At 43.3% G+C, this 72,089-nt stretch overlaps 4 pseudogenes; 1 reads left to right on the forward strand and 3 right to left on the reverse strand.

Annotated features, from left to right (window-relative positions):
- Window positions 1-35,383: 35,383 nt before the first annotated feature.
- LOC148010272 (uncharacterized) lies at window positions 35,384-49,834 on the forward strand (annotated as a pseudogene).
- A 7,720-nt stretch (window positions 49,835-57,554) lies between these two features.
- Window positions 57,555-58,517, reverse strand: LOC148010273 (uncharacterized; annotated as a pseudogene).
- Window positions 58,518-58,603: 86 nt separating this feature from the next.
- LOC148010274 (flagellar radial spoke protein 2-like) lies at window positions 58,604-62,231 on the reverse strand (annotated as a pseudogene).
- Window positions 62,232-62,331: 100 nt separating this feature from the next.
- LOC148010275 (uncharacterized) overlaps window positions 62,332-72,089 on the reverse strand; it is a 14,694-nt pseudogene continuing 4,936 nt past the window's right edge.

Raw genomic sequence — 72,089 nt, forward strand, 5'->3', positions numbered from 1 at the left:
CCTCCATACCTTGTGGCGTCTGGCCCAGTATCTGCTGACTCCCTACTGATCCCCAACTCCTCAAGGTCTAATGCTCTCATGATCTCTGGCTACTCCATATCAAAACTCTCACACTGTCATCTCTGTGTGTGCTCGTTGAAGTCCCCCATAAGAAAGACCTCACCCAAACTAGAATACATAATAATGTCCTCTGAGAGCTGTGAATAAGGGGAGGGGGAATCTCTGGCCTGAATATCACCCTGCGTAGTAGCATATCTGGACCCTCGTGGTGAAAAGTAGCATACTGCCATATAGATCCATCTCTCATCTGATATCTGCACTCTGATCCATATGTAACTGGCCTCCTCATCTCGTCTCACTAACTGGATATGTCTCTGTATCCCTTGACAGAATAGAACTACCACCCCTCCTGAGCCCCTAGATGTGCTTTGCCTAGTAGTAGCCCGGTATGCAGATACCCACTCAAATCCTGTAATGCGTGGAAGACCTCTCTCTGGGTTCTCATGTGTCTCTGTGAGGCATATAACATCATGGTCGGGTAAAATCTCCTCAAGTCTGTCCGGTCGTGACCATAGGGAGCCGTTGCAGTTCCAAACTGCCACACGTATTGGGGTCAGAGAGAGAGAGAGAGAGAGAGAGAGAGAGAGAGAGAGAGAGAGAGAGAGAGAGAGAGAGAGAGAGAGAGAGAGAGAGAGAGATAACGAGAGGAGAGATAGAGAGGAAGAGAAATAAAGAGGGAGGGGGAGGGAAAAGAGAGTGAGAGAGAGAAAAGAGAGAGGGGGAGAGAGAAATAGAGATATAGAGGATGGAGAGAGAAATAAAAATGAATAGTGAGAGAAAATGAGAAATAGAGAGAGAGGGAGATAATCAAATTGTAAAGGAGAGAGAGAAAAAAATAGGGAGAAAAAAAAGAGACATAAAAACAAAGAAAAAAAAGAAAAATAAAGAGAGGGAGGGATAATAAAAAAATGGAGAATAGAGAGAGGGAGGGAGAGAGAGAAACATGTGTGTGTGTGTAAAGAGATGAAGGAAGAAAAAAAAATATTATATATATATATATATATGTATATGTATATGTATATGTATGTATATATATAAGAGAGAGAAAGGAGAGAGAGAAATATATACATGTAGGGAGGGAGTGAAGGAGAGAGAAAGAAAGGGAGGGGCACTCAAAGAAATTGATAAAGAGGCATAAAGATAGATGAGAGAGAGAGAGAGGGAGAAAGAAAGTGAGAAAGGGATATGTGTAGATAGACAGTGTAACGTGTCCGCTTGTCCACTTGTGGGACACGTCTTAGCAGCCCATCGGGAAGAGAGTCTAGAAAGCGCCACCTCCCACTCGCAAGGAATGTCACAGGGTTTGCGATCTAGGTCTTCTCGAGTCTGCCCCGAAGCGGAAGTATCCGACCGTTCCCACTTAGGACCGACTTGAAGTCATGGTTTTTTTTTCCTATCAGCCAAGTCTTTAGGAAGTAGCTAGCGTCGAGCTCCAGATGAACCACTTTGTGTAGGAACAACAAAGTCAAAGTGGATTTATGCTGCACTTGGTTCATGGAGAATGGAAAATGAGAGGGATGCAAAGCTCAACCTTTCTACCCATAAGGCATAGTCCCATTCCACTCCCCCTAAAACAATATAAATTGGGATTCTAACTCTACTGACTCTAGGTCTTCACAGTTTCACTATCACATCTTTTGAGAAAAATTCCCAGCTAACCGGGACCACCCTTCCATAGGACGGACCCAAGTCACGTCCACCGCACTTTCCTCGGGTTGCTTAGTTATCTCTAATTACCTACCACATTATGTTTGACATGCAAAATCAATTTTCTTAATTAACCAATTTAAACATCGGTTCCTTCATATAATTTAGGCATTCACATAAAAAACAATGTCAAGCAAGTTCCTTTTTCAAATATTTGATCTTTATTTATCATAGTCTTGGAATACATCAAGTATCTTGCCCGAAGGCTATCCTAGCAATCATCAGGATTGCTGCTCTAAGTTTCGCCCGTAGACTAGTACACGGGCCTCGTGATCCCATCTCGAGTCACATCGACGTCTTGTGCGGGATCCGAAGGCAAGGAATTTATAGCCAGAGCCTTCCCTGGCACCCAAGCGTCCTCTCGCTCCAAGCAGCACCCACGGAGAGACCTCTCGCGGCGGCGGGTTCGGTCCATGTACTGGGCATGACTAACAACACCATTGGAAAGGGACAGGCAGACAGTCGGAGGTAACTAAACCTACCTCTCCCTCCAGGATATTAACCTAAAGCATTAAGTGTTTGGCCTTGAATTAGTTCCTTGAGCAAAGAAGTTCAAACAATGTACCTAAGTATACAATCACGATCTTTTCTGTGGTTGTTCATACGACCAACAGCTAAGGTGTGATTCTTTCTTCCTGAATACTCCCAGCATTCGATCCTGGATTGTTCGCAACTTGGTGAGATTCCAAGGGCTTGGCAAGCTAGGTTGCTTGTTTCCTATTTTTCCTTGGGTTAGGGTTTATACCCTGCTGACCCCAATTATCATTACCTTAGGTCTCCTTGTACTATAGTCAAATAGATCTTGGACAACCTCGCCTTCCTTGGCCTAAGATGTAGTAGTAGCATCTCATGATTTAGTTGCAACAGCATATGACCTTACAGACTTGTTGCACGAGATAGGTAGCATTACTTATCTTGAGGAATTACATCTCCCGTCATATGGCATTCTTTGATTAAGAATACCTTTGATCAAGGTATAGGATTTGGGAGTTCCATTGACCCCAATCCAAAACCTTAGTCCCACTAGGCTGAAGATTGATTTGGCTCTAGGATTTCTTGTGAGATCTTAACGTTTGGTCCTTCGATCTTTAAGATGAGAACCCTAAGATCACGTCCTTTTCCCTTATGGACCACTTGTCCCTAGTAAGATTGTCTAATTAGACAATCCAATGATTGTCTGAAATTATTCTCTCCAAATATCCAAGGCGTAGGCCTTGATCAATAATCCAACTTAGAGTTTAACCTATTGATTTATCTTGGACTAGGGAAATGTCCTTGTTTCGTAGTCTAAGGTCGTAACAACAGTTTACAAGCAACTTGCTTGGTCGCTTAACATCCTTTGTTTGTTGATATTACTAGTATTCGTGTCCTAAGGCCTAGTACCCTCTCTTACTCGCAACATAGAACGATCTAAGTACGAGAACACTGCTGTGGGAGCTTTCGCTCAACCGCCAAGACCCACGGACCGCTTATTGTTTCAAGTGTTCCAAGCTAAGCACTAATGGCTACCTCTCACATAGTCGACGCGCCATCCATATCTATGTGTGTAGTGAGCTTACCTCCATGCCGTTCGAGCTACCTCCTCTCCCGCACACTCTGATAGCTCCACGATTCAAGTGCAAGCTTCAAGCAAGCTCCATCCTCAAGCTCCACGCTCCAAGCTCCATCACCACGAGCAAGAGAAGAGAAGAAGAGAGGAGAAGATGGAGAGCTTCTCCACCCCACTGTCCCTCACCCTCACACACTCACTCCCTCACACTCTCACGCTCCCTCTCTCAAGCACAAGCTCAAGCAAGCAAGAAGAAGAAGAAGAAGAAGAAGAAGAAGAGGAGGAGAGCTACTTTTTTCCACACACAAGAATGAGCTTCTCATTCACTTTCTAACTTTATATACAAAACCCTAAATCCCTTTTGGACGGTCATTCCCTTTTCCCTTTTCTTACATGGCTGGGCCGTAGCCTAGGCCCTTTTTCCCATTGTCCTTCTATCTTCCTAGCTTTCTTTACACCGCCCATCTACATTTACAATTTGCACGGGTGAGAGCCCGACGCTCCTTGAATTAAACCATGATGCGCTTGCACTCTTTTACAAAAGTTTTGACTTGCGCTTTTCCTTGTGCGCCTTTGTCTTCCGTTTCTTGTTGCCTTGGCCTTTGTCTTTGTCTTTTGTTTTAGCTTTCTGGATTTTCTACCGCCTGGCACTCTTTTACAAGATTTCAGGGTGCACCTTTGTATTTTAAAATGCACCTTTTCCCTTTTACAGTTTCCTTGGACTTTTTAAGGTTGCCCTTGCGCTTTTGGCCTTTTCCCCTCTTCTTTCTTCAGTCGAGCTACCTTTTTTCCACCTTTGCCCTGCGTCTTTTTTATTTCCCTTTGTTTTCTTCATGTTGGGGTTAACATTACCCCCCTCCTAGACGAGTGCCAGTCCCATGGCACTCACCGTCGTAGGTAGCAGGCATTAGCATGCACCGAAGACGTGGGTGGCAAGGACGGAGGTGGTTTGCCTTGGGGGAGTTCTGATGTTGGTGCGGATGAAGGTCGGTGGGGGTACTGGCTTTTCCGATTGTCTGGTGATATGATTATTGTAGGTGGCGATAGGGTGATGCTTGGTTGGAAATGGCCACGCATAGCTAGCATGGGGGTTGGCGTTCGTGGGGTGCTCCTAGTGGAGTTTGCGCGTGATGATTCTTTGGTGATTGGCATGATGGAGTGAAAGACAAGAGTTTAGAGTTGAGCATGGATGTCAAGATGATGGTGCTTTCATTGGAGTCTTTAATAGCTGCAATTAGAAAAACTCTCAGGTGGTCTCTCCCTAAGGGGTAGTGCTAGTTGTCTTAGTGTGCACAAGTCATATTTTGATGAGTTTGGGAGACAGGTCGAACTCTAAGCAAGCTTGGAGTATTGTCCTACACTTGAGGACCCAAACTGACTTTCGTGTAGATATTATGTGAGTGCTCGTGCATACTTAGATATTATGTAGGTAGAAGACCGCGGCCTGGTGGCTCATATCATCGTGTGGATGAAGCAGAGTGGTCCATGGTGGAAAGTACATGTGAAGGTGGGTGCGACATCCTATGCATTGTGATTGTAGACGTTGCAGGGTAGGGCCCAGGGATAGTGTATGAGCTGTAGGTGGGAGACATTGGGCCTGCAGATGGGGATGGTGTACTGTTCATGGCCGTTTGTGCAGGGCGTGCCCCAAGTGATTGCCATGGGTTTAAGGCAGAGTGGAAGCGAGAATTGTGTGAATGGTTCAGGGTAACAGGTCTAACCACAGGAGAGATAAGCTCCCTAGGGCTATTTTGCCCTTGATGTGCCCTGAACTATTGTGGGTGATGCTAGGGGGCTAGGGGACTAGGGACGGAGCCAGCGGACCAAGGTCACTGGACACACCTAATTTGAGGACCCCTAGGTGCGGTGCGGTGCTGTGTTTTGTTTTGTTTTTTTTTTTCCCCGTACAACCATTGCAATATGCGGAGGCTATGAGCTTTTCAATGGGTTGGAGCATGTCAAGGCTTGGAGGCTCAGGAAAAGGATATGACCGTGGTGCTTGGCCCTAGCCTCGTTTTTAGGGAAGCCATTGTTGCGATATCGGTATGATTGCAGCGTCACCCGTCGTGAGTGTAGTACTTGGCCCAAGAAGAGAGTGTATCCCATGACTATGCGTTGGTTCGTGCGATGTGGGCACTTGCAAGGGTGATTGTTCGCGTTCAGTAGCATGACTTGTTGCGGTTAGTGCATGGTCATGGTTTTGCGGTGACCGAGGCGTTGAACACGTTTGCATGAAGACCTGTGTTATCCAGCATCCACTTGTCACATCATGAGAGCACATGCTTGATTTCATTAAGTAATTCAACAGATGTAGTTATGTTAAAACACGACGTTTTGAAATGCATATGATGTTAATTGCAATGCCCATGTGATTGCTTATCAAAGATGCGGTATACATTAGCGATAGGTAGAAGAAGTTGTACAAGCGGGAGTTGCCCTTTTACCCATCAAAAGACAAAAAGTTAGGTCCTGATAACTTGTCAAGCTGCTTGTACATCATAGGGGCTTAGTCGATTTCTACTAGGCGGGGCGAGTCCGATTGGTTAGGCGACTAGGTTGATGCTGGTGCGGGACTCTCATGAGGTTGGGCAGGGCACATGTCCACCGGGACATGGATGGTATAGTCCCGGGTTGCCACCATTTCCAAAATGCCTTTAAATAATTCGTTGAACTCTTCCCTGTCCTTGGCCACCTTTCTTGCCCTTGGGCATCTGGTGCTTGAGCGCTCGTGGGGTATTTGTGCTTTTGGTGTTGCCACGGCTTGCACTCTTCGCCGAGCTTCGACTTTCCTGGTCTGAGGATTTTTAGGCCTTCGTCCGGGGCAGTGCCGTTTAGGTCCGCGTTTCTTTGCATATATCTTGAGAGTGGGCACATAGCGCACTGGCAAAGGGGCGCGTGCTGCATGTTCCTGTCATCCGTGAAGAGCGTCTCTGCACGTCAACTGCCCGTGGTTCTCCATGTTTTCCTTGTGGGGGACCTGCAAGATGCAACCCAAGGGTTAGGCCTTGATACGGAATAAGATTGTTTGCATAGGAGGGATTTCAGTGTGGGTTATCAAACGCATATGACTAGAAGAGAAGGTGTGGAACATGTTGTACTCACTGTCGAGGGGTGGCCCCCGTAATGGTGCCCATTTAGCCTCTAGCTACTAGCCGACCTTGACTCACGCCGAGTTACATTGGTTGGTGGTCCTGCAGTTGGACGGGGCTCATCCTTGGAAGGGTAGGCTGGAAAGGGAAAAGTGCATAGAGAGGGACTGCGCCCTGCTTACATTACCCGAGATGTTGGTCAGGGCTTTCCATGGTGGCAATGCAGGGTGCATGCCCCTTGCCTGGAGGCAGACATGATCATGTGAAAGGGGTACCGGACTAGCCTAGCCTGTTGGCCCCGCTTCTTTTGTCTGGGCTTGACTTTTTATGGCTTGTGTGTGTTGACAGTGTCTATATAGGGTGACACAAAAATCATTGTTTATATATATACATTTTTACGAATCCCTGTCACTTCACGATGATAGAAACCAATTGTAGAACTCGAGATTGTACTGAAGCATGGCACATGCATCTAGTACACGTGGCAACCTACTCAATACTGATAAATATTTTGCCACATTGAGTAGCATGGAACCTTGTCCGAGTCTACTGGTGACATGTAACTCCTCAGTGAGAACCTTATCCAGCAGAGGGTTTTCTTGGCTTGGTTCAGCCAAGTCTGTGCCCCGAATGGCAGTCAGCATCGAAGGGAAGTTGGTGCCACATAGGTCGGGTCTTGTTGGGATTGCCATTTGGCCAATCGCTCCTCAAAGACTGTCATGATCTGAGCTCCTAGTTCGACCATTGCAATGTGGTTTTCACATCAACGCTGTTCAAATCGACTTCGGCCTTCTGACAGTCACTTTAGTTGCTCTATCTCTAAGAGATTTGGTTGATAGAATGCCTCATTGAATGTGACAGTTAAGCGCAGTTCGTCGGCTTCTTCGCCTGAGCTGAGTAGCAAGTGTTCGTGCACGAGCCTGCTATAGTGCTCGTCAAGATGTTCTTGCTCTTCCCAAGATAAAGGAAATGCAAGTATTCTCCAAGCTGCTCTTTAGGAAATGCACGCATGTCTGCCAGGACATAGACACGTGCGAACACCTTGAGCTTGGCATCCAACTCAGCTAGGCATTCTGCGACACTTCTATGTTCAACGAGGGCTTGCTTGGTTTCCATCTCACGCAAGGTTCTAGGAGTTTGCCTGGGCTTTAGCATAGCTGGGGGCTCAGGCCTAGATGAGTAAGATTGGTCAACGCTAGGAGTGCTCATGTGCTTGGGGTTTCCATGTTTCTCTTGAGGCTTCATTATTGCATCATGGTTCTCCTTGGACGTGATTGGCATGAATTTGTCGTGCTGTTGTGACAGCGTTATCTCCACTCTTGATTGGTCGATGAGAGTTCTATTGTCGGTGGATTGAGTGTTGAAAGCAACTATTGATGGCAACGGCTGCTTTAATTTTTTAGAGCACATGGATGTGTCTGAGGTTTCACTGCTATTAGGAGAGACATCAATGGGTTCATTGGTGGATGGACTTGATGCTTTATTCCCCAGCTCTCCAGCGCTCTTGGTCTCAATGCTCTTGGGGTTCACAACCACCTATAGCTACTGTTGTTTGAGCTGTTTTCTCCTCTTCCTCTTGGTCAGTGAAGGCATATCTCTCAATGGTTCAGGACCTTAGACTAGGTCAACTATTGTTGTGCCTGGTTGGGCCTTAGCATTTCCTTTCTCTAGTGTGTCCTCATGGAACATAGTCGCGGCCTGCTGAATAGCCTTGCTAGGTTGAGTAGTTTGATGTGTCATCTCCTTGGCCACATCTTTGAGGGGTCTCTCCTTGAGCCTAGGCTTTAGGTGCTTGGGACAGATTGGAGTTATCAAGGATACTGGTTGCGACACCTCCTTGCAGCAGATGAATTGTTAGGGACACGTTCTGCAAAGGGGTGTGGTCATGGCCGAGGGCTATGACTGCTGCGATCCCTGATTGGGAGCAGTGGCGTTTAGTCCAGTGGGCTGGTTACACTTGGTGGATCGCAGTGTGGAGTCCCTGGGGGGATCGGACGTTGTCCTATCTTTTGTTGTCCTTTGAGCACTCACCTGTGTAGATCGATCCTGAGTTGATCCAGTCACATTGGGTTGCACGGGCATATCCTTGGGCCGAGAGCTACGCTAGTGCCATGTTTCCTCTCTTGGGTGTTTGGAAGCTCTGATGGAGACAGAGATTGGGAGTGAGCCCCTGCCATTGACGACTATCGTTGTGCTTCCTGGGTCCGTTTGGGAAGAGAGGACGTAGGAGACCTAGGACTCTTAGGCGGACCTGGCACCGGTTGAATGATTTGCTCGTGATTGTTGGAGGATTCCGTCATTAGCTTTGCTGGGCAATCAGCCTTATCATGAGTGATGTTGTGCCTGTGGTGCTCATTATCCTCTTGGGAAATCGGAGGCTCCCTTTGCACTAGTGGACCTTGTGCACACTCGACAGATCCCTCTAATATCTGCTTACTAAGCATGCTAGGCTGAGGATCTAGTTTTTGATGGGTCATGTTCGGTTTCTTGATTTCAATCGTGAGGGGCGCAATCACTCCAATATTTTTGGTTTGAGACTCGGATTTCCGTTTAGGGTTCCTCCCATGCCTCATTTCTTTTGACCTAATTTGGGCTCCTGACCGAGGTGGTTTAGCAAGGGGTTTCGGTACCCAAATCCATCGGTTGCCTGCATAATACCCTTGAGCATGAAGCAACGCCTTGGATATCCATCGTGGCGTTGTGCTAGCTCTCCAATGATGTCTTCGTCTATAAGGCTTGGGCTTCTTTCGTGATCTGCTACGATATTTGTAAGTCCAAACCCTATCCTTGGGCTTGTCTCCTAACCTCATTGTTTCAATTATGGCCTCACTCACTGGTTCTCTCCGTTCAACCTGCGCTTGTATCAACTCTTTCAACAACTCCTTGCTCTCATTACTAGGCTTGCTTGGTATGTCAGAATGCTCCTTGCCCTTCCCTCGAGGTTTGGTGAGGTCACCCTTGCTAAAAGTCGTGATTATCTTCACACTTAGTAGTGCTAGATGTATCCTCTGTGCTATGTAGTCAGCTTCACACTTTGTTGCCTTTTTGAAGGGCCTTCTTAGGAGGATTTCCTTTCCATAATTTTCGCTATTTGGAGAAACATAGAACAGGACTGGCAAGCTTTCTGTTTCAATAGTTACAAGGATTCTGCACTTCCCTAGAAGCGCTTGTGGGTGTTCCCCATAAGGATTAAGAGTTACATCAGTCGGTTTGAGCTCTGGTTGACCTAGTAGAGTCCATGCTTCATAAGTCAAGATATTGAAATCTTATCCTTCATCAATGAGAGCATCAACACTATGCTCTCATTTTGCGGTGAGTTTGACCCTAAGATAAGCAGGCGGCACTATGTCTTCATCATCCAGGTCTTGGTTTACAGCTTCAAGCCTTCTGATACATGCCTTTGAGTCCCTAGCTGCACAGTCAGACGTGGATTGTCTATGGAGATCTTGGGTTGTCTGTGCAGCGCTGCTCAGGATATATCTATCGTCAGGACTGCCATGTCTAGTCATCCCTGCATTGGTAGCTTGATGATGTTGCATTCTGCTTTGACTAGACGCAGTTTGAACACAATGTACATGTGTCCTTGTAGTGTGGCCTTTTTGCCCTTATAGCTAGATTGGCCAGTTGAAGTTCTAGGGTCTCTGTTTGCCTCTATTCGGGTGCGGGCTTTTGGTTGCTCCTTTTCAAGTGAGAATCCATGCTCATGTAGAGCCATTACTACCCGAGGGTCTGAGTTGGAGGGCCTGTCACGGTGCGCGTTTTCTCTCCAACCTACTTGGGGGAGATGCAGAGGGGGCAGAGGGGGCAGAGCCCCCTCTGCGGGGGTCCGGGGGACGGACCCGCAGGGCTGTTACGGTAAACACCATGCGCAGTTTGGAGGATTGTTCAACCAAATCTTGAACCACTTGCTCGAAGTTTCGGCCCAATGGTGGATCTGTGATGCGCCTTTTGCTCTATGTAGCCTGTGGGGTCAATTTCGGGGTTCAGAGTTTTTCTAATTCATTGCCTCGTTCGTTTTTGGGTCCAATCAGTCTTTTCCACTCAGCGGTTTGCGTTTAAGTCCCTGGTCTTGCAACTGTCTACTTCTAGCTGCTAAGCAGCTACGCCTACGATTTTGCCTATTCCGTGTGCCAGAATCAAGTTCTGAGTGTCCTAAGGGCTTCCGATAGTTTGCGCTACTGGGAGTTGGCCGGGTCAGGTAAAGTTTTCTGAAAATTTGGTGAAACTGCACACTCAGCCCAACTGGTTCGAATTGCAGGGTCCAAGTGCCCGATTCTGCACGTCCGAGGGCCGAGTGGGAAGGGTCGTATGTAATTGTCTGAATGCCAAATTCGGCTGGGTGTCCGAGGGACGAGTAGGCCGAGGCTGGGTCAGAGGCGGGCCGAATGGGCCGAGGCCGAGTTTCGAAGTAGTCCGAGTGCTCGATTCGGATGGGCTGAGTGTGGGCGTCCGAGTGATAGTGGCCGAGTGGGTCGAGTCGAGCGGTTCGAGGGCCGATTCTGGGCCTCGGACCAAAGTAGCCGTCACTCGAACACGCCGGGCGCCGCACATTTTTTCGCCAAACCTCACGAAACTCGCCGTGCCGGGTGTGCTAGAGGCCTTTCCCCTAGTCAAGCAGCTCCAGATCCATCCTACTCATGTAGGGAAAGGTGTAGAATTACCTGGGCTGGCAAAATATCTCTCTGATGCTAAGATTGAAGCGGATCCCCTCACCAAGCTTTCCTCTTCTCTCCTGCTCTCCTGAAACCTTGCAGTGCACACAGTGGCCTTTCTTGCCAATTTTGGCCCTTATACCCCTTTCTGGGTATGGTATTGACGCCCCCAATAACTCACTTGCCGATCTTAGGCATCATAAGTGAGTTTTTTTACCACTTTTGCACGATTCTTGCCCCATTTTGCAACAGTAAACCCTAATGCTTATTTTCTTTGTTTTTCTTTGTTTTCTCCTACTCTAATGTATCCAAATCACAAAGTAAACACCTACACTACTCCATCTCACAGCATAAATCTCAAAAAGCAAAAAACCTACTTCCCAAGGAGATCGAATACCATCTTCAACCCCCTCACTTCCTACCTATCTCAAGCACCGGTTCGGGGGAAAACCCTTACTTCGATGCTCGATTCAAAGTGCGCAAGTGCTCAAGGCTTGAATCCGTTGGTCCCGGCAATGGAATCAAAATGTGGGAGCTTTCGCTCAACCGCCAAGACCCAGAAACCGCTTATTATTTCAAGCGCCTCCATGCCGTTCGAATTACCTCCTCTCCCGCACACTCCGATAGCTCCACGATCCAAGTGCAAGCTTCAAGCAAGCTCCATCCTCAAGCTCCACGCTCCAAGCTCCATCATTGCGAGCAAGAGAAGAGAAGAGAAGAGAAGAGAAGAGAAGAGAAGAGAAGAGAAGAGAAGAGAAGACGAGAGGAGAAGATGGAGAGCTTCTCTACCCCACGGTCCCTCACCCTCACCCTCACACACTCACTTCCTCACACTCTCATACTCCCTCTCTCAAGTACAAGCTCAAGCAAGCAAGAAGAAGAAGAAGAAGAAGAGGAGGAGAGCTACTTTTTTCCACGCACAAGAATGAGCTTCTCATTCACTTTCCAATTTTATATACAAAACCCTAAATCCCTTTTGGGCGATCATCCCCTTTTCCCTTTTTTTTACATGGCGGGCCGTAGCCTAGGCTCTTTTTCCCATTGTCCTTCTATCTTCCTGTTAGAAATCAAGCTCACCGTCATTGTGTCTTCATCTATGACCGACATCTATGACAACTAGTGTGTACAGCTGTCTACATGTGACTACATTAAATAAGTCGGGTTAGTAGTCAGTCAGTGACCTGACTAGAGTTAGTCAGTCTAGTCTACGTTTACACTAGGCCACTTTATCTTGTAGTGTGTGTGCTTTTTAGTTGAGTGTGTGGAAATGAAGGAATGAGCTTGAGAGCCTGAAGGCTCATGGATATGGAGTCTTTCCCTTTCTCTCTCTCTACTCTTTAAACATGGTATCAGAGCTTCATCCATGAGGCTGTGGGAGAATGGGCATGACAACCTGCAGTGCAAAGGAGATGGAAGTAAGGAATGAGGAAGAAGCTGGACACTTGCAAATGAAGCCATAGTCAAAGGAAGGAATCAGCGTGGACTGCCTCCTGAAAATCAGCATGGACTGCCTCCTGAAAATCAGCGTGGACTGCTGATCTGAATGGACAACAACCTGTATCTGAAAATCTGCGCCTACTGATCTGAATGGACATCAACCTGTATCTGAAAATCTGCGCCTGCTGATCTGAGTGGACAGCAACCTGTGCCTGAAAATCTGCGCCCCCTGGTCTGAAAATCTGCGCCTGCTGATCTGAGTGGACAGCAACCTGTCAATCTTCAGTGGGGCACCTGGACAAGGTTCATAGAGCATGTATGCTCACTATTGAAGGTATTTGAAGTGTGCAAGGAGTAAATGCTTGTGTGGGAGCTCTGTTATGAGCTAGACTGATAGACACAGACCTATAATCATTTCTTAACTGCTGTAAACATGAATGGACAGCATGCATTCAGTCATTACTGATACACAAGAGCCTTGTACTACACTCAGAAGGCATCTTTGAAGCACAAGAATGTGTCAAAGCATGTATACATTGGATCAAATGTCTTGGAGCTGAGATATCTTGCTCAGAATACTCAGATCTAAAAATCAATGATAGGCTGAAAACTGTCATACACAGTCTGTTGAGATGACAAGCTCAACACATGTGGACATTGATGATGGACCGCCTGGTTAGATGGGTCCACACGTCTACACTTGGCACGTCGGTGGTCATTATGACTCTCACATGGCCACTGACTCATTACTTATTATATTCAGGTTGTTACACCTATTTACAGCTGGCATAGTTATAGCGCCAGTCGACTAGTGTAGTCGGTTATGCATTGTTTGACTTAGTAGGCCACTTTCCTTTTATCTTGTATCTTATCTATACTTTGTGTACATTGTGAAGAGGGTGAAGAAGAAGAAGAAATCAGCAAGAAAACTTTTTGGCCTCCATCTCTCTTTTTGTCTCTTGAGTGAGCTTCTCCTTGTGCATTCTGTGTGTGTTCGGCGCAGCATCTTGAGCAACCCCCTCCACCACGCGATTCTTGACATGGTATCAGAGCCGCACCACTGAGAGAGGCTGATTTCGAAGGTTGAAGCAAAGGGGAAGAAGCAAGGTTTGAGCAAGCAAGCCACGGGTAAGAAGCTCCCCCATCCTTCCACTCTTTCTCTTGGATAGTGCCTGTGGAGGCACCAGAAGCAGGGCAGAGCAAAAATTTAGATTGCAGTGAGATTTGGTGTGTGCGAAGAGCACTGTACATTCTGCAGATAAGCCATTAAGGGCTTTCCCGCAGTTTTTTTGGGCATTTGAGGCCGTTTCAGGGCCCGTTTTAGAGCCGCAAGTTGCGGACAACAGTTTCAGGGTACGCTGTGACTTCAGCTGTATCGACTGACATTGGGTGCGCAGGTTACAGATTTCAGATCTGTAAGATTAAAGGTGTCTACCAGTGAGTAAACACGAGGTTTATTTGCAAACAGGTTGCAGATTGCATGTATTGTTGAGCAGACAGTGAAAAAGGCTGTCTAGTGTATTGTTGTGCACTACAGGTCGAGGATTGTAGAAGATTTGCTTGTTCTTTGGTATTATTCTTGTGATAATGGCAGAGAACAGTGGAAGCCCCATCATTGAGAAGCTCGACAAGAACAACTACCCTTCATGGAAGTTCCGTGTCACGAACTTTCTTATTGGAAAAGGCCTCTACGAGTTCGTTTCAGGTGAAGAATTCAAAGGCACGGAAGATTCAACTCAAGCAAGAGTTGAATACATTAAAGAAAGGGAAGATGTCTATCAATGAGTATGCATTGAAGGTAAGGAGCATTGCAGATGCATTGGCAGCGATTGATGCAATGCCCGATGATGATGATTTGCTGTCGTCTACCTTGGGTGGACTTAACAATGAAAAGGCTTGGAAGTCTTTTGTAACTTCCGTATATGTCAGAAAGCCATTTCCAGATTTCGATGAGTTGGTCTCCCTTATGATCACTGAAGAGATCAACATGCAGAGTGAGACATCTGAAAGAAGTGGTGAACAGGTCCAAGCTTTCTACTCCAGTTCAGGAAGGGGACGTGGTAGGTTCTCTTCAAGAGGCCGTGGTACAGGACGTGGTAGTGACAACCAACAAAACAGACTGAATCAGCAATTTGGCGATATGCAGGTTTCAGGAGGTCGTGGTAACTTTAGAGGCAGGGGGAGCTTTAGAGGAAGAGGTGGATGGCAGAACAGAGGTTCTAACAACTCTGGTATTGTGTGCCACTACTGTGGCAAAATAGGTCATATTGCAGCCCAATGTTATGCCAAGAAAGATGATATTCGAAGTGGTAAGTTGCAGCAAGGAAACTATGCATCGTCTTCACGACAGAATGAAGACAAAAATGAACGTCTGTTTGTTATGCAGCATATGCTGAATGCTGTTACAGGAAAGGGAACACATGAAGATGTTTGGTATGTCGATTCAGGTGCATCCAATCATATGACCAGCCATGCAGAATGGTTTGGAGAGATGCAAGATTTGCAGAATGCAGGTTATGTGCAGACGGGTGATGACTCATGCCACCCAATTTCACACATTGGAAAAGTTCCCTTGTCCTTGCATGATGGTAAGACAAAGAGTCTTTCAGATGTATTACATGTGCCATCTATTACAAAGAATTTGGTGTCAGTCGGTCAAATGGTAGAGCAAGGGCTGCAAGTCAGATTTAATGCAAAGGGCTGCTTTGTAGAAGACTTCAATGACAAGTGCAGGTTGGTAGCAAAGGGAAGTAGAGTTGGACGTATGTTCACTCTAGATGCTGGAATTCCTACTATGAATGCTGCTATGTATGCCAAAGGAAAAGGTGTTGTTGCAGACATTGAAATTTGGCACAAACGCATTGGACATGCAAATGTACAAAGGCTGAAACTAATGCAGTCCAAAGGGTTGGTTACAGGTTTGCCTACATTTAGAGTTGCAGAATTTCAGAAGGTATGTGAAGCATGTCAGTTTGGTAATCAGGCAAGGCAACCCTTTTCACATGATAGAGATGTAAGCAGAAATATTCTTGATGTTGTACATACAGACATTTGGGGGCCTACACAAAATGTATCTCTTGGAGGCAGTTCATACTTTGTCACATTCATTGATGATTGTTCTAGAAAGCTGTGGGTATATTTTATGAAGGAAAAGAGTGAAGCGTTTGAGCACTTTAGAACTTTCAAGGCTGCAGTTGAAAGAGAAACAGGCTTGAAAGTAAAGTGCCTGAGGTCAGATGGAGGGGGAGAGTACCTCTCAAATGAGTTCAGTGATTTTCTGAAATCTCATGGGATAAAGAGACAGTTCACATGCAGGTATACCCCATAGCAAAATGGGGTTGCAGAAAGGAAAAACATGCATATTGCAGAAGTTGCACGCGCCTTGATGGCTGAAAAGAATATGCCTAAGCATTTTTGGTCTGAGGCTGTTCATACTGCTGTTTATATTATGAACAGAACTCCCACAGCTGCAGTTCAAGGTATGACCCCCGAAGAATGTTTTACAGGTAAGAAACCTGATGTTTCACACTTGAAAGTATTTGGCTGCATTGCGTATGTTCATGTGCTAGATGAGTTGCGGAAGAAACTGGATCCAAAGGCTGAAAAGTGTGTCTTTATTGGATACTCTTTAGAGCAGAAAGGGTATTGCTGTTACAACACTGTCACATGTAAGTTCAGAGTGAGCAGGGATGTCATCTTTGATGAAATGAGCAGCTGGTATGCATCTAGTGGTGATGCATTGGATGTTGATGATGATCATGACACTCATGTGCAGGCTGAAAAGCAAGAATCACGGACTCTTAGTGGACCAGAGACATCATCTAGTAGTCCTTGGTCTGGGAGACTAAGGAGTACCTCTACATCTTCAGGTGCATCTAGTAGCACTACAGGTAAAGACAAAGGAAAGAATAAAGTGTCAGAAGGCATTGATGTAGTTCTTGATGCTGACTCCAGTGGCTCAGAGAGCTTAGATGATGAGCTTGGCATTCCTTCAGTGAGAACTCCAGGTGTGCAGAGAGCACGGGCTGATGCAAAGACTCCATTGAGTGATCTAGTGGTACGCAGGTCTAGCAGGGTGAGATACCCTGTTAAAAGATTTGGTTTTGAAGGTTATGCAGCTCACCATTATGCTTATATGGTGAAACTAGTTGAGGATGTTGAGCCTACATGTTTTGAGGAGGCTGTTGGCCATGCTCATTGGGATGCAGCAATGGATGAGGAGATGGCTGCATTAGAGGTTAATAAGACTTGGGATCTAGTATCATTGCCGAAGGGAAAGAAAGCTATTGGATGTAAGTGGGTTTATAAGATTAAGCACAATGCAGATGGTTCTATTAGCAGGTACAAAGCTAGGCTGGTTGCAAAAGGCTATGCCCAGACATATGGCATAGATTATGATGAAACCTTCAGTCCAGTTGCTAGGATGGCAACTGTCAGATGTGTGATTGCTTTGGCAGCAGCCAAAGGTTGGAGGTTGCAGCAAATGGATGTAAAGAATGCCTTCTTGCATGGTGATTTGCAGGAAGAAGTGTATATGGATCAGCCAGCAGGTTATGAAGATTTAGAGCATCCCACGTATGTGTGCAGATTGAATAAGGCACTCTATGGGCTCAAGCAAGCACCTAGAGCATGGTCTGACAAGATTAGAGAGTATCTTGTCAATATTGGTTTTTATGTTTCTGATGCTGATCACTCACTTTATGTGAGAAAAGGAGATGCAGGTTTGGTCATCATAGTCATCTATGTGGATGACTTGATTATTACAGGTGATAGTGATATTGGGATTGCTGAAGTCAAGGGCTGTTTGAAGATGAAGTTTGAGATGAAGGATCTAGGTGAGCTAAGGTACTTCCTTGGCATTGAGGTGATCAGATGTGATGATGGTATATGGCTGTCCCAAAGACAGTATGGCTTGGATATGTTGTCCAAGTATGGTATGACAGCATGCAAACCACTTTCAGTCCCATTGGAGCAGAATGTAAAGCTAAGTGCTGATGTTGGAGATGAGATACAAGATCCTACTATGTTCAGGAGAATAGTGGGGAGTTTGATCTACATGACCATTACAAGGCCAGACTTGAGCTACGCTGTTGGTCTTGTGAGTCAGTTTATGCAAGTACCTAGAAAGCCACACTTGGATGCAGTCAGACGCATATTGAGATATGTGAAGTCCACATTACATTATGGACTTTTCTATGAGGCACGTACAGATGTACAGGTGTTTGGATACACAGATGCAGATTGGGTTGGTAGTATGTCCGATAGAAGATCTACCAGTGGATACATGTTCTCTCTTGGTAGTGCAGCAGTTGCTTGGAGCAGCAAAAAGCAATCTACAGTTGCTTTGTCGAGTACAGAGGCTGAGTATAGAGGTGCTGCTGTTGCAGCATGTGAGGTAGTATGGCTGCAAAAGTTATTGGCTGATTTGGATGTGCAGATGGAAGGTCCAGTTGTCATTTATTGTGACAATATGAGCAGTATACAGTTGGCTAGGAACCCTGTGTTCCATGCCAGGACAAAACATATTGAGGTACACTACCACTTTGTGAGAGAGATGGTACTAGCAGGTGAGATTGACTTGGTGTATGTCAGCACACAGGATCAGATAGCTGACATCTTCACGAAGGCATTGGGTAAAGAGAAGCTTCAAAAGTTTCGAAGCTTACTTGGAGTTGCAGAGATGCAGTTGAGCTTGAGGGGGAGTGTTGAGATGACAAGCTCAACACATGTGGACATTGATGATGGACCGCCTGGTTAGATGGGTCCACACGTCTACACTTGGCACGTCGGTGGTCATTATGACTCTCACATGGCCACTGACTCATTACTTATTATATTCAGGTTGTTACACCTATTTACAGCTGGCATAGTTATAGCGCCAGTCGACTAGTGTAAACGGTTATGCATTGTTTGACTTAGTAGGCCACTTTCCTTTTATCTTGTATCTTATCTATACTTTGTGTACATTGTGAAGAGGGTGAAGAAGAAGAAGAAATCAGCAAGAAAACGTTTTGGCCTCCATCTCTCTTTTTGTCTCTTGAGTGAGCTTCTCCTTGTGCATTCTGTGTGTGTTCGGCGCAACATCTTGAGCAACCCCCTCCACCACGCGATTCTTGACACAGTCAATGACAGAATACTCAGATCTGAAAATCAATGACAGGCTGAAAACTGTCATACACAGTCAATGACAAGTATTGTGCATTACTAAAGCAATACAGGTCATCTTGGGGGTTCCATCATCTATGTGAATTGGCCTATACATGCTGAATGCATGGAGAATTGAAGCAAGCAATGAGCATAATTGAAAACTGAATTTTGAAGCTGAAATAAATATAGTTACATTGTCCTGGTTAATTACAAACAACTCATGAGGTTTATGCCAATTGGTCAATGAAGACAGGTTGTCTATGCCTACTCAGATGCTCATGTATTGAACTTGACACTACAAAGTAAATGTATGACATGGTCAAAAGACATTTTGGAGCTGCTTGGAGCTTGGTATGCTGAATTCTGGTTGACTGCAACCTGAAACTGAATTTGTTGACACTTGTATATGCTGGTTATGCACTGTTCTGTGCCCTTATGATCATGTCTTGACTGCCAAATGTACTAGCAGCTACCTGGGAGATTTTGGAACATGTATGACATGATTACCACTCAGTTTTAGACTTGAAATTGCTGCTGGTTACTCATAGTTTACAGTTTTCAGACTGCATGTATGCACCCTGGCAGTGAGGTTACATAAGCTTAAGCTGAAGCAAACACATAGCTTATGTATTGACAGTTATATCTACAGTTGAGACCACTTGTTTGAGGGTTGTTTTGGGGTGTCAGTGGGCTGAAATACCCTGTTTTTTTTCTGCAATTTAGTGCAAAAAACTGTCATAAACTGTTCGGACTGAACTTAGTCAGTCATACTTATTGGACTGCAGGGAGTCAGGCACTTGATAGACAGTCTATTGCATCATGGCTAATGCACATGGGACTGACAATATCACTCAGATAGTTGGAGAGAAGTTGGATAATAAGAACTTTACATTATGAAAATTCAGAATGAAAAACTTTCTGGTTGGCAGAGGTTATTGGGATTTATGTACAGGAGATGACGTTGCTCCTGAGTTGCCTGCACACAATCCAACAAATGAACAGAAAAGAGCCTACAGGCTATGGAATGAAAGAGCATGCAAGGTGCTGCATTGGTTTTCCTTATGTATATCTGATGCTATGGTAATTCAAATCACTGGATGTGAGACTTCGAAGGATGCTTGGGACATACTGATGAAAAATTATGGAACCATGACACATGCAAGAAAGATCCAATTGAAACAGTAGTTCAACAACATGTCTAGGAATGGCAAGAGCATCCAGACGTATACCACGGAGATTAAGACCATAGCTGATCAACTTGCAACTATTGGCTCAAGTGTATCAGAAGATGATATGATTGCTGTTGCTTTGAATGGCTTAGGCAAAGAGTACAAAGCTTTTGACACTTCCATTTTTGTCAGAGAAGAGCCCCCTAGCTGGGAAGAGCTAGTTGCTTTGTTGCTGCATGAGGAAGTCAAACTTGGTTTGAATATAGGTTCTAGTGCATCTCAGAGTAGAGACACTGTGTTGTACTCTAGCCAGCGTGGCAGAGGATCTAGAGGTCGTGGTTCATTTCGAGGTCGTGGTGACACTCGTAATACTTATGGACAGCAGCAGCAGTAGAGTAATTGGCATGGTGCAAATACACAAGGCCAGCGTGGATATGGTGGGTTTAGAGGCAGGGGGAGATCACCCCGAGGTAGAGGTGGTGGTTCTGGTTCATGGCAGTCGTCTGATCAGTCCAACAGGGACAAGGACTGCCATTATTGTGGCCGGTATGGGCATATTGCAAAGGATTGTTACAAGAAGCAAGGAGATATGAAGGCAAAGGGCAGACAGCATGGGCATTATGCATCTTCCAGTGGTGCTCATGATGAGTCAGTTGATAAACTCTTTGCCATGCAGCATGTGTCCAAGACTGCGTCAAGGCAGAACAGAGACGACAGGTGGTACATTGACTCTGGTGCGTCAAACCACATGACCCCGCATGGAGAGTGGTTTGATGAGATGGTTGTAGGTACACATGATCATGTATGTATTGGGGATGATACCCAACATGACATAAAGCATAAAGGGATTGTTCCATTGATGATGCCTGATGGCAAGAAGAAAGGCCTGCATGATGTCTTACATGTACCGACCATAACAAAGAATTTGTTGTCTGTGGGTCAAATGGCAGAACAGAATCTGCAAGTGAGGTTTAACAAGGATGGATGTTTCATTGAGGAGTATGGAAATCCTGCAAGCTAATTGCCAAGGGCAGAAGGGATGGCAGGATGTTTACTTTGGAAGCGACCATTCCTGAACTTAAAGCAGCTATGTTTGCTCATGATGAGAGTGCCATCAGAGATGTAGAGATCTGGCACAAGAGAATCGGACATGTCAATGTACAAAAGCTGAAATCTATGCAGCAGAAAGAAGTAGTACTTGGATTACCTAAATTCAAGTATAATGATTTTGGTCATGTATGCCCTGCATGTCAGTTTGGGAAGCAGGCACGGTTTCCTTTCATGAGACATGTAAAAAACAGCACTAGGCCTTTACAGTTGGTACATTCTGATGTCTGGGGTCCTTCACATAATGCTTCCTTTGGCGGTGCACGATATTATGTCTCATTTATTGATGATTTCAGCAGGTACACTTGGCTTTATATCTTGAAACATAAGGATGATGTGTTTGATGCATTCAAAGACTTCAAGAAACATGCTGAAAATGAATTGGGCTATTACATATCATGTTTGAGATCAGATGGAGGAGGTGAATATGTCTCAAACTACTTTGACAGGTATCTTGCTAAACATGGGATCAGAAGACAGCTCACATGCAGTTACACACCGCAGCAAAACGGTGTTGCAGAGAGAAAAAACAGGGTTTTGATGGAGTCAGCTAGAGCTATGCTGAATGAAAAATGTCTGCCAAATGGTTATTGGGCTGAAGCAGTGGTGACTGCTGTATATGTGATGAATCGAACCCCTACATCAGGGATTCATGATGTCACTCCATATGAACGGTTGTATGGTCATAAACCTGATATTTCACACTTGAAGGTATTTGACAGCATTGCATATGTGCATATACCAGATGAGAAGAGGAAGAAATTGGATCCTAAGGCAGTGAAAAGTGTGTTTATTGGATATGCACAGGAACGGAAAGCTTATAAGTGTTATGTACCTTCTATGCATGAGACACTCATAAGCAGAGATGTGGTATTTGATGAGTTAGCATCTTGGTATGGGAATCCTGTTGCAGTGCCTACTGATGGCTCACCCAGTATGAGTCATGCTGAAAATACTCCTGCAGAGAGTACTTCCATGACTGGTCAGACAGGTGATGTATCATCTACAGTGAGTCCTTGGACAGGACGATTACGGAGTCGCACTACTGCATCCACTGACACGGATATGTCAGTGAGGGGGAGAACAGATAAGGGAAAAGAAAAGGTTTTTGAAGATGTAACAGGTCCACTCACTGCAGGTTATGATTCATCTAGCAGTGACAGCTTAGATAGTGAATTGCGGATTCTGTTTGTTATGACGCTAGGTGCTAGACAGAGCCGTTATGTGCCGCCTCATGAGAGGCAAGCTCACAGTGAGCCACAGCTCAGGAGATCAGAGAGGGTTAGATGACCTGTTGACATGTATACTTACACTGGATATTCAGTCCGTCATTATGCTTATATGACGAAAGTAACATGTTTTAGAGAACCAAGTAAGTTTGATGAGGCAGTTTCAGATGAGAATTGGCGTGCTGCTATGGATGAGGAATATTCAGCTTTGGCTGAAAATTGTACATGGGATTTGGTACAGTTGCCTGAGGGCAAAACACCTATTGGATGCAAGTGGGTGTATAAGGTAAAATGCAAATCAGATGGATCATTGGAAAGATATAAGGCCAGGCTGGTTGCAAAAGGGTATGCACAGCATTATGGTCTTGATTATGAGGAGACTTTCAGCCCTGTAGCAAAGATGGCTATAGTTAGAACTGTGATTGCTTTGGCAGCTAGAGGCTGGAAACTATGGCAGATGGATGTAAAGAATGCATTTCTCAATGGAGAATTACAGGAAGAGGTTTACATGGAACAGCCTGAAGGCTATGTACATCCAGAATTTCCAGCACATGTATGTCGGCTGAAAAAGGCATTATATGGGTTGAAACAGGCACCCAGAGCATGGAATGCTCGCATCAGCAGTTATTTACAGAAACATGGTTTCCGATTGGGAGATGCTGATCATAGTCTGTTTGCGAAGAAGACAGATAGTGGCTATGTTTTTCTAGTTGTCTATGTTGATGACTTAATCATTACAGGAGATGATAAAAATGGGATTGCAGAAATAAAGACATGTTTACAGACTGAGTTTAAGGTCAAGGATCTTGGAGAGCTGAAATATTTTTTGGGGATTGAGGTTGTCTCTACACCTCGAGGCATATGGCTGCTACAGAAGCAATATTCTCACGACATGTTACAGAAATATGGTATGGCTGATTGCAAGCCTATGGATACGCCTTTGGAGTAGAATGTCAAGCTACAGATTGATGTTGGGACAGAGATTAAGAATGTTACTATGTACAGATAGATGGTAGGCAGCTTGATCTATCTCATGATCACTAGACCTGACTTGAGTTATGCCGTGGGGCTGATCAGTCAGTTCATGCAGAAGCCTCGCAAACCACACTTGGATGCAGTCAGAAGAATTCTGAGATATGTAAAGGGTACCACAGATCATGGGCTGTTTTATGCATATGGGAAACCCCTTGACTTGATGGGGTACACTGATGCTGAGTGGGCTGGCTACACATATGACAGGAGGTCAACCAGTGGCTATGCATTTGGATTGGGTAGTAGCATGATCAGTTGGCAGAGTAAGAAACAGCCTACAGTTGCATTGTCTAGTACGGAAGTAGAGTATCGTGGTGCGGCCTTAGCGGCCTGTGAAGCTAAGTGGTTTTACAGAAGTTACTGAATGACTTGGGAGTACACTTGGACAGCAAAGTCAAGCTATACTATGACAATTTGAGCAATGTTATGTTAGCAAGCAATCCTGTTTATCATGCAAGATCAAAACACATTGAGGTTCACTACCATTTCATTAGGGAAATGGTTTTAGCAGATCAGATTGACTTGGAGCATGTGAAGACTGAAGACCAGGTAGCAGACATCTTTACCAAATCACTTGGTAAAGATAAGTTCATTCACTTTAGACAGCTACTTGGAGTGATGCAGATGATTTGAGTTTTGTTTTTGAGCTTGAGGGGGAGTGTTAGAAATCAAGCTCACCGTCAGTGTGTCTTCATCTATGACTGACATCTATGACAGCTAGTGTGTACAGCTGTCTACATGTGACTACATTAAATAAGTCGGGTTAGTAGTCAGTCAGTGACCTGACTATAGTTAGTCAGTCTAGTCTACGTTTAGACTAGGTCACTTTATCTTGTAGTGTGTGTGCTTTTCAATTGAGTGTGTGGAAATGAAGGAATGAGCTTGAGAGCCTGAAGGCTCATGGATATGGAGTCTTTCCCTTTCTCTCTCTCTACTCTTTGAATACTTCCTAGCTTTCTTTCCACCGCCCATCTACATTTACAATTTGCACCGACGCTCCTTGAATTAAACCATGATGTGCTTGCACTCTTTTACAAAAGTTTTGACTTGTGCTTTTCCTTGTGCGCCTTTGTCTTCCATTTCTCGTTGCCTTGGCCTTTGTCTTTGTCTTTTGTTTTAGCTTTTCGGATTTTCTACTGCCTAGCACTCTTTTACAAGATTTTAGGGAATTGGAAAGCGCTTGAAAAATAGAATCTATTGAGCTATAGAGTGCTTGATTTGGAGTTATAGTGTTCAAGTTATGACAAATACAAAGTTTTGACCACGTGTCCCAAACTTATGGGGAATTCCTATATTCCCCAATATGGTGTTACCTGGAACACTAAGAACTTGCTCCATGCTTCGTGATTTTGCAACCCAGCATCCATAAGTGAGTAAAGAAATGTTTTCAATAGAAAATACTACTCTATTCTACTCACCCTCCCCTATTTATCCCCTTATTCCCTTTATTATTATTATTTTTTTCTCCATTAAGTTTCCTTATAATCTTTAGATCTCGTTGGTTTGCTCTGATATCAACTGAAACGTGTCCTCTTGTCCACTTCTGGGACATGTCTTAGCAGTCCATCGGGAATAGAGTCTAGAAAGCGCCACCTAGCACTTGCAAGGAATGCCACAAGGTTTGCGATCTAGGTCTTCCTGAGTCTGCCCCGAAGAGGAAGTATCCGACCGTTTCCACTTAGGACTGACCTGAAGTCAGGGTTTTTCTTTTCCTATCAGCCAAGTCTCTAAGAAGTAGCAAGCGTCAAGCTCTAGATGAACCACTTTGCATAGGAACAACAGAGTCGAAGCGGATTTATGCTGCACTTGGTTCATGGAGAATGGAAAACGAGAGGGATGTGAAGCTCAACCTTTCTGCCCGTAAGGCATAGTCCCATTCCACTTCCCCTTAAATAGCATAAATCGGGATTCTAACTCTACTGAATCTAGGTCTTCACAATTTTGCTATCACGTCTTTTGAGAAAAGTTCCCAGCTAACCAAGACCAGCCTTCCGTAGGACGGACCCAAGTCACATCCACCGCACTTTCCTCGGGTTGCTTAGTTATCTAATTACCTACCACATTATGTTTGATATGCAGAAGCAGTTTTCTTAATTAACCAATTTAAACACTGGTTCCTTCACATAGCTTAGGGACTGACATAAAAAAACAATGTCAAGCAAGTTCCTTTTTCGAATATTTGATCTTTATTTATCATAGTCTTGGAATACATCAAGTATCTTGCCCGAAGGATATCTGAGCAATCATCAGGATTGCTGCTCCAAGTTTCGCCCGTAGACTAGTACATGGGCCTCAAGATCCCATCTCAAGTCACGTCGTCCTCTTGTGCAGGATCCGAAGGCAAGGAATTTACAGCCAGAGCCTCCCCTGGCACCCAAGCATCCTCCTGCTCCAAGCAGCACCCACGGAGAGACCTCTCTCAGCGGGTTTGGTCCATGTACGCGGCACGGCTAACAACCCTCTTGGAAAGGGCCAAGCACGCAATCAGAGGTAACTAAACCTACCTCTCCCTCCAGGATATTAACCTGAAGCATTAAGTGTTTGGCCTTGAATTAGTTCCTTGAGCAAAGAAGTTCAAACAATGTACCTAAGTGTACAATCGCGATCTTTTCTGTGGTCGACCAACTGCTAAGGTGTGATTCCTTCTTCCCGAATACTCCCATCATTCGATCCTAGATTGTTCGCGACTTGGCGAGATTCCAAGGGCTTGGTAAGCTAGGTTGCTTGTTTACCCTTTTTCCTTGGGTTAGGGTTTATACCCTGCTGACCCCAATTATCATTACCTTAGGTCTCCTTGTACTATAGTCAAATAGATCTTGGACAACCTCGCCTTCCTTGGCCTAAGATGTAGTAGTAGCATCTCATGATTTAGTTGCAACAGCATACGACCTTACAGACTTATTGCACGAGATAGGTAGCATTACTTATCTTGAGGAATTACATCTCCCATCATATGGCATTCTTTGATTAAGAATACCTTTGATCAAGGTATAGGATTTGGGAGTTCCATTGACCCCAATCCAAAACCTTAGTCCCACTAGGCTAAAGATTGATTTGGCTCTAGGATTTCTTGTGAGATATTAACGTTTGGTCCTTCGATCTTTAAGATGAGAACCCTAAGATCACGTCCTTTTCCCTTATGGACCACTTGTCCCTAGTAAGATTGTCTAATCAGACAATTCGATGATTGTTTGAAATTATCCTCTCCAAATATCCAAGGAGTAGGCCTTGATCGATAATCCAACCTAGAGTTTAACCTATCGATTTATCTTGGACTCTGGAAACATCCTTGTTCCATAGTCTAAGGTCGTAACGATAGTTTGCAAGCAACTCGCTTGGTCGCTTAACATCCTTTGTTTGTCGATATTACTAATATTTGTGTCCTAAGGCCTAGTACCCTCTCTTACTCGCAACATAGAACGATCTAAGTACGAGAACGTTGGATTAACTTTGCAAGCGCAATACTAAGCAACATTTTTAACTTAACTTAACCTATCTTCTCATATTGAATGTAACTATCATTTCATGCGTATTGCATTCTATATGCTTTTCATCAAATAAAATATAACCCTTTTTCTTTTCATACATTTACTTATGCATGCAAGTTGCTTATGCATGCAAGTTATGCTATGTAAATTTACAATGCTATAAAAACATAATCTTTTCTTTTCCCATGCAAGTCACGCGAATAAGAATGAAGTTGCTTATGTGAATTCTAAATAAAATATAACTCTTTTATTCCTCTCCATAGCAACTATCTATTCTTTAATTAAACATCCTTCTATGAATTAACCTATTTAAGGTAATCACAAGGGATTTTTATTGCACAAATGCATTGTATACAACATAATCCATTCTTTCGAACATAAATTACCCAATGCAAACCTTCCAATGCACAAGAGCATCGCAATATATATTTAACCTATATGCGAGATGCAACTAGGACATTATTGCATAAGTGCATCTTATAACACATGAACCATATATTAAAAAATGCAACAACCTAAACATCCACACAGGAGGGGTATTAAACATTTAAGTGTAAGAGATCCCAAAGTCTCAAGTATCTGCAAAATGCTCAAATAGCATAAACCTCCTGCTCAATGTCGGTCAAGCATACAAGATGCTCCCATGGGCACAAAAGGCAGATAAATGAGCTCAACAGCACAATCAAACCAAGTCAAAGTACCAAAGACAGGTAACCAAGATAATGCCTCAATAGCATCCCAAAAGCATGACGGCTACAAAGCAACTGTAGGTAGCATCCATGAGCAAGACATATATCCCAATAAATATCTCTGACAACTAAAATGACATCCAATACAAATCCTGGAATAGCAAATGAGGATCCAAGCCAGGTCTTCAGAGAGCACTAAAGCTCAACAAATACACGGTACACTGTGCCAAGACAAATGCATCAAGCCGTAGGTGTCGGGTAAGCATGTACCCAAAGAGCATATAACTATCAAAGCACTGACCACTTTCAAGCATAGACCGACGTCAATAAGTGCGGGCTGAAATAAGCTCAAGCTTCCAAAAGCATCCGGATCCAATGACAAGCTTGAAGTCATCCCTCGATGATCAATACATCATAGCATAACCCAAGACATACACCCGGAACCAATAGGCATATGTCAAAGCATGAAAGATAGCTTCAGCCCAAGAGTATTCAGCATGCATTTACTGTTATAAACTGTGTATTTCCAGCCCCACAATCAGGCCAGAATCATAGCATGACATGTAGCTTCAATCCCCCAATCAATCGGGATGCAATAGGCATCAAACCGGTTATGTAGTCATGCGCAAACAAGCATAGGCATAAACTGTGAATGTAGCACTAGTATCAAATGTTTGTAGACTATTTATAACAGTCCTAAAACACTGTTTTCAGCCACCAACCAATGCCTAATCTCAAAGGATCAATGCCAAGTATCAATACATGTGCAAGAAGCCTGGGATGTAGCCCGAACAAGTGTTGAATGCCAGGCTGGAGCTAAAGCTGAAGTGGCTATCCAAAAAATAGGTGCAGATTTGCGTGTTGTTATTGCTGCTCCTGCTGGTCCACGCGGTAGATCTAGAGAGGTTGGAGGGCTCAAACATGAGCCAAAGAGGCCTGGGAACAAGCCTCTAGCAACCCACAACCAGTGGCAAGGAGATATGAAGATTGGAAGCTTCAATGGTGGCTGCCCTGTTTGCCTAGACCTGTGCACTGAGATAAATCTTTGAAAAAAAAATGAAGCAATACCTCAATGTCAATGCCCTGATGGTGCCTCAATAGGCCGGGAAGAAGCTCGGGAAATCGGGGAGTGATGGGAGCTCAAGAGAATGAGCTATGGCTGCCAAGAACAAGACCCAATGCAAGTGGGGAGTCTATGGGAAGCTGAGAATGCCACAAGCCAAGCTCAAGAGTTAGAAAGACGTGCTCTGATACTAGTTGAAAGGTGAGAAGGATCAAAGCTTGCACTCGAGAGGTATGGCAAGAGAGCAAGAGCAAGAAAGAGAGACGTGCTCTGATACCAGTTGAAAGGTGAGAAGGATCGAAGATTGCACTCGAGAGCTATGGTGGGAGAGCAAGAGCAAGAAAGAGAGAGACAAGAAATGGGAACTCCAATGGTCACAATGTGTCACCGGGCCTTCCTTTATTCAAACTGTCACTAAAAGAATAAAGAACGACCACCTAGAGCCCCAAGAGGAACACCAAGGAAAAGGGAATTCTCTTGCAAGAAAATCTATCTTGTAACATCAACAAGCTTTTTTTATTAGGTTTTATATGATCACAATGAAGAAAAGAACACCAGGCACAACAAATCTTCATGCAGCATCATGTAGATCTCCCACGGATTTGATAGAATCAACCATATTCTTCAACATCTTCACAAAATTCATCAATAGAACAAAGAAAGCAAAGGAATACACCATCTTTGAATGGAAATACATCACATAGTATTCATCTTCAATATCTTCATAGTCTTCTCTCTCAATCTCTCATATACAATCACTCTGTTTTGATAGAATTGGCTATCTCTGACTCTCTCTCTCTCTCTCTCTCTCTCTCTCTCTATCAATAGTACATCATCTCCTCACTACAATCTCTCATAATAACTCACAATAATCCTTCTTAGGTCGTGGATACCCCTCCCAAGAGGTGTGTCTGATATGAAGAGGCACCAGAGCCACTACAGTGTCCTTTCGTAGCTCACCACTGTCACTTCACTCCAGTCTTTACTTGAGTCTTCAGCAGCTACTTCTTTCACTTCCTTTAGCTCTTTTGCACTTGTATTCACCTCTTTCCAAGGTTAGAAAAATTTCCCAAGCTACACTCTCATCCATCAGAATACATACAGAAGCATACAAAAGGTCTACAGAAGCTCATCAGAGAGTTACAGAAGGTCAACAGAAAGCATTAGAACCACATAACTCATACCAAAACCATTCCAAACCATCAAAAATCACTCAATAAGCTTTCAAACAATCTCAAACCCTTTCAATCAATACATCCCTCCTTACAAAGAGAAAATAGAATAAAACATAACAAAACATAACCAATCAGGACCAATCAGAACATATTAGAACATCATCAGAACTTCACATCTCTACTAATAAACATCATGAGCTGAATAAAACCATTCCAACCTATCCAAAACACTCTCAAAACACTTCCAAACCAATCAATCATCTCATAAAATCAACCATTCAGTTCTCAAAAACAACAAAAATCAGCCAAAAAACAAGTCATTTCAACACTCAACATATCCCCACACTTAATAAGGAAGCGTCCTTGTGACCCGGGAAAAAGGGAATACAAGTTCATTCAAAAGATCAACTTTGATCTTCAATAAATCTTCAAAAATAGTCCATCCAACCACGATCCCAACTTATAACCTGTATCTGATAGAAAGAATACAACGAAAGGAAAACCCTTTATACATTAACACTTCTTATCAAACTGGAAATCACAACAAACTTGTAAAGGATATAAGAGGTTTCTTCTTCTTCTGCATCAGCATCTTCAACTATCCAACCAGCAACACCATCACCACAATTCTCCAAAAATGTAACTCGTACGAAAGTAAATTGAATAGGCAACCACCACGATCTTATCACATCAATTAACCCACAACACAAACACTACACACAACACAACCATCTGAATGACTCCTCCAAAAAGAGAGATTTATCATTAAAAATCATCCACCATACATGGCAAAGGTATCAATGAAGATGATCCCTCTTGAAAGATTGGTGATTTCGGAAACGATCCATGGACAAGGATTCATCTACAAATGTCTTGGGAGGATTCTGAAAAAACTGAAGGCAGCACATCCTTTCCAACAGGATAAGGTATCTGCTAGGCAAACAAAGGGCATGAAAGTACAATACATCCAGTTGCTGGGAATCAATGCTCACATTGACATTCATGCACAACTTTGGAATAGGCTTTGAATCATTATGAGAATGCCTATGCATATACGCCAGGTACCAAGTAAAATGAGCAGTTAAGCGCACAGAAGGATCTGCAGACTGAGAATATTACTAAGCAAAATGTAGATAATTTTGATAAGCCTGACTAGCACTTATCTATTATCCTAGGATCAATGGCCAATTGATTTGAGGTCCAGTAAGGGAATCATTTGAACTCCAGCCTCTTTGTCGAAGAATCTTCTGATCAAATCCTGGATACCCACTAACCAACTGAGGAGGATTAGGAATAGAAGTGTTAGGAGACGGAAGGGGGACTAATGAAAGAGGATGAAGTGATGGATAGGCAAAATCATAAAATGAAGAATGGATTAAAGATGGATTGGCTGAAAATTGAGGAGATTTTGTTAAGAAAGGTGTTAAAAGATAAGGAGGAAAAGTTGATAGAATATCAGGGGATGGAGAAGGACAAGGATCAGGAGGTAGAAAAACTCTATCTTCAATAAAAGAACAATGGGTAAAGATAGGAATTTGAGGAGATCCTTGAGGTTGGAAAGAAGGGGTAAAATGACTTTTGGGTTAGATTGAAAAAGGAAAATATAAGCATCATACCTATGAGCCATTTGTTGATAATGAGTTAGGCATGGTAAGGATGGACCTAAAGCTGATCTACGATAATAGGCTTCAAAGAAAGAAGTATCAAATGGAGATTGATTGGAAAGATAGGCTAAAAGATCCACCCTCAGTTGGTTAGTGTTCTAAGCATGAGCTGAAGCTTTGACCTGTCGGTGATTCAAAATGACAGAATCAACCATAGTGTGCCATGAAAACTCAGGACACTCAGCCACCTTTGAAAAATATCCCTGGAACATCTCATCAATCCTCAACTCCAAATGTCGGACATACAAAGAAGCTTGCAATACCACATCTCCGACATACCAAGCCAGATCTTCCTCATCTGGAATCAATAAATCACCCCTCAAATACATGTAAGACAGAAGCATCGTATCTGAAGTGACAGAATCTTCAAAAACCATCCTTACAACTTCTATCAGCAAATCTGATGACCAAGCCCCACTCCATCCATCCTCTGGAATAGGTAAATCCATCGTGGAAAGCTTTATATAGAAGGCCAACTTTTGTTGTTGATAATGGACAAAAAAGGAATGATCTAGTGGAACATATTCTTGATACTGCTCAAAAGAAGACCATAGCAAATCCATGCGAGATTGCAATCTTTCCACCTTGGCCTGGAATAAGGGACATAAGGTAGCCTGTCTCTGAAGAGCTGCCAAGTCTGCAGGGGATAAAAGAGAAACTAGTTGCACAGGACTCTATGTATTAGACCGAGACTGAGCCAACTGATCTTTGAGTTGCTGGATTTGAACATTGCTCTGGTCTAAAATAGCTGTGGTGGATTTCAACTTCTCTGCTTGGGCAGCTATCACCTCCTTCATCTCTTGACTCTCCTTCTGTAACTTATCCCTCTCCTCTGTTACAGCAACCACTTGAGACCTATCTTCTGCCAACTCAGCTTTCAACTTAGAAATTTCAGCTTTCTAAGTATCCACTAGCTTAGTCTGCTACTCCATTTGCATACAAAGGTCAGAGAATTTCTCCTGAGCAGAGGCTAACTCAATATTGGTCTTATTTAGCTCCTCCTTAGACTGCTGAACTTCATCATAAAATGAAGAATATAATTACTGGATACAGGCAGTCATCATCGAAAGTTCAATAGAACTCTGGATATATCCTTGCACAGGAACGGAATAGCATCTCCTATTACCAGGCGGTGAACAGAAGGAATATTAAGGTCGAGCATCCCATCTCTATGGGCTCTGAAAAGGTTTGGCGTCTGAAGGAATGCAGGGAAGCTGCTGCAAGACTGGGCAGGAATTGTCACTGGAACTAAAGGAATAGGCATTGAATCAACCACCCTCTTGAGGCGTTTTCTCTGAATGACCAGGGGAGGAGGAGAATCATCATCCTCAATTATCACTTCATCATCTTCATTATGAGGCAGAGGAGGAACTTCTGGAGGATCCACTAGAGGTAAAGGAACTTTCTTTGCAGGGGCAGCATGTAGCAAGAAGACATAGAGGAAGGACCCAAATGTAACATTAGTCACATTTCCTCGAGTAGCTCGGATAAAATGGTGATCCATCTTGGAGAGGAGGTAGGTACTCCAGTCAATGGTGATGCCTTTCAAAATCATTCGGGAAGCTGTAAACAACTCCTTGGAAAGATAATGAGATGGGGATTTTGCAAGCATGAACTTGTCCTGAAGGAATTGGCATATCTGTTTCCATAAGGGATTGGAAATCATGGAAACACCCACTCCTGACGTGGTAATGACCTTCTTCGGATCAAGAATATATTGAGTCTGCTTCTGCAACAGCTTCAAAATATCATCATTGGTAAACAACTGTCTGGCAGCAGGGACAGACTCCCCACGATATGGCAGACCAAGAGCCTTGCCTAGACTCTTTGGTGTCAAAAGAATAGTAGTGCCACGGACAGGACCAAACCTCTTGCTGTAAGAGGTTAGAAACTCGTCACAAAGGGAAGAATCATTTGGAACCAGGGGGAAAGAAAGGCTGACGAACTTGGACAAGCCCGCTTTAGCAACAACGTCCGAATCCAGTAACAAAGAATAATCATGGACAGCCAAAGGAACATACTGAATTGGGGGAGGAGTACGAGAGGGCGCCATTCAGATGGTTACACACACACCACAAACACAGACAAACAAAGAGAATGCCTGCAAAGAAACAGACAAAAACCAAGGATAAGATATCAACCAATATGGTAAAACGTGACTCCACCAACTATCCCCAAGAAAACCACAGCCTAGAAAAAAAATTCGACATGACCTCTACACTTATGCGACCGAAAGCTTCATGCTATGCAACATGCAAACACCCAAATCCCCGTATCAGGCAATAAAGAAAAAAAATTACACATCGTACCCTTAACCGTAACAAAGAAATTGAACCAAAACATAACAACAACCCACACATATCAGGACCACAACTTTGATAATTAGGTTTGACCATGGAGACAACTCCGAAGACTTCGCATACCCATCCCATGAAACGAGTTCATTAAAAAGGGAAATAAGTGCAGTGAGGGGGAATTAATTTAATGAAGGGTTCATTTTAATAAATTATTAAGAAATGGGTGAATTTTTATTAAGTGATAAACCTTATCAAGAAAATGGCGGTTCCTTCTTAAAATTTTAATTACCAATTATTAGGTTGGAGTGGTGCTTTAATCCGAATCCCGGACTTCGATACCCAGACTGGGTCTCTAAATGCAAATTCATTTATTAAAAATTAAGGTGATGTGGAGCGCTTTTTTGCCAGCCCGTGCTCTTGTGACGGTTGGTTCATTTTAATTAAAATATTAAAGTGCCTCTTAAGCGCACTTAGCGCGTGCTAAGTGAACGGCGGGTTAATTTTTATTATAAAATGGTGTGTTTCGCGCGAGCACGCATGCCATGGTGGTGTTTAGGGTTCATTTTAAAAATTAACGTGGATTTTGGGGTAGCGGAAAAAATAAAAATATAAAAGGGAAAAATACCTGGTAGTGGGTGTATGTGAATGCAATGAATGCGCACTTCTCAATCCCAAATGGAGGTCAGCAATCCAAAAAGAACCAAGGTATCTGGATTTTTCTAGAATTTTCAGTTGATGTTTTGAATGAAAGAGGATTTTGTATGAATTTAGCATTTAATGAAGTATTTTTACCATAAAATAATCATGGAATAAAATGACACATCATTTTGAGCTTAGAAAATCTTTCAAAAATAAGTAAAAAAGTTAATGGATTTTTTAAGAATTTTTTGGCAATTAAATTAGATTTTTTACCATTTTTAATGATTTTTTTTATTTTTGGGTATTTTTAAAAGAATTTTTAATTGTAAAATGATCTGAATTTTTTTTCGAAAATGTTCAGTTTAGAAAAATATGGCAATTTGCTGCAGAAATATTGACAAATTTTCAAGATTTTTTTGTACTTTTTTTAAAAATTTTAAGTGTTTTTATTATTTTTTAAATTTTTCAATGTATTTTGAGGGTTTTCGGGTTTTGGAATTAAAAATCTGGGAATATACCCAGTAATAGACTGCGTGTCAGCTGCGTGTGAACAGCCGGCTGCACATCACCTCACGAACCAGCTAACGCGCGTCCCCGCGCGTGAACATTCGCGAATGGACTCCCGCACCCGAACACGAACAACCAAACTCACACGAACAGCCACGAGTGTACACACCCTTGTGTGGGTGAGAGGGGACTGAGAATGGTGGCTGCGGGTTGCCACGTGGTGTGGTGGGGTGCTGCTGGTTGCGTTCGGTGGTTTCTGCGGGTGGGAACAAGGGCTTATGGAGGGGTTTCTGTGGTTGGATTTTTGTGGGGGGGAATAGGAGCTTGGAGGGCGGTTTTCTGCGGGTCTGCGGGGGGAAGAACAAGGGCTTGGAGGGTGGGGGGTGTGGTGGTGGAGTGTGTCTTGGGGGGGAAAGGGGGCTTGCAGGGGGGTTGGAGGTGGGTTGTGACTGTGGGGGGGGAAGGGGGGTTTGCAGGGGGGTAGGGAGTGTGTTTGGGCCTTGGGGGAAAGGGGGCTTACAGGGGGGTTGGATGGGGGAATGGGGCACGTGGAGGATAGGAGCCGGCAGCGGGCGCGTGGTGGGACAGAGGGCCACGGATGGCACGGGCGAAGATGGTGGCAGGGAGGAGGCCATAGCGGCACGGGCATCACGGCGTGAAGAGGGCGGGTGCTCGACGGCTACATGGCGCGGGCAGGGGACACTGGCGAAGGCGGGCAAGGACGGCGGCAGGGGCGTCAGAGGCGCAGACGGCGGGCGTTCGGCGGCCGAGGAGGAGGGGTGCAGATTCGTTAGAGGCGGCGGGGGCGCACGGGCGCAGCACTCCACGGGGCCATAGGCGGTGGTGGGCACAGGGCAAGGCGCCACGAGGAGGGGGGCAGGGAATGGAGGAGAGGCCCACGAGGCGAAGGACAAGCGCAGGCGGGGCCCAACGAGGAGAAGAGGGAGGGGGCGTCACCGGGCGGATGGAGGAGAGGAGGGAGGAGGAGGAGGGAAAGGAGAGTAGGAGTAGGGGAAGAAGAAGACGAGGAGGGGAGGGTGAAGAAGAAGGAGATGGAGGTGGAGATGGAGGGGGGAAGGCACGCAGGGGGGGGGGGGGAAATGGAGGCAGTTGGGGGAAGGGTCGGGGAGAGAGAAAGGTGGGGGGGATAGGGGAGGGTGCCTGGGGGGTGGGGTGGAAAGGGCGCCCGGGGATTGGGGGTGGGTGGTGGGTAGGTGCCTATAGGGGGGTGCCTATAGGGGAATGGGCAAGGTGCCAATGGGGGAAGGGTAGGGGTAGGAAAAAGGGTGTAAATGGGGGGGAAGGGTGTGGGTGGTGGGTAGGTGCCCATAGGGGGTACCCATCATAAGAAAAAGGCGTGCCCTCGTCCCGCGCGCGTGCGCGGGGCGGGGTGAAAAAAATTTGCCGTGACGGGATCGAAATAACGCCGCGATGTCAGTACGGGGCACATGGACGCGACCGGGGCGTGTGGAGACGCGTGAAATTGAAAACGGGCGCGTTCACGCGCGGGACGAGTCGCGCGAAAACATGTAAAAAGAAAGAAAAATGAATATCTCCCAATCCGGGCATCAAAACGAAATATCGTAAAAACAAAAAGTGGGAAGGACGGCAGGGGGAAGATGTGGAAAAAAACGCAATGGGGGTTCCGGGGGAAAGACAGGGCGTTCACATGCAAAAAAGGGTCCAAAAATATAATTAAAAATTAATATCGGAAGATTCGTGCATCGGAACGAGGTGTAGGAAAAAGGAAAAATGTGCAGAAAGACGTGCCTGACAATCCTATCACATCAAAACATGGTTCCGACTAAGATAAGACGCGTTCACGTGGGAAAAACCCAAAAAACAGACCCAAAAATGGGATCGAAAATTAATATTGGAAGAACCGCTTGCCAGAATGACATGCAGTAAAAAGGAAAAATGTCCAAGGAAAGGGTGGCACAGGATTGTCACGTCAAAACGCAGTTCCGGCGAAAATAAGAGGGGTACACATGCGAAAAACACCAAAAATACGCCTGAAAACACATTTAAAAATTAATAATTAAAAATCCAGAAGGCGAAAGAGGGTGGAGGAAAAAGGAAAAAGGTGGGGGAAGATGCGGGGGACATGACTGTCAAATCAAACTGGAAGTCCGACATAAACAGGGCAGGTTCACATGGAAAAATGTCAAAAAGTTGCACGAAAAAGTCTTAAAAAACCACAAAAATTAATATTGGACAAACCGTGCATCAAAATGACACGGAGTAAAAAGGAAAAATATCAGGGAGAAAATGGTTGTCAGGGCTAGGATGGCAGATCACCATTCCGAAGCAAGCAAAGCGCGTTCACATGGAAAACCAGCTAATGTGCGCAAAATGCTTCAAAAATTAATAACTCGAAAACCGTGCACCGGAACAGGGGTGGGTAAAAAGGAAAAATGGTCAATTCAAAGGGAGGAACAGGTTTGTCAAGTCAGATTGGAAGTCCGCTGAACGCAGGGTGCGTTCACATAAAAACACAACAAAATAAGGGAAAAAGAGAAATGGAGGAGGAACAGGCCCAAGGGGAGGTGACAGTGGACGGGTGGGTGGGAAGGGACCCCATCAGGGTAAGAGCAAGTCATGGCATAGAGGCATTAGCAGGTAGAGGCATATGCAGAGGAGTATGCAATGTAGATGCGCAGGGACGCGTCCCCACACTTAAGACCTTAACAAATAGGGTGAACTGAGCAACAGGGACCTAGGACCACATAACAGACCAACCACTAATGTCCCCACACTTAAAACATGAGCGTCATTGAGAAACAGAAGGTGTAGGGTTAGAAAAACTTGGCCCATCTTGTCGAGGATCAAGTTTGATTGTCGATGGCACGTCCTGTGTCGTTGTCGGCTCTGCAGGAGGTACCAAGGTTCACTCCAGCACACGTCCTTCGTGGCAGGGACCACCCAGCAGCACCCAGGGAGGTAGCTGGTTGAAGGAATCGCAGGAAAGTCGTCAATGGCGAGGGATATTACACTCAACACACAATCACTCATATGGAATGAAAGAGCAATCACTCACCCCATGACTAATATCACTCGAGGAAAGCAAGAGAAAAACCCATGGCTCACATCCCGGTTTAGGAATCGACAAGGGAATGGTGCAGAGGGAGTATGCCAGGGTGCACAGTTGATGGTGCATTAGTGCGTCCAACCCGGCTGGCATAAGTGCAAGGAGAAAGGCAAGGGAGCCTGACAATGCAGTGTACAGAATAGGGTGACGTGTCCTGTGATGACGGGAGAGACCCACCCCGTGGGTGCATAGGGAAACGGGAACATACCTGACTCCAAGTGTCATAACGTCCCTCAATCTCACCTCTCGGTAAATGATTGAAGAAACTCCAGTCACACTCAGCCCACCCTTTGTCTCACGCTCTGCTGATAGATACAGGAGGGCCCACCATGTCCTGAAACCCATTAATGTAATCCTCATGGTCACTTGTGCAAAGGTTGTATGCCTTGTGCGCATTTGATGGTGCAAACTGTGCATCCCGCCCTGTGCTGGCATATGGTGCAAGAAGAAAGGCCAGGGAGCCTTATAGTGCAGTGCACAGAAACAAATTGTGCTTTGTGCATTGAGAGACCCATCCCGTGCGTGCAACACTTCATTCACACTGCTCACCTCTCATTTGATTTAAAGGGAAAAGACTGGTCACTCGCCCCACCCTCTGTCTCACACTCTGTTGATACAGAGGGCAACCATACTCACTTCCCCATCCGGTTAGGATGAAAGCTCGCGTCACTTGATTGTTTGTCGATGAAGATCGCGTCGTCAGTTGTTGAAGAGGCATACCCAGGGAGGCAGCCATCAAATCGAACGTTGTGTTGGATAGGAACATGGTGTCTGTTAGAGGACAGTTAGACACTCTGCAAAGAGACCCAAGACACAGCGTACCAATGGAGGCAGCTTCGAAACTGGATCCTAGGGATATCAATTGATGAATCCACTTTCTGGATTGCTGGGTGTTGCCACCTTTTCCACAGCCAGCTTCTCGCCCAAGGGTGTTAAACACCTTTTCTTGGAACGAGGCCTACTATGACAGGGAATTGCTTCCTTTTCTCCCATAACAGTTTTTTTTTTCTTTCGTTTCTCTTATCTTGTTTTTTGTTTTTCTTATTTATTATTATTATTTTTCTTTTCTTTTTCTCCTACTCCCGAGGGTCTTTCCACCTTTTCTTGAAGAATAGGTCGGCATGATAGGGACCGAAGTCATTTTCTCCCATGACCGATATGTATATATGTTTTTTTTTTCGAATTAAGCAAGGGAATGGTGGAAATACCATTTGTCAGAACCCACCCCGCCACTGCCGCTGGTGGAAAATAGAGGATAAGAGATCAGGGCTGGAAGATGGGGCTGAGGGGACAGAGGGTTGTGTCCACTTCATCACGGCTATCAGAAGTAGCATCATAAGAGTGATAGTGCCATGCCAACGAGGGAAAGGATCAGGTGACCGTGATTGTCAAGATCCCCAAGGAGGAAAGTACTTCTTCAGGCGATATCCATTGATCAGGAAGGGATCATCAGAGGCATCAACGGTCTGCACTTGGACAGAGCCATTAGGGTTGATAACAAGTACCTTATATGGGCCCATCCACCGCTGTTGAAGCTTGCCAGGAAACTTGCCAAATCGTGAATCATAAGCTAGGACCAAATCACCTTCCTTGAACTCCTTGTGCTTGATGAAGCTGTCATGGTAAGCCTTACGTCGAGCTTGTGTGGCTTCCATGCACTGTAGAGCCATCCTGCGAGTTTCGTCCAAACATTCCAGGTGCAGGAGATGGCGTTGTAGTGAATCATCATCCCTCAAACGCTCTTTGATAGCCACTCTCAAAGAGGGTAATTCCAGTTCAACAGGGAAAACAACTTCTGTACCATACACCAGCTGGAAGGGTGTCTGTCCTGTTGCTGCTTTATGGAAGGTTCTATATGCCCAGAGGACCTCTGTAAGTCGATCATCCCAATCACGACGATGTGTGGCAATCGTTCATGTCAAGATCGAGCAGAGGATGTGATTGGTGACTTCGACTTGGCCGTTGGCTCTGGGGTAATAAGGAGTGGACTTGTGATGGCAGATCTTATACAGCTCTGTCAACTCTTCCATGACTTTATTAATGAAATGAGTGCCTCTGTCACTTACCAGCTCTAGGGGACTGCCAAAAAGGGTGATGATATTCTCGTACATGAACAGGGCTACGCTGTTACCATCGTCCCGCTTTAGGGCTTTAGCTTCACACCACTTTGTGACATAATCTGTACATACGAGGATGTATCTGTTCTGCTTCCTTCTGGTGGGAGGATTGATCAGACCTACGAAGTCGATGCCCCACTTCTCAAATGGCTTTAGGGGAAGAATGGGTTGCAGTGGCATGGCACTTGTCTTGTTAGGTTTTCCCATTCTCTGACAAGCATCACATCTTTTACAGTAATCATAGGCATCCTTGTGGATGGTCGGCCACCAGTATCCTGCTAGCAAAGCCTTCCTGGCTGTGGCTTCTCCTGCAAAGTGACCTCCACATGGCTCGTCATGGCAAGCCTTCAGAACAATCCCAATCTCATCTCCTACAACACATCTTCTGAGCACTTCTTCTTTGCCTTTCTTGTACAGTGTGCCGCCTAACAGGGTGTAGGGGGCTGATTCTAACATAAGCTTCTTTCTTTCCTGACTAGAAATACCAGGAGGGTATTGTTGGGTTGCCAGTAGATTGGCAATGTCTGAATACCAGGGGGTTACAGTTTCTACCAGGAATAGGGAAGCATTAGGGAGGTCGGGATCATCCTGCTCCTCGTCTCCAGTTTGTGGGATACGCGACAGATGATCAGCCAGAACATGGGAATGACCAGGTTTGGTAATTACCTCAAAGTCGAACTCCTGGAATAGAAGGAGCCATCTCATCATTCGTCTTTTCACATCCGCTTTGTTCATCAGGAAGGACAGGGCCTCGTGATCCACATAAAATTTAAAGTGGGTAGATAGGAGGTAGTGGCGAAACTTCTCTAGGGCAAACACCATTGCCAAGCACTCAAGCTCTGTCACTGTATAGTTCCGTTCCCTATCAGTGAATTTTCGGCTTGCGTAATAGATGGTTTGATCTAGCTTCGAGGAGCCCTTCTGGTAGAGAACTGCGCCTAAGCCTTCAATAGATGCATCAGTGTGTACATGGAACTCCTTCGTCCAATCAGGAGATTGCAAAATGGGTGCCTCAATCAGACACTGCTTCAGAGTGTTGAAGGCGGTGTCACATTCTTCTGTCCAAACAAACTCTGCATCTTTCCTCAGAAGCTTGTGCAAGGAGGTTGCCTTTGTTGCAAAATGGGCTATGAACCTTCGGTAGTAACCCACATGGCCTAGGAATCCCCTCAACTTTTGAGGTTGGTGGGTGCTGTCAAAGCTGCAATCTTTTCGATCTTTGCAGGGTCTGTTGATATCCCTTGTGCAGAGACAATGTTGCCCAACAGAACTCCAGAAGAGACCCCAAAGATGCATTTGTCGGGGTTGAGGGAAATCCCATACTCCCGGCATCGATCAAAGCATTGTTCCAAATTTCCCCAGTGTTCACGGATCAAACTATAGACACAGAAGTCATCCAAATATACCTCAATAAAGTCGTGCAGATGATTTTGGAATGTGGCCATCATGACTTGCTGGAAAGTAGCAGGGGCATTGCAGCGCCCAAACGGCATCACTCGATAAGCGTAGGTCCCCCATTCTGTGGTGAAGGTTGTTTTGGATTGGTCTTCTTCTGCTATCTGCACTTGGTTATACCCACTGAATCCATCCAAAAGGGAATAAAGCTCATGTCATGCTGCTGTGTCCAATAGTTGGTCTGTGAAAGGAATCGGAAAGTGATCCTTCTTTGTCTTGGAATTCAACTTGCGGAAATCCACACATATATGAAGCTTGCCATTCTTCTTGGATACAACCACGATGGGTGAAACCCATTCACTATTTGCCACTGGATAGATGAACTCAGCTTCCAGAAGCTTCAGCAACTCTGCTTTCACCAATGTGGAATAATTTGGATTCATTCGCCTCTGTCGTTGCCATACTGGCTTGGCATCAGGCTCCAAGTCAATATGATGCTGACATGTTGTAGGATCAATCCCCTTTAGGTCTTTGTAGGACCATGCAAACACGTCCAAATTCTCTTTCAACAAGTTGTACAAGGTTGACAACTCCTCTTCTGGGATGCTACTACCCACCTTCAAGTGGCGTTCAGTGCCATCTGCATCCACAAAAGTTAACTGCCTTTCACCTTCTACTTCACGGATGAAGGTCCCGTGGACTGCTTCTGGGTACAGATCCGACTCCTTCAAGGGAGTGGTGTCCTCTTCTGATGTCCCAGTAGAACCAACTTCTTCTTTTGGTGGAGACTTAGGTTGCCTCTTGAGATGTTGAAATGGGATTAGAGCCGTTTCGGGTTTGGGTTCAAGATTAGTTATCTCTTGGCTTGAAGACTCATCTTCTGATGACACGTCCAAGAACGTCACATAACAGGGACCCTCTGATGCCTGTTGGAATCGTGAGACTGGTGCTTGTTGGCACGGTGCATCATCATCATCTTTTCTTGGCAAGGATGGGTGAGGGCGACAAGAGACACTGCTGAAAGACGGCTTGGTCTTCTTAATCCATTTCTTATAAAGATTTTGCATATGAGAAGATCCATTTACCAGACCAAATGGTACCATCACCATCCTGTCCCACAGCATGAGCTCGTCTGCTTCTGATGCTTCTGGAACTTCTTCTTCATATGTATCCTCTTCAGGTGGGATAGATTCTTCCATCTCGCTGTCATAACTGTCTTCGTCAATATGATCTCCATCCTCTTCTGTCTCTGTCTCTGGCTCTGTCTCTGTAGGAGCTCTGTAAGAGAAGAATAGGTTCTCTGTTTCATCTTCTGCCTTTGTCTCTGGCTCTGCTATGGCCATGTAATAGGGAGAGCAGTACATCTAGGCTTCTATCTCACTGTCAGAAGTGATTTTGGAAATCGTTCCTGGTTCAGGCAGGAAGTATTCTCCCATTGACAGAGACTTTGTATCTTTTGGGAGTTGGCTTACAGTATCCACTGTTAAGGAACGTGCCACTGTTTTCTTGGAAAGGATCTGTTTGATAGCATCTTCGTCTGCTGAGGTTCCATCTGTAGCCTCATTAGGGGAGTCAGAAGATAATTCCAAGGAGGTGGATCCATGTCCTTTTTGAGTACCATATAGCTTCAGCACCACTTTATTGGGTCCTCTACCCAAGGTCAAGGTTCCTTTGAACCAATCCGTCCTTGCTTTAGCTTCAAAAAGCCATGGTCTGCCCAGTAACAGAGGGTAGGATGTACCATAAGAGTTTGGCTTCACCACCAGATAGGTTAGCCAATAATCTTTTCCGGCCACTATAGTCTTCACATATGGGAGAATGCCCAAAGGCTTGATTCTGCTCTGATTCGCCAGTCTGATGAGCCATTGGGTGGGTTGCACACCTTGTAGGCCTCGATCCTTCATTGTCACATCCGTCATAATGTTCACTGATGACCCACCTAATCAGTGCATTTGTAATGAAGCAGCCTTCTATCCACATGCCAGTCTCTGGGGTACCCGGATCTAGGAAGGCGTTAGCCACATCCACTTCCTTTACAAGCTCTGGAGCTTTGTTGGACTTTGTTGCTATTGAGGGAGCAATCCTTAATCCACGTCTTCTTGTCAGTATACTTTTGAACCTTTTTCGGCAACTGGGAGACAACATCAATAATTGTCAGAATGTGAGGTTTGGTTTAAAGGTATCTAGATCTCTGACTAGATCGTATTCCTTAATAGGATCCACTAACTTCTCTAACTGGTTAGGGAATGGGGCAACACCCATTTTCATTTTCCTTTTTTTTCCAACAAGGGCATCATGGGAACTTCTTCTGCCACTTGTGGCACTTCCTTCTCTTCTATCTCCTGGACCTCTGGTCCTATCTCTAGAATTGTCTCTGACTCTCTGTGGCACTGTAGTGCTCTGTACGGCACTGTCAGGCTCTGTTCTGTTCTGTTCTTCTGGTGGAAGATTGAACTTTACTGTTCTGGCAGGAGGATTATTTTCTTTCTGGATAGGTGGTTCCTTCTTCTTTGCACGCGTAATGGCAGCAACTTCCAATTCCACTAAATTGGAGGTAGGCTCTTGGGCCTTGGCCGGACTATCCGTAGCACTGTTTTTCACTGGGGCTGGGCTTGGACAGTCTTTTGCAGTGTGGCCTTCTCCTTTGCATCGATTGCATAAGGGCTTGTAATCCACTGACCTTCTGGGATTTGGACAATTTGGTGAAATGTGTCCCTTTTCTCCGCATCTGTAACACTACTTCTGATCTCTGACCACCGTCAGACTGTCTTCCTCTGTAACTTTGGGATGGAAATCTCCTTGGACCGAAATTAGGACCAAACTCTCTAGGCTTGGGTCCAATATCCTGTATTGTCATTTTGGATTCCAGCAAGTTGAATCTTGCGTCTTCTTCCTTCCTTCTCCTATCATGCATCTCCTTCAGAGAGCAAATATCCTCTGTATGGTTTTTCCGCAAACAGTAGGAGCAGAAAGCTCCAGGGATGGTTGGTTTTCGTGTACATTCAGTGGCTAAATGGCCTGCTTGATGACACTTACCACACCAAGTATTTGATTGCATCACATCTCTTCCTACTCCTGCAACGTTGGATATGCTAGTGATATTCACTTTCAGCGTTTGTAGCTGCTCTGTAATCACATCCATCAACTCCTTTTTGATATTTGCAACTGAGTTAGATAAGTAATCCTTCAAGCTTTCTCCTCTTGAGGTACTGGCAGTAGGGTTTTGAGGAGTCTCTGTAATCACTACATAAACAGGTTGGGCTGGTGCAGAGGGATCTCTGTTCTGATTCTGATTCAGAGCTCCTGCTTGAACTGTTGGCTGTTGGCTCCGGTTGGTAGGGTTCCACTGTTGCTACTGATTTGGCATTGGGAAAATTGGTTGGGACCATTGTTGTTGTGGTTGAACCATCATTTGAGGCATGGATTGTGGCCACTGTGGATTTGGTGCACTGTACTGTGATACTGGGGGCATCTGTTGGTAGGGGTAGGGGACTATCCTTGGGACTACATTTGGTGGGTACATCATTCCTGGCATCAGAGGAGGTAGGACTCCTCTTCCTGGATTCATCGCCAATCTAGCTTCCACTTCATCGTACAGTCTTGCACCTTCTGTTGCAGCTTGTAGTGTGGCTAGTCTTTGCAGCTCCACAAACTTACGGACTTCTGGTTGTAATCCTCTGAGAAACAGTCCCTTCTGAATGCCATCATCTAGATTATGGTTAGTCCATCTCTTCAGGATGGATTTCATTCTTGAGACATAAGCTTCTACTCTTTCTCTAGAGGACTGACTTAGGTTCATAAATTCATCTCGCATCCGCTCTTCAAAACCTTCACGCCTAAATTTAGTGAGGAAGGCCAACTTCAGGTCGTCCCATGTGCCAAAAGTTCCTATTGCTTGTCTCTCATACCACTGAAACGCCGCACCCTTGAAAGTGGCGAGGAATATTGCTAACCAATGCTCAGGGGTTCTGGCATTGTTAGCCACACATGCTACCATAAACTCTGCTACATGAAGATCGGGGTCTTCATTGTACTCTCCCTTAAAAACTGGCAATGGAACTACATTCGCTGGCCTGTCATCAATATTTCCAGGACGAATCTAGCTTGGAAGTGGACCTCCAACAGGAGGAGGAAGGGCTTGATGTGCCATTGGGACTTCTATAAAGAGTTCCGCAAGGGCGTCAAAGGCGGCTTCTGCTGCGAGCTCGTTCTCAGCTTTGATTTTTGCTTTCTCTCTTCTCACATACCTCTGGAATCGTTCTAACGCTTGCCTCTTTATTGCGTCGTTTATTAGGGGGTTGGCTCCACTATGTTGTTAGTGCTCCACAGAGGGATAACAGAAGGCTTCAGTCTCTGGAGGACTCTCTTGCTAACATTTCTTTTACTTCTTCCTTTTCAACGTCTCTGAATTCTACTTTCATGCCACTGCACAGAGGAAGGTATTCGGTTCTGAAGGTGTCAAAATGCATACGTCTAAGCATTGTGGTGGTGCCATCATCATAGTAATGCCAGCTTCTGATGGTTTCAATAGTGTATGTTGTGAAAAACACTCTGTCTACCAACTTCCAGTGGGTTGATAATTGGACAAACAGAAGATTATCAGAACACCAAGCATCCCATGTATCTTGCTGTTGAGCATCTACGAACAAATTCCCACTCTTTTCCTTCTTGTCTTTGTGAACCTCCACAGACCAAGACTCTTGAAGCTTCTTCACAATCTCCCACTTGATGATGTCTGGAAACTTCTCAATGAATGCCAAATCTTCCATGTATGGTCATTCTCTCTATTTCTGCTCTTCAGTTTATTCCCAAACAGTTTGCTACCAAGATGCAAGTTTCTGCTGCTTCAAAAGGAAGAGGAAATTGTCCACCACATAGAGCATGCATTATGATGGTGGTGTGTTTCCGCCATTGTGGGATGAACTTCTTGTGGAAAGTGGCTTTGATTATGAGAAATTCCAACTCTTCAGTGGAAGAAGGAACTTTACAAACATCCATTGAATTCTTCTCTTCTTGGCAATGCCATTTCCTTCATTTTCAGCCTCTTCTGGTGCTTGTTGATGGCAAGTTTCCTCGGCTGCGCACCAAAAACATGGAGCCCCAAGAGGAACACCAAGGAAAAGGGAATTCTCTTGCAAGAAAATCTATCTTGTAATATCAACAAGATTTTTTTTATTAGGTTTTATATGATCACAATGAAGACAAGAACACCATGCACAACAAATCTTCATGCAGCATCATGTAGATCTCCCACGGATTTGATAGAATCAACCATATTCTTCAACATCTTCACAAAATCCATCAATAGAACAAAGAAAGCAAAGGAATACACCATCTTTGAATGGAAATACATCACATAGTATTCATCTTCAATATCTTCATAGTCTTCTCTCTCAATCTCTCATATACAATCACTCTATTTTGATAGAATTGGCTATCTCTGACTCTCTCTCTCTCTCTATCAATAGTACATCATCTCCTCACTAGAATCTCTCATAATAACTCACAATAATCCTTCTTAGGTCATGGATACCCCTCCCAAGAGGTGTGTCTGATATGAAGAGGCACCAGAGCCACTACAGTGTCCTTTCGTAGCTCACCACTGTCACTTCACTCCAGTCTTTACTTGAGTCTTCAGCAGCTACTTCTTTCACTTCCTTTAGCTCTTTTGCACTTGTATTCACCTCTTTCCAAGGTTAGAAAACTTTCCCAAGCTACACTCTCATCCATCAGAACACATACAGAAGCATACAGAAGGTCTACAGAAGCTCATCAGAAGCTCATCAGAGAGTTACAGAAGGTCAACAGAAAGCATCAGAACCACATAACTCATACCAAAACCATTCCAAACCATCAAAAAACACTCAATAAGCTTTCAAACAATCTCAAACCCTTTCAATCAATACTCCATCCCTCCTTACAGAGAGAACACAGAACAAAACAAAACCAATCAGGACCAATCAGAACATCATCATAACTTCACATCTCTACTAATAAACATCATGAGCTTAATAAAACCATTCCAACCTATCCAAAACACTCTCAAAACATTTCCAAACCAATCAATCATCTCATAAAATCAACCGTTCAGCTCTCAAAAATAACAAAAATCAACCAAAAAAAAGTCATTTCAACACTCAACACCACCTGCAGTGTGCAGTGGCGGTGACTGTCAGTGTAGTAATACACGGGCGGCTAGGCGGAGGCGCCTTTACCCCCAACAGGATACAGCTCGCAAAGATGCAATTACGATTCTCGTACTTTACGTAAGTGCCTTAACTCCTTTAACATATAAAAGTGATTCAGCATAAATATTTCTTTGGTTTGGAATTTTTATAAATTGTCTTTCAACCTCACTTTCAGCTCTAGATAGTTGTTAGAAATAGAAAATAATAAAAAATACTTTAAAATTATTTTAAATAGTATAAATAAAATTTTATAAAATATTTGATTGAACAATCATAAGATGCAATTATTTTACAATAAATTATATATTGCTAAAAGTATTTTAAATTTTTATAGATTTTTTGAAAGTTGTTTAATATGTCTTTAAAATAAAAAATAGTTATTTTGGATGAAAATTATAGTATTTTTTATATAAAAATCATGTTTTTAATTCAACAAAAAGTAGGATCTTCTATAGAAAATCCGAGAATATAGTTTTTGATATTTTATAAAATTTTCTTGGAGTTAGAGAAAAAGTAAATTAGTTTACTATTATTACTTTCAATATTATTAATATAAAATATGATGTGTCTAACTTTATGCAAATTAAAAGTATTTACAAGGTATTAAATTATACCAATATGGAATAAGGAAAATGTTTATAAAGAAAATTAGAGTTTATGGGTTTGAGGAATGTTAGTTTATTTGATAATTAAAGAAATTAGATAGAATTATTGGATCTATGCTCTGAAATTAATTCCTCAAGGGATAAAAATCCTAGATTTAGTATTTTAGTGTCCACTACAGAGATATAGACGAAGTGTGAGAATATGCAAGTTTATTGAGGTCTCGATATTAGATTAGTTAGACTACTACAAATGAGTGTTGTAACTATTAAGGAAAGCTAGGAAAAATCATAGAAATTAGTTATCAATATCACCTATTCAATGCAACAACTCCTAGGAGTTGGCTTGACAACCATGTTAAAAGTGGCTTGGTCATTTTTTGGTGTGTTTTGCTAGGAGCCAGGTGCACTCGAACGGGTGATCCATCTCGCTAGGATATTAAATCCTAGGTATTTATATGAGTGAATATCATGTCTCTTTTCTAAGGGACTATTTTTCTAATTTGCCCCAAAATTGCCAAAGGAGAATATTGGATTGAGCAAGAGGCACACACTTAGTACAGGGAGGCAAATATTTTGGCCAGAAATTAACTATCGATGTAGAATATTTATCCTCTTGGAGTTGGGGTTATAATGATTATGTGCAAACCATAGTTTTATTAGTAGGGTAGGTTGGGCTAATAGATGCAGTGGAAATAAATACAATTAGTGTACCGTACCACTTTGATTGGTATTATTGTAATGCTTATCAAACTTTTAGAAGAGTGGTATGGGATGATGTGTTGCCTTGGATATGTGTATCCAGAGGTTTAAAAGTTACTTTCGACACAAAAGAAGTTAGAGTGTTTGTTATTGTTGTTTTTGGAGGATGTGTCTCTGCAGTTTAGCCCGGACATGTCGATACAAGGAAGTTTTTGTAAGAAAGAAAGGTGGTGTTATAGATAAAATCAGATAGATTTCCTTAATGAATCCCAACCATGACCAATCAATGTGCTAGCAATCTTTGAAACTCTCCAAAGAAATCTTGCATATGCGTGTATAAGACAAATAGATGGCCAAATGTCCTACTCTGTAATATGTTATTCACATTTCTCAGATAGAGGACTTAAGTGCCCAAGCAATTTACTATGTAAGAAAAAATTCAAAACGGTGGTTTACAAAGCCGTTTCTACATCCTGATGTCATGGCCCCATATGAGTACATTTTTATATGGGATGAAGACCTTGGTGTCGACAATTTTGATGTTGAAATGTATACAGAACTTGTTAAAAAGTATGGTCTTGAGATATCTTAACCTGCTTTAGAGCCAAGTTATAAGGTGACCTGGAGAATGACAATGTGTTTTTTTGTTTTTAATTCAGAAATACATAGTGTGACTACTGAAAGCTCTGGCCGATGCAAAGATCCATATAAGCCTCCATGTAGGGGGTTTGTTGAGATAATGGCTCTTGTAAATGCATGGAAATGTGTTTGGCATCTGATCCAGAATGATTTGATTCATGGATGGGGTCTTGACTTTGCCTCAGGGAGGTGTGTGAAGCCTGCGTATGAGAAAGTGGGAGTTGTGGATACTTAATGGATAGTCCACAAGCTCATTCCATCTTTGGATTTCCAAGGAGAATCAATAAATGGAAAAGCTCCATGGGAAGGGATCAGGGGAAGATGTCAGTATGAGTGGAACTTGTTTCACAAGCGTATGGAAGACACCAACCAAGAAACTCTCAAGGAATCAAAGGGTCACTAGAACCATGACATGGGGATATTAGTATGATACTCACTTTGGCAGCTCACTGAAATCTTGAACTGAGTTTATTGGCATCATTCCTTATATGTTTGAAGTGAACAATGTGGAGATTGTAGGAAAAATGAGGGATAAAAAACATGATTGGTAGGGATAATAGTCCAACTATTATTAAGGAGTTGGAAGGGAAGGAAATGAATTAAAAGAAAATTTGAAAATTAGGGGAAAGAAAGGCATTTGAGGCAATTGGAAATTGGAGAGGTCATGAAGATGAAGGATGGTGCCATCATAGTGGAAGATGGAGAGAGGGAAAAGGGGAAAAGGCTACGATTGCTAGTGAAAGAGTAGGAAAGGAGAAGGAAGGCAATAGGGAGGCAATGCGGGAAGAGAGAGAGAGAGAGGGAGTTCGTTGAAGAAGGAGTCATGGAAAAAGAAGGGGGCGCCATCATGCTATGGTGAGGTGTGAGAGATAGAGAGAGCAAACATGATGAACAAGAGAGCGCCATGTTCCTGAACGCCATCAATTAGAGAGAGGAAGACAGATAGGAGGCTCCCCAAGCCATCAAAACAAGAGGATTGCAAAAGAAATGTAATTGAGGAAGAGCAAAAGAGGAGCATTGGAGCCAATGGCTTGTAGGAAACCATTGCCATGTCTTCTCCTCCAACCTCAATTTCGGAGCTTCAATATACTTGCCTAATCTAAAGTGATAGGGTAGGAGAACCATTTTCTTCCTTCCAATTGTTTCACTTCGCTTCTAATTTCGTGGAAGCACGATGGAGATATTCAATTACCCTCTTGTCCTTCACAAATCGTCATCCCCAACTCCATGGAAGCCTTAGTTTCAAGCTTTAAACTAATCAAAATTTATCTAAAAGAGTTCTAAGGGGCCATTTCTAAGGCAACAATGCAATCAGCCAATGGATCTCTCAGGAGAGAGGAAATGACGAGCTCATTGTTTAGAACGACTGGATAGACTCCCCTTGGTTGGAATTCCAAGGACACGTCTCGCAAAGATGCAACTACGATTCTCGTACTTTACGTAAGTACCTTAACTCATTTAACAGACAAAAGTGATTTAACATAAATGTTTCTTTGGTTTGGAATTTTTATAAAATATATTTGAACCTCAATTTCAACTGTAGATAGTTTTTAGAATTTATATAGGTTTGATTTTATATATTAAAAATAAAAAATAGTAAAAAATACTTAATTTTTTTATAATGAAATAGATAAATTTTTATAAAATGTTTGGTTGAACAATTATGAGATGTAATGATTTTATAATAAATTGTATATTGTTAAATGTATTCTTAAAATTTTCTAAAATTTTTGAAGTTTTTTAACATGTCTTAAAAATAAAAAACAGTTATCTTGGATGAAAATTATAATATTTTTAAATAAAAATCATGTTTTTAATTTAACAAAAATTAAGATTTTCTATAAAAAAACCTGAGAATATAGTTTTGAATGTTTTAGGAAATTTTCTTGGGATTAGAGAAAAATAAAATTAATTTAATGTTTACGTTGAACATTATTAATATAAAATATGACGTGCTTAACTTTATGCAAATTAAAAGTGTTGACGAGGTATTAAATTATACCAATATGGGACAAGGAAAATGTTTATAAAGAAAATTAGAGTTTATGGGTTTTAGGAATGCTAGTCGATTTGATAGTAAAAGAAATTCGATAGAATTATTGGATCTATGCTCGGAAGTTAGTTCCTCAAGGGATAAAAATCCTAGATTTAGTATTTTAGTGTCTAGTACAAAGATAGAGATGAAGTGTGAGAATATGCAAGTTTATTGAGTTCTCGATATTAGATTAGTTGGACTACTACGAATGAGTGTTGTAACTATTGATGAAGGCTAGGATAAATCGTAGAAATTAGTTATCAATATCACCTATTCAGTGCAACAACTCCTAGGAGTTTCATTGACAATCTAGTTAAAAGTGGCTTGGTCATTTTTTGGTGGGTTTGTCGAGAGCCAAGTGCACTCGAACAGGCAATCGATCTCCCTAGGATATTAAAATCCTAGGTATTTATGAGTGAATATGATGTCTCTTTTCTAAGGGACTATTTTCCTAAATTGCCCCAAATTTGCCAAAGGAGAATATTTGGGCAAGAGACATAGACTTAGCAAAGATGGGAAAATATTTTGGCCCGAAATTAACTATAGACTAAGAATGGTTATCTTCTTGGAGTTGGGGTTATAATGATTGCACGCAAACCATAGTTTTATTAGCACCGCACTTTGGGCTAATAGATGTAGTGGAAATAAATACAATGAGTGTATCATACCACATTGATTGGTATTATCGTAGCGCTTATCGAACTTTTAGAAGAATAGTATGGGATGATGTGTTGCTTAGATACGTGTATCCAGAGGTTTAAAAGTTAATTTCGACACAAAAGATGTTAGAGTGTTTGTTATTGATGTTTTTGGAGGATGTGTCTCTGCAGTTTGGCCAGGAGATGTTGATGTAAGAAAGTTTTTGTATGGGAGAAAGGTGGTGTTATAGATAAAATCTGATAAATTTCCTTAGTGAATCCCAACCATAACCAATCAATGTGCTAGCAATCTTTGAAACTCTCCAGAGAAATCTTGCATATGGGTGTATAAGGCAGATAGATGGCCAAACGTCCTACTCTGTAATATGTTGTTCACATTTCTCAGATAGAGGACGTAAGTGCCCAAGCAATTTAGTATGCGAGAAATAGTCAAAATGGTGGTTTGCAAAATGGTTTCTACATTCTAATGTTGTGATTCCGTATGAGTACATTTAGTATACAAGAAAATAGTCAAAATGGTGGTTTGCAAAAAGGTTTCTACATCTTGATGTCGTAGCCCCGTATGAGTACATTTTTATATGGGATGAAGACCTTGGTGTCGACAACTTTGATACTGGAATGTATATAGAGCTTGTTAAAAAGTATGGCCTTGAGATATCTTAATCTGCTTTAGAGTCAAGTTATAAAGTGACCTGGAGAATGACAATGTTTTTTTAAAAAAAATTCAAAAATTCATAGAGTGACCACAGAAAGCTCTAGCCGATGCAAAGATCCAAATAAGCCTCCATGTAGGGGGTTTGTCGAGATAATGGCTCCTATAAATGCATGGACATGTGTTTGGCATCTTATCTAGAATGATTTGATTCATGGATGGGGTCTTGACTTCGCCTTAGGGAGGTGTATGAAGCCTGCGTATGAGAAAGTGGGAGTTGTGGATACTGAATGGATAATCCATAAGCTTCTCCCATCTTTGGATTTCTAGGGAGAATCAATGAATAGAAAGACTCCATGGAAAGGGATTAGGGGAAGATGTCAGTATGAGTGGAACTTGTTGCACAAGCATGCGGAAGAGGCTGGCCAACATACTCTCAAGGAATCAAAGGGTCAGTAGAACCATGACCTAGGGATATTAGTATGATACTCACTTTGGCAGCTCACTGAAGTCTTGACCTGAGTTTGCGGCCATCATTCGTTATATGTTTGAAGTAAACATGGAGATTGTAGGAAAAATGAGTGATAAGAAACATGATTGGTAGGGATAACAGTTCAACTATTATTAAGGAGTTGGAAGGGAAGGAAATAAATTAAAAGGAAATTTGAAAATTAGGGGAAGGAAAGGCCATTGGAGGCCGTTGGAAATTGGAGAGGTCATGAAGATGAAGAATGGTGCCATCATAGTGGAAGATGGAGAGAGGGAGAAGGAGAAAAGGCTACGATTGCTTGTGGAAGAGGATTAGGAAAGGAGAAGGAAGGCAATAGGGAGGCAATGGGAGAAGAGAGAGAGAGAGGAAGTTCATTGAAGAAGGAGGAGTCATGGAAAAAGAAGGGGGCACCATCATGCTATGGTGAGGTGTGAGAGATAGTGAGAGCAAACATGATGAACAAGAGAGCGCCATGTTCCTGAACACCATCAATTAGAGAGAGGGAGACAGATAGGAGGCTCCCCAAGCTATCAAAACAAGAGGATTGCAAAAGAAATGTAATTGAGGAAGAGCAAGAGAGAAGCATTAGAGCCAATGGCTTGTACGAAACCATTGCCATGTCTTCTTCTCAAACCTCAATTTTGGAGCTTCAATATACCTGCCTAATCTGAAGTGATAGGGTAGGAGAACCATTTTTTTTCCTTCCAATCGCTTCACTTCGCTCCTCATTCCGTGAAAGCATGATGGAGATATTCAATTACCCTCTTGTCCTTCACAAATCGTCATCCCCAACTCTATGGAAGCCATAGTTTCAAGCTTAAAACTAGTCAAAATTTATCTAAAAGAGTTCTTAGGGGCCATTCCTAAGGCAACAATGCAATTGGCCAATGGATCTCTTGGGAGAGGGGAAATGAAGAGCTCGTTGTTTAGAACGATTGGATAGACTCCCCTTGGTTGGACTTCCAAGGACACGGCTCGCAAAGACACAATTACGATTCTCGTACTTTAGGTAAGTGCCTTAACTCGTTTACTGGATAAAAGTGATTCAGCATAAATATTTATTTGGTTTGAAATTTTTATAAAATTTCTTTGAACCTCAATTTCAACTCTAGATAGTTGTTAGAATTTATGTAGGTCTGATTTTATATTTTAAAAATAGAAAATAGTAAAAAAATACTTTAAAATTACTTAAAATGATATAGATAAATTTTTATAAAATATTTAGTTGAACAATAATGAGATGTAATGATTTTATAATAAATTTTATATTACTAAAATTATTTTAATTTTTTATATTTTTAAAAATATATTAAATATGTTTTAAAAATCAAAAATAGTTTTTTGATAAAAATTATAGTATTTTAAAAATAAAAACCATGTTTTTTATTCAACAAAAATTAGAAACTTCTATAGAAAACTTGAGAATATAATTTTGGATGTTTTATGAAATTTTCTTAGGATTAGAGAAAAATAAAATTACCTTGATGTTATTACTTTGAATATTATTAATATAAAATATGGTGTGTCTCTAACTTTATGCAAATTTAAAGTGTTGATGATGTATTAAATTATACCAATATGAGACAATGAAAATGTTTATAAAGAAAATTAGAGTTTATGGGTTTGAAGAATGTTAGTTGATTTGATAATAAAAGAATAAAATAGAATTATTGGGTCTATGCTCTGAAGTTAATTCCTCAAGGGATAAAAATCTTAGGTTTAGTATTTTTGTGTCCAGTATAGAGATAGAGACGAAGTGCGAGAATATGCAAGTTTATTGAGTTCTCAATATTAGATTAGTTGGAAGAGGGGAAGAGACTTTTGAGACATACCAAAACTAGAAAATTGACAAGGAAACAAGGAATTTGTAGTTGGAGAGGGCAAGAGGAGAGAATTGAAGCCAATGCCTCTCCCATGAAGATCGCCATGCCTTCTTCTTCAATCCCAAATTTGGAGCTTCAATGTATCCCCTTCTTTTAAAGTGACAGGGTAGAAGAATTGTTTGTTGCCTTCCAATCGCTCTAATTTGCCCTCCTAATTCCGTGGATAGATGATGGAGATATTGAATTACTCTCCTCTCCCTTCTTAGTCATCAATATGAAACTATGGAAGCAAAGCTCTTAATCTTGAAATTAATCAAGATTAAGTCTTAAGAGAGCTATAAGTGGCTATTCCCATGGAAACAATACAATTTGAAAATGAAAATTCAAGGAAGTGAAAAATGATGAGCTCACTATTTGGAATGGCTGGATAGGCTCCCCTTGGTTGGACTGCAAAACGGCTCCCAGAGACGCAATTACGATTCTCGTACTTTACATAAGTGCCTTAACTCGTTTAACAAAAAAAAGTGATTCAGCATAAATATTTCTTTGGTTTTGAATTTTTATAAAATGACTTTGAACCTTAGTTTCAACTCTGGATAGTTGTTAGAATTTATGTAGGTCTGATTTTATATTTTAAAAATAAAAAATAGTAAAAAATACTTAAAACAACTCAAAATGGTATAGATAAATTTTTATAAAATATTTGGTTGAACAATTATGAGACGTTCATATTTTAAGGTTGGAGGGAAGATATGAAGCTTTTGGTCATCATCTACTATCTCATTGGTAGCATAGGTTACCTCAAATATTTGCAAATGTGTATCAGGATCCTCGTCCCACAATCCCCCAAATTGTGTGAAGTCAGCTAATCTGACTGGATTATGAGCCATTTTTTCTCTAAATAATATCTCTAACCCTAAATCTTGGGTAATATCCAACCATGCAGGTTCCTTAGACTCCTTAAATACTTGGCGCAATCCAAAATTTGGCTCTAAATCCCAATTAAAGGGTGGTTTCGTACTCCCTATTGTAGCATTAGCTTCACTCTCTCTACTTTCGCTACTTTGTCTACTCCTTTCCCAAGTGACACTACTAGTGCCTGAGGCCACTCGATCCCATTGATATGAGTCTACTTCACTTCCCGTTGACGATGTTCTATCAAATGATATACTAGGCCTAAAAGGTTCTACGTTTGAGGTAGACACAGTATCTATCCTGAGATTCAATAATGCATTCCCCCTCTCAAGCCTTTCTAATAGCCAAGCCTCCTGTCGCACTGCGTGTTCTCTAGCTCATTGATCTCGAGCTTCATTTTGCTGTCTTCGTCTCTCCTCTAAATTCATCCACTATAGCTATTACTATCATATTCCACACAAAAAAAGAGACACACACAAGAAATTAGACAATTCTTCCATCCTCACCCTCTTCCTTTTCCTCACTCTCCATTAGATTTGGTAGTGAAGCACAAGAGAAAGAAGCAAGAACAAGAAGGCAAGTGCTGTGTCAAAATGAGAGAGAGGGAGAAATGAAGCGTGAGAGGAGAAGATAAAGGAAGAGAGAGGGTGTAACCACCTCAACCTCCCACCTCCTCAAATCACCCGACAAGCCTTTTCCTTTTCTTTTCTTGATATATAAAATTGAATTTCCATATATCTTGGATAAGGTCTAAAGACCCTTTATTTTGAGAATGAGACAAAGGTATTTGACCTTTCTTTTCCTTTCTACAATTTTTTAAATGTGAGCCTTTTGGACTACACATTTTACATTGCTTCATATTTGATTTGTTTACATGAAAGTACAAAAGCAAAATGCCATTTCATAAAAGATGTTTCCATGTTGAGCACATTTTGGTGCCTATATTTGTACAAATTTGGGGATTATCATTCCTCCTCTTCCAATCTTGTGAGCATCATCGCTAACACTTTGAAAATACACTTTTGCCTTGGAATAAGCACCTTATGTTGATGAAGAAACTACAACTCTTCCCTTCACTTCACTTCAAATTGGACCACCTCAATTGGTACCCGTCCAAAGACACCATACTTCTTCACACTTCCACATTCAACTTCAAACCAACATTTCAAAAAAAATCTTTCATTTTGACTTCAAAATAGCACAAGGTAAAACACCATCCAAAGGAACACAAACATGCCCACAATCTTTAGCAAAGAAGGAAATTTGAACCACCAACTTGAAGCACATTGTCCACCGATCCATGGGAAAGACCATGGATTAATTTCCCACAAAAGATTGATCTTGTAGAACACCCTCACAGAAGATCAAACTTCAAGAGTTCCACCTGGACATGTGTGTATTTGGTACAAAAGGAAAGAAGGGTGCTTTTATTTGTAAAAGGAAAATAACTATTCTAATAGCTAGTATGATGCTTGTGTGAAGGAGTAAGGATCTTAGTTGAGAAAAGCATGTGAACAAACTTTAAAAATATTTGTTGTTTTTTTTCTTTTCATTTTAGGGGATAAAAGAGATATGTGAAAGTTGAGTGGCTATCATTCTCTGTGTGGGATGTGAGGAAGGCGAGAAAGACGACAGAATAAGGAAGAACCATGGCACAAGGTGGCCTGAGAGAAACAACCAGTTTATCTTCTTCTTCTTCGTCAATAGCCACCCTCAGATCAATTTCTGCTACCATTTGTTCCAACGTGTCTGCAAAGTCCTTTGCAGCTTTCTCATGCTCCCTTTTGTAATTGTTGTGCCTCATGGTCTCAATTTCCATCTTTTTGGCAACAAGCAACCATTGCTGGCCAAGATATCCTATGGGTGCTTCTTTTGACAGCAATTCTTCTGGATACCTTCCAAATAAATATCACACATGTCCCATACTTTCAAGTCGACGTCAAAAATTGGAATGTATTTCTTCAGTGCATTGACGATATCATCGGGATCTACCTAGATCTTGTCCATTCATTAACCGTTGCATCATCATGTCCAAGTACATGGAGAAGAGCCTTCAGTATTCAATGAATGATTGTAGGAGGTAACAAATACTGCTTAATCCAAAGCAACTCTTCATCCTTGTACTTGGTCAGTGTGTCCAGTATCATTACTAAATGTGTGCACAAGTGTTGCAAATTGTTGCATGTATTTTTCAATTATTTCTCGAGCTTGACAACTTTGACCCCTTGTTTTGTTAATTTTTTTGAAATTTTTGAAAATTCTTGTCTAACTTTGCAACTCTCTTCTGCTGCTGCTTCAGAGCTATTTCTGCCAGATGGATCGGCCTTTCATCACCATCTTCATCACCTGATTGAGTTTTCTGCTCACTTTCTTCCATATCATCATGCTCACCTTCATCATCTGCTTCTGCCATTTCTTCTTCTTCTACAACCTTTTCTTCTCCTGGTTTTGGTGCTGTTTCCACTTCTTCATTCTTAGAGTCACTCTCATCTTTTTCACCAGCGTCATGCATGGCACTTGCATCATTATCATCTTTGTTCTCGTCTCATCTTCAGCCTCTGTGTTTGCTTCATCTTTTTCATTAGAGATCGTACCTTCCTATTGCAAGCTATTCCGATTCTCATTACTATTCACGTTTGCCTTATCCTTGTCAATCACCTGGGAGCTCTTTGCCTTCTCAGCAGCTCTTTCCCGTTTCAATTCAGCTTCATAAGAAGCCTTTATTTCATGAACATGTTCTAAGAGATCTTTCATAATTTCTTTGGTTTTGTAGCTAACTCAAATAGTGGAAGTTACTGTGGTCAAACTTCACTGGCTTCCTATGCGATAGATACAATCAATTCCTTTTTTTTTACCAGAAAAGGGTTTGCCTGTACCAAAATGCTCTTTTTTAAGAGTGTCAACACATAAAAGGGAAACCACCTGAATAGGAGATGTATTCAGATGAATGGGAACAACAAAGTACACTCCCATTCTTGGTATATTTTGAAAAAAATGAATGCCTTCTTGGTATAAAACATTGTTGATATGTAACCTTGGAAGCCCTTTTAACAATACAGAAAATGTGATCGGTACAAGCTTTTTGTTTAGTTGCTTGTTGACTAGAAAATTATTTTCTTGTGTCGCTGATACATAAAGCAATATTTTCTTCTTATAATTAGGTGGCTTTGGAGGTTTTCCTCTCTTCTTTTGATTATCTCCTTGAGAATTGTTTGTTTCATTCGCAGGGTCATATTTTAGGAGGAGCCGAGGGCTCTCGCACAGCCAGTTGGATAGCCTACAGCTGCAACAGATGCTCATGGTTAGGGTGTTGGATAGGTAGCTGGGCAGGCAATAGAACCTGCCCTGAGACGATCTGCTAGAGACATATGTCCACCTAATAGATTTCAGCCCTCGATGCATTATATCTTGGTTACAGATGCAGGAGAGCCTTTCACTTATGATGAGGCTATGCACATGGGTGACAGTCACTCTTGGGAGAGGGCTATGCAATCTGAGATAGACTCCTTGCATAAGAATGAGACTTGGGATTTGGTTTCCTTACCTAAGGGCAAGAAGACTTTGCTATGCAAGTGGGTGTACAAGATGAAAAGTACCCCTGGATACCCCAAGCCGGCATACAAGGCTAGATTGGTAGCAAAGGGTTTTAAGCAGGAGCATGGTGTGGACTTTGATGAGGTCTTTCCTCCTGTGGTTAAGATGATCACCCTGCACTTAGTCTTGGCTTTGGTTGCTCAGCAGCTTGACTTGGATTTATACCAGATGGATGTCAAGATGGCTTTCTTACATGGGGACTTGCATGATGAGATTTATATGGAGCAGCCTATGGGCTTTGCAGAACTTGGCAGGGAGCACCTAATGTGCAAATTGAAGAAAAGTCTTTATAGCTTGAAGTAGGCACCTAGGGAGTGGTATCATAAGTTTGATGCCTTTATGCAGTCACAGGGCTACAGCAGGAGTGCTATGGATCCGTGTCTTTATAGAAGAAAGCCTATGATGGTTCTTTATTGATTTTGGTACTCTATGTGGATGATATGCTGATAGCAGGGAAAGCTCATGATGAGCTAGATGCTCTTAAGGCTCAGCTCAAGAAGAGCTTTGAGATGAAAGATCTGGGACATGCCTCTCACATACTTGGTATGTGCATTAGATGCGACAGGCATCAGGGACTCCTCTACTTGTCATAAAGGGAGTACATTCATAAAGCCCTTGAGTGCTTCCGCATGCAGGATGTAAAGCCTATTGGCTGTCCATTTCCTTCTTATGTGAAGGTATCATAGGCTGATTGTCCGCAAAAAGATGAGTAGAGGGCCGAGATGGCCAAGATTCCCTATGCATCCGTAGTTGGCAGTCTTATATATGCCATGATTGCCTTTGCAGTTGGTGTTGTGGCACACTATATGGCTACACCTGGCAAGAAGCATTGGGATGCCGTGAAGGGTATCATGAGGTACCTGAAGGGCACTGCAAATATGTGCCTATCCTATGGCAGCCAGGATACAGGAGTCGTGGGGTACAATGACTCTAATTATGCAGGGCATACAAAAGTAGGAAATCCACTTCTGACTATGTATTCACCTATGGTGGAGGTTGTGTTTCTTGGATATCTAGGGTGCAAAAATGCACGGCCCTTTCTACTATAGAGGCCGAGTATGTTGCAGCCACTGAGGCTTGCAAGGAGGCCATTTGTTGGGTCGTTTGGTTGCTGACCTTGGTATTGATGCTATCCCTACACTGCATTCGGATTCTATGAGTGCTATTCAATTAGCCAAGAATCCTGGTCTTCCATGCGAAGACAAAACACATTGAGGTGAGATATCACTTCATACATGGGGTCGTTGAGGACAAGTCTGTTGACCTTGTCAAGATCTCGACTGACTAGAATCTTGCAATTCTGCTCACGAAAAGCCTCTCTATAGAGTGCTTTCCCTTTCTTAGGAGGTTGATGGGCGTGGGATGAGATGAAATCTTTCTTCATCCTATTGTACATGTGTACATGTTGTACTGTCTTTTTTTTTCTTTTTTTCTTTTCACTCCTCACTAGGGTAGATTCGCCTTTAAGTGGGAGGTTGTTGGGGGTAAAGGCACCTCCGCCTAGTCGCCCATGCATTACTACACTGACAGTCACCACCACTGCACACTGCAGCAGGTGGCGGGCGCCCACCACCGTCACTTTATTCTTTATTCTTTTAGTGACAGTTTGAATAAAGGAAGGCCTGGTCACACATTGTGACCGTTGGAGTTCCCATTTCTTGTCTCTCCCTTTCTTGCTCTTGGTCCCCTGCCATAGCTCTCGAGTGCAAGCTTCAATCCTTCTCACCTTTCATATCCTTTGCAGTCTAAAGCTAAGGGCAGTCTATCCAGTCGTTCCAAATTGCGAGCTCATCATTTTCCCTCTCTTGAGAGAGCCATTGTCCAATTGCATTGTTGCCTTAGGAATGGCCCATTAGAACTATTTTAGATAAATTTTGACTAGTTTTAAGATTGAAATTATGGCTTCCATGGAGTTGGGGATGAAGACTTATAAAGGAGAAGAGGGTAATTGAATATCTCCATCGTGCTTCCACGGAATGAGGAGCGAAGTGAAGCGATTGGAAGGAAGAAAATGGTTCTCCTACCCTATCACTTCAGATTAGGCAGGTATATTGAAGCTCCAAAATTGAGCTTGGAGGAGAAGACATGGCGATGGTTTCGTACAAGCCATTGGCTTCAATGCTCCTCTCATGCTCTTACTCAATTACATTTCTTTTGCATTCCTCTTGTTTTGATGGCTTAGGGAGCCTCCTATCTCTCTCCCTCTCTCTAATTGATGGCGTTCAGGAATATGACGCCCTCTTCTTCATCATGTTTGCTCTCTCTATCTCTCACACCTCATTATAGCATGATGGGGGCCCCTTCTTTTTCCACGACTCCTCCTTCTTCAATGAACTCCTTCTCTCTCTCTTCTCCCATTGCCTCCCTATTGCCTTCCTTCTCCTTTCCTAATCCTCTTCCACCAGCAATTGTAGCCTTTTCCCCTTCTCCTCTCTCCATCTTCCACTCTGATGGTGCCATCCTTCATCTTCACGACCTCTCCAATTTCCAATGGCCTCCAATGGCCTTTTCTTCCCCTAATTTTCAAATTTCCTTTTAATTCATTTCCTTACCTTCCAACTCCTTAATAATAGTTGAACTCTTATCCCTACCGATCATGTTTCTTATCCCTCATTTTTCCTACAATTTCCATGTTTACTTCAAACATATAACGAATGATGTCCGCAAACCCATGTCAAGACTTCAATAAGCTGCCAAAGTGAGTATCATACTAATATCCCCAAGTCATGGTTCTAGTGACCCTTTGATTCATTGAGAGTCTCTTGGTCAGCCTCTTCCATATGCTTGTGAAACAAGTTCAACTCATACTGACATCTTCCCCTTACCCCTTCCCATGGAGCCTTTCCATGCATTGATTCTCCCTGGAAATCCAAAGATGGGAGAAGCTTGTGGACTATCCATTGAGAATCCACAACTCCCACTTTCTCATATGCAGGCTTCACACACCTCCCTAAGGCAAAGTCAAGACCCCATCCATGAATCAAATCATTTTGGAGTAGATGCCAAACACATGTCCATGCATTTACAAGAGCCATTATCTTGACAAACCCCCTACATGGAGGCTTATATGGATCTTTGCATCGGCAAGAGCTTTCTGTAGTCATTCTACGTATTTCTGAATTAAAAACAAAAAAACACATTGTCATTCTCCAGGTCACCTTATAACTTGGCTCTAAAGCAGGTTAAGATATCTTAAGTCCACACTTTTTAACAAGTTCTATATACATTTCAACATCAAAGTTGTCGACACCAAGGTCTTCATCCCATATAAAAATGTACTCATATGGGGCCACGATATCAGGATGTAGAAACGGTTTTGCAAACCACCATTTTGATTGTTTTCTTGCATAGTAAATTGCTTGGGCACTTAAGTCCTCTATCTGAGAAATGTGAACAACATATTACAAAGTAGGACATTTGGCCATCTATCCGTCTTATACACCCATATGCAAGATTTTTTTGGAGAGTTTCAAAGATTTCTAGCACATTGATTGGTCATGGTTGGATTCAGTAAGGAAATCTATCAGATTTTATCAATAACACCACCTTTCTCCCATACAAAAACTTTTGTGCATCGACATCTCCTAGCCTAGACTGCGGAGACACGTCCTTAAAAAATAGCAATAACAAACACTCTAATGTCTTTGCTGAAAGTAACTTTTAAACCTTTGGATACACGTATCCAAGGCAACACATCATCGCATACCACTCTTCTAAAAGTTCAATAAGTGTTATCATAATACCAATCAAAGTGGTACGATACACTAATTGTATTTATTTCCACTACATCTATTAGCCCAAAGTGCGTTGCTAATAAAACTATGGTTTGCGCGCAATCATTATAACCCGCCTAATAAAGCGAAAGAGAGATTGGACTTGGAGGTGAATCGATGGTTTTCTTAACATGCTTTGTGCTACCTCCTCCTACGCTCTGCATATCGAGTCACACACAAAGGAAAAAGGGTGGCGAGGTCCAGTGCAATACCACGGGATGGGGAACACTTTGACGTAGGGTAGCTAGTCCCTTGCCCCCATGCATAGCATATATTAGACTTTACATACTGTAGGTCCGCTCGTAAGGGGATGGAGAGAAACAAAGAGAGGGAAAACAGAGAGAGAGAGAGAGAGAGAGAGAGAGAGAGAGAGAGAGAGAGAGAGAGAGAGAGAGAGAGAGAGAGAGAGAGAGAGAGAGAGGGAGGGAGAAGAAGAAAAGAAGAGGAAGATAACGAGAAAGAGAGAATAAACATGAAAGACAAAGAAAATATGAAAGAGAAAGGGGAGAGAACATAAAACGAAGAGTGCAAAGAAAGGTGCAAAGAAAGGGGAAGAAAAAAAGAAAGGGGGAGAAAACCAAGACATTAGTTGATGTTAATTTTGTTGAGTTACAAGAGAAGAAATCCTTCTCAAACAATTTAAGAAAGAAAAAGAGAATGAGAACAAAAACAAATTGTTTGTCATAACATAGACCAAACGGAAAATGATGAAGGTTGTAATGTTCAAGATTGCAAGGCATATCTTAATTAGCATGTCCAGTGTCCTTGCTCTCAATGCAAGATGAAAATTAGATGAAAACATTGATTGTCTATAGAACACGTACGATGCTTTGGCAAGTTTCAATTAGAGATCATTGATTAGGAGATCTCAAAATTTCAGGTTGCTAAAGTATCATATATTACTACTTGTAAATACCATGCCTTAGTCTCATGATGATGCGTGATATGTTTTACGACAGCTTGGTATGGACTATAACAACATCCATACATGTGTCAACGATTACGTGCTGTTTCAAGGAGAGTACGAGACTATGGAGACATGTTCAAGTGTGGTTGCTCACAGGTATCAATAGGACTTTGCAAGGGAAAACCATCCCTCAAAAAGTTCTTAGACAATTTCCACTTATCCCTCATAAACATCACATGTTTTGTACGTCAGGCTTGGCAAGCTTGACAACGTGGCATGTGAATAATAGGTCCATAGATGGAGTCCAATGAATATCAACAGATTCATTCGGATGGAGCCACATTGACTCTACCTTTCCAAGCTTTGCATGAAAGCCAATGAATCTTTGGCTCGGTCTTGCTATGGATGGCGTGAACCCATTCGGTCTACACTAAACTTCTTACAATGTGTGGCATGTAGTCATTGTTAACTACAACATCCCACCATGGATTTCTACGAAGAAAGGACACCTGATTCTTATCTTGCTCGTTCCTGGCCCGGTACAAAGTCAAGAATATGGACATTTGTCTCCATCCATTAGTCTATGAGCTTAGGATCTTGTGGGAGGAGGGGATTGCCATGGAAGATATGAGCAAGCGTGATGGTCAATGGTCCGCCACCAATATACGAGCCATTCTCATGTGGACCATGCATGAATTTTTGGGATTCGGGGAGTGCTCAGGTAAGTAGGATTCCATTCTCATTGGTAATATCTATCATAGTTCATTCAAGTTTGTATTCACAAGATAGAGGTGTTGGGACAGGTCTCCTTACCTCAGGTTATCATGCATGTCCATTATGTGGGCCACACTTAGACTTCCGAAGGTCACGAACCATGAAGAAGATGGTATATCAAGGACATGCCACTTTCTTGCCGGAGGGTCATGAATTGAGGGAAGGCTTTCTTGGACGGAGCTTGGCGATGGAGGAGGCTTGAGCTTGCATCAAGAATCGTGGAGCTACCGAGGTGTGTGAGGGAGGAGGCTACTCACATCAACATCAAGGTAAGCTCACTACCCTCGTAGGATCGACGGCGCATCGGCTAGGTGAGAGATAGCCATTAGAGCTCGCTTGAAATGCTTGAAGCAATAAGCAGTCCGTGGGTCTTTGCAGTTGAACGTGAGCTCCCTCTACATTTTGGTTTCGTTGTCGAGACTAACAGATTCAAGCTTGAGCACTTGCGCGCCTCATATAGAGCATCAAAGTAGGGGATTCATCCCCGAAACGGAGCTTGAGATAGGTAGGAAGTTTGGGTGTTTTTGATTTTCAAAGACAAGTAAGTATTTTGGGACATTTTGTGTGTTTGATGATTGGAAAACATGGAGAAATTATTTCAGTTTTTTGCTTTCGATTCTTGTAGCGTTTAGAGTAGGCTAACATTAGGAAATCGCACCCGAGAGGGATAGGGTTTGTTGTTGTAAAACAGGGAGAAAATTGAGGAAAACAAGCGGAAAATGGAGGAAATGCTCATTTGAATGTGTAGGATCGGACCACCTGTCTGATCAAATGCCTCGTTCGATTGAGACAATTGGAGCCACCCCTGTCCGATTCATAGAATCGGACCCATGGATTAGGACACGTCAGCAATAATCAGACCACCCACTTGGTCCGATCGGACCACTTGTCCGATTTTCAAAAATTGGACACTTGACCCCTGTTCGATCTGAGAATCAGACAGCTCAAAATCGGACCCACCTGGTCTGATTCTGAGAATTGGACCACTGGTAAATCGGACGTCCGATTTTCAGAATCAGACACACTCTTAGGTAGAAAAAAGAAAACATTAAAAATTGACCCTTGCGACCGACTGGAAGGGCAACCCGCTCCAGGACAACATAGCGAACACCTTGTAGGCACTTCCCGACGTAGGAGTCACACCAAGGGACAGGGGGACAGTGTTGGAGCACTCCCCAATGACCTGACGTGTTGAGAATGGAAATCTAATCGTAGGACTTGTGATCGACCCCCGAGTGAATAGCAAGAAGCAGTGCAGACCCTAAATCCGCTAGAACGGCCAGGACTTGAGCGACAAAGCTTATCAGGCCCGAGACAAGACAAGAGGACATAAGGCATATAGAGATTGGTTGCCGCACTCATTGAATTCTACACTTGAAGTACACATAAGAAAGCTGAAAGCCGGATTGACCACAAGTGCACGAGAAACGACGCACACTGAGAGTGATCATAAATTGAGAATTGTATTCAATAAATCAAGAAACTCACTCAGATAAAACCACTCAAGGAACCCACCAGTAGGAGAGAACTAAGACATAGACAAACCATCAAAGCGCAGAGTAGGACCAAGCAAGGAGCACCAACGACGTGGATCTGTCAAGTCTATTCAACCTGATCGACACCTTAGTGGAGCGCGAGAACTCGACCATGGCGGAAGAGAGCTCAGACCATCGGTCTAATGAGGAGCTCGATTTGAACGTATTCCCAGATGCTATTCAGTAGCTTGTGAGCAGTTACGACGCACACGCACGGTACGAGCACCGCGGCAGGACAACAGACGCAATCATCGCAGATCTAGAAGAGGAGAGAAGGCTAGCCCGCAAAGCATTGCAGAGCATAGCCGAGTACAATAGGGATTAGCAAGCTAGGAGCCAAAGGCAAAGCATGGAGCTGCATGAGGTGCAATGAGTGCTGAACTTAGCTGGCCGAAACCGAACGGACCATGAGAGAGCACTAGAGGGAGACTTGACGTTGAGCGAGCTTCTCATGAAGTGGCTGCTCGATAATACAACAACAGAGCAGAGTGCCACTGCACTAGCGACGTTGCTGCTCGCAGGATTAGGGGCAAGCCAAGGCTCAAAGAGCCAGGCCAAAATATCGATTGTTACCAAGCAACTCGATAAGTACCAACCTCATGATGACCCATATAGCTTTGTTGAGCAGTTTGAGCAAGTTTGCGAAGCCAACGGCCTCAACGACCAAACTCAACACTCGCAAGTGTTCGGGCTTTGCCTAGGCGACAAGGGTAGGACGCGGTATATGAGCTTAGATGCTGCAGAGTGTGCCAATTTCAATAGCCTCAAGGATCTCTTCATTAAGAGATTTGCCGAGCCTGGATACTCCGATAATCTACTAGTATGCTTGATGAACGTCAAGCAGAAAGAGAAGGAGGACATCCGCGACTACGTAACCCATGTGAGGAGCCTCTTCAAGAGAATCCCTATGGGCGAGCGACCGACTGAAAGAGCAGTTTTGACTGTGTTCATCAGTGGCATTCGGGATGAGGAGTTATATAAGGCTTTAGCAGGCAATTCGAGCTTGCAACGAGACGTGATAGCTAGAGTGTTTGAGGAAGCCATCAGAGTTGATGATTAGTTGAAGGAGCGGAACTCCAGGAGCTCGAATCTAGAGGAGACCAACTCGCGAAGCTCAGAGAGAGCATCAGCCTCTAGTGAGCGATCAATCCCATCATCCCAAGATAAGGGGAAAGCCACTAAGACAGACCAAGGCTTGGCTGATGTCAAGATGGAATTAGCCAAGTTGCAAGACATGTTGAGACGACCAACGCGCCCGCACGTCTAATGTATGTACTGTGGCGAAAACCACTTGCCGGCCGAGTGTCAAGACCCTAGGTCAAGACCTTGTGCTAACTGCGGTAGGTTTGGCCATGATGTCGCGCATTGTAAATTACCAAGAAGACTTCCATACTCGCAACCCTATGGCTAGCCTTACCTAGCAAACATGTCGCAACCATTCTTCGGAAAGGGAGCCCCATTGGCTCTTCCCGCGCCTAATGATATGAAACCAGCCGTCCCTAGAATGGACATAAACCCTATAGGCATTCCTAGACCGCCTGGTCCTTATGTGACCCATCCATCGAGCAACACTCCAGTCCACTACGTGGAGGAGCCGAATGAGGAAGAGACCTACATATACCCTTACATCTCGCACGACGACGAGGGCAATGTGGTCCTTGTGGATTATCGACCCGTGCTGGTGATGGCGTTAGGAAGGGGACGAGGTAGAGGCCTAGGGGGGCAGACGCAGGATCCAATCATATGTTGGACTTGTGGTCACCCAGGTCATGTTTCATCACGCTGCCCTGAAAGAGAGTGGCAAAATAGAGACAAGGCGGACCAAAGGTGTTCAGAGTGCGGAATCACCCATCTCTTCATCGATTGCTCAAAGCAAAAGCCATCTGCTAGCTCAGCCAACGTACCATCTCTCCCATTCGGGCTGTTTGGCATCAAAAACCTCGATGGGGAGGCCACACCTATCCCATTGAGGGTCATGACCCGAGCCCAAAAGAAGCAGGTTAGCATCTCTCTGCCAGGGCCTAGCAATCTTGACGCAGCCTCGATAGGAAAGAAAAGTCATAGGCAGAAAAAGAAAAGATCGGAAGCTAAAGTCGCACTAAAAACCGAGAGTGCTACAACTTTGCCTACTGGAAAGAAGGTCTCTGATGCAGAGGCAGAGAGTTCAGCCCCTAAGACGACCGAAAAGGGAAGCGCTAAGGTAGGGGAATACTCGCATCCAAAGCGACAGTTAGAGGCCATGGAAAAAGTGAAGAAATGGGTAAAGGAGGCTCAAGAGCATCTCAAGGACTCTAAGCCCATCATAGAGGATGAGATCGATGATCTCTCCAGTGTGAGCATACCAATATCACCTCCTCAACCAAGGTCGAGAGATGCAGCTGCACCACAAGCAGTGCCACTAAGACCAAGCCTTGACGCTACAGGGCCACAGATCAGTCACGGCCATTGGCCAGGACAATCCAGGTTAGGGGAGAGATGAGCACACAACGATCTCTTGATCACGTAGTGACCACCCCTGTAACACTTTGCCTAGGAGATCTACTTAGGCAGCATCCTAACCTATGGCAAGATCTTAAGCAGTGGGTTGAAGGGTCACGAGAGTAGGTCACGGCAGACTCTCAAGACAATGATGCAGAAACACAAATACCGAGCTTGACGCTGCACTCTATGTCGAAATCCTTGCATGTCAATGCCTTCTAGGAAGGTTTCGAAATGCATACCATCTTGTCGGTTTTAGCCCTAGGTGACACAACAAGAAAGGGAATCGTAGACACGGGAGCTAGAATTAGTGTGCTTAGCCACGCAGTGCTTCAGACTTGGGGAAACCCGCCTATCAAAACTGCTAGGTTTAATGTCATGTTAGCAAATTGTATGAGAGTGAAGCCATTTGGGGTACTTAAGAATTGGCCAGTGAAGATCGCAGGTGTCCAGTTCTCTGTTGACTTTATAGTCATGAAGGGAGTGGACTACGATATCCTATTAGGCCAACCCTGGATGCGCAATGCTAGAGTCATTGAAGATTGGGGTAACGGCTTGATCTTCCTTGGCAATAGAACGGATGCTGTAAGGATAGAGATGGACACTTGAAAGACCTCACCAGTCGACCTAGACACCATCTCTGCTATGCTCAAGGGTAACACTCAGGTTAAGAAGTCTTATGGGCCCTTGACCAAGTATATCCCATGCCTAGAGGATGAGCGGGGTTGGATGCACGTTCTTGCTACAATTGATCTGCCATTCTCAGATCATGAGGCGTATGAGCAAGCCATCAAAACGATCGAGAAGTCTAACGAAGCACTCTTTATACCAGTCTGCATGATGGCAGGAAGCCTCCGTGGAAAGCCTAAGCCTGTCACCTTCCAAGTACCATCCAACAAAAGGGAACTCCAGGGGATACTGGAATACCTAACTGACAAGCTAGCTGGCAATCCATCTGCAAACTTCAAACCACTCCAGGATCTCTTAGAGGAATCCAAGTGGCAATGGACCAAGGTGCATGATTTAAACCTCATGTATAACTGGGCCCCAGTTCCTGATCAACGACACGAGACATACAAAACCCTAGGAGACGATGAGCAGTTGGATGACAAAGATTCTAGCGATGAATACGAAGACTGCCAATCCTTCAGTGATGAGAGCGAGGGTGAAGTAGATACGATAGAATACGACACTGAAGGACAAGAAATTGAGCAGATACGAGCAGACTCCAAGCCGCAGAAAAGAGGGACCTTTAGGGTAGGGCGAGGAGTCATGCACATGGAATGTGATCGTGCTTGGTTGGAACATGTAGGAGCCATAGACCTTAAGTAAGCAGGCCTAGCCCAGCCAGGAATGACATCAATACTTAGTACTGAATCACCATCTGAACTGCGGCCGCCAGGGGAGACCACTTCTTTTAACGAAGACGGAGGGTTTGACTCTGAATTGGAAGTTAGTTCGAATAGTGATCCAAAGATCCCTAGGCCGCCCACGACCAGATGTACCAAGGGGGACCTACTCGTCCACTTAAGGCGCAGACGGTTAAGGTAAGAAAAGGCAAAGCAACCCAGGGATACACGAACAGAAGAACAACGAAAGCTGCAGGACCTCCCTAAATGCTTCACGAAATTCAAAAAAGGGGATAGGGTAGTAGTTCTGTTAGGTGCCAAACGTTAAGGGCAGACGATCGAACCAATCGAGGGACCATCCAAAGTTAAGGAGGTAGACTTAGCCTAGGAAGGGGAAACACCCCGACCAATATTCATTACCGATGACTTGATTGATGAAGAAGAAATGAGTCTTGTCGCTCTCTTGCAAGAGTATATAGACGTGTTTGCCTGGTCCTTAGAGGAGCTTAAGGGGGTAGATCCGAGTGTCGTGACTCACAACATATCCATGATGCCAGATGCAACGCCGGTTAAGCAGCGACCGTACCCTATGAATCCAAAACACACTCATGCTGTCAAAGAGAAAATTGACAAGCTGATGAGAGATGGATTCATTTATGAAATTGAGCACACTGACTGGGTATCGCCCATAGTCATTGTGATGAAGAAGAATGGAAAAATTCGAGTGTGCGTCAATTACAAGAAGGTGAATGCTGCTACGAAGAGGGACAACTATCCATTGCCATACATCGAGCACATGCTTGAGAGGGTGGCAGGCAAGGAAGCCTACAGTTTTTTGGATGGCTTCTCAGGGTACAACCAGGTGCAAATGCATCCTGTGGACACAGGCACAAGACCGTCTTTGCCACTGAGTGGGGCGTCTTTGCATATATAGTCATGCCCTTTGGGTTGACCAATGCCTCTGCCACTTTCCAACGTCTCATGTGCACCATCTTTAAGGACATGCTTCGCAAGGAGTTAGAAGTCTTTGTTGACGATCTCTGTGTCCACTCGACCTGGATCAAATACTTAAACAAACTCTGTGCAGTCTTTGAGCTGTGTCGCTTGTATCGTCTCTCCTTGAACCCCTTAAAGTGCCAGTTTTGGGTTAAGCACGGATGCATCTTAGGGCACGTGGTGTCGAAGAATGGCATTGCCACCACTAACTTCTCGAAGGTCAGGGTTATTGTTGACTTTCCACTCCCAATTAACTACAAGGGAGTTCAATGCTTCTTAGGCCATACAGGGTACTATCGGCGGTTTGTACTGAACTATGCATTGATCGCCTGACCATTATACAAGCTACTGATCGTCTTCGAATGGACCGAGGCATGCCAACAAGCGTACGAAGAATTGAAAAAGGCTCTAATAATAACACCAATTCTACGAGCCCTAGATTGGACCATTACCTTCCACGTGCACATCGACGCTTCTAAGTTTGCCATGGGGGCAGTGTTGTGCCAACCTGGTGAACACAACTTAGATTATCCAGCGAGCTTTGCTAGCAGACAACTCACTGAGATGGAAATGAACTACTCAACAACAAAAGAGAGGGATTAGCCATGGTGTTCGCTGTGAAGAAATTCAGGCATTATCTTTTGGCCACACCCTTTACCTTCTTCATGGACCATCAAG

Source organism: Lygodium microphyllum, chromosome 30, assembly GCF_053477565.2.
Source record: "Lygodium microphyllum isolate KBCC chromosome 30, Lygodium_microphyllum_v1.1.10, whole genome shotgun sequence".
In the NCBI taxonomy this organism is placed as follows: Eukaryota; Viridiplantae; Streptophyta; class Polypodiopsida; order Schizaeales; family Lygodiaceae; genus Lygodium; species Lygodium microphyllum.